General features: G+C 37.2%; 2 protein-coding genes and 1 long non-coding RNA gene across 3 annotated transcripts; 1 reads left to right on the top strand and 2 right to left on the bottom strand.

Annotated features, from left to right (window-relative positions):
- The first annotated feature begins 39,715 nt into the window (after positions 1-39,715).
- Positions 39,716-42,193, top strand: LOC113292794. Its single transcript, XR_003331873.1, has 3 exons — positions 39,716-39,887; positions 40,830-40,892; positions 41,486-42,193. It is a non-coding gene; the product is annotated as an uncharacterized LOC113292794 (long non-coding RNA).
- A 6,095-nt stretch (positions 42,194-48,288) lies between these two features.
- On the bottom strand, positions 48,289-48,978 carry LOC113294007. The gene has a single exon (XM_026542443.1). The coding sequence runs from the start codon at positions 48,976-48,978 to the stop codon at positions 48,289-48,291; it is 690 nt and encodes a 229-aa protein (XP_026398228.1).
- A 2,090-nt stretch (positions 48,979-51,068) lies between these two features.
- LOC113294006 (uncharacterized mitochondrial protein AtMg00810-like) lies at positions 51,069-52,850 on the bottom strand. The gene is made up of 2 exons (XM_026542442.1): positions 52,709-52,850; positions 51,069-52,006 (listed from the first exon to the last, which is right to left on the bottom strand). The coding sequence occupies exons 1-2, from the start codon at positions 52,848-52,850 to the stop codon at positions 51,069-51,071; spliced, it is 1,080 nt and encodes a 359-aa protein (XP_026398227.1).
- Positions 52,851-72,089: the final 19,239 nt, after the last annotated feature.

Genomic DNA, 72,089 nt, shown 5'->3' with positions numbered 1-72,089 from the left:
TCTACACATGGTCAACTGTAGTGGATGAATCTTTCAGAACAGAATCGACTATCAATTGGTCCACTAATTCAGGCTCTGACCCTTTCTCAACTAATTCAGGCTCTGACACAGGTAAAAGAGATACCATTTCTAAAGCATCCGTGTTCTCCAATCCTTTCTCAATTGTCTGATTTTCCTTTATAAACTCGATCCCAACTCCATTTGTCACATTTCCTTCTATAATGCTGCCATCTAACTGATCATTTGCATTCAATACCGAACAGTGGTGAAGACCATTCAGATCATTTATTGCATTTGTCTTACCCTCTTCTACAATCGAAGCAACCTTTTCACTAGCCACTGTCACCGACTTTGGATGCTGCTGCTGGTCTTTCTTATTAGTTCAAAGAGTCTTTTTCTTTCCCACTTGAGAAGAGCAAGAGTTAGGTTTATGTCCAAACGATGAACACTTCAAGCATTTTGCAGGTTTCCATTGATGTTCTACGAGTAAATTCATGATATGCACACCATCAATCCAACGAGGGATGGATCTAGGAAATGAACATTCTACATCAATTTCCACACACACTCTAGCATAAGTGAGTCTAGTTTTCTTCTTTGTGCATTCATCCATCATCAATGGATTTCCAAGATAATTTGTAATCATACTCAACCCTAGTTTAATGTAGAGGAACATTGTATATCATAACCCATACTGGAATAGTCTTCATCTCTGCAATTGATTTCTCAATTAACAAACTCCAGGGTCTTACAATAAACAATTGTTTCAAAATGAAAAAAGCCCCTTGTTCAACAGCTACTCTTCTATCATCTTCATTCACAAAGTTGAATACAAAAGCATTAGCATTGTCACCATGGGTAGAGATAGTTACCTTTGCCTTGAGTTTCCATTGCGTTGTTACAGCCTCTTTCACCATGGCAAAGGAAAGTTTCCGTCTGGCAAAAAACCGAATCGCTAGGTTTTTACAATCCTTAACAGCTTCTTCAAAATCCTCAGATTTTACAGCCGCTGCCTTCTTCCCTTCCATTAAATCGGAATATTTAAACACTAAAGAACAATTTTCAGCTTGCGATTTTGATGCCATTGGACCAATCCAATCCAGACCCTAAATTTTGAGAAGATTTGTTTCCAGAATTTGAGTTGGAAATCAAGTGAGGAAACTCAGAAATTGAACCAGACAGAACACTGTGATCATGAGGAGAAGTGATTGAATTAGATTGAGGCAAATCAACTCCAGCCATGGTTGGATTGGACGAGCAAGACGCGAAAAAATCTAGATCTGAAATCGCAATTCAAATCGCCGCCACGTCATCGCTCCCTCTCTCTCTTCACGCACTCACCTTTCTTCTACAAGAATCCATAACTAAAAAAGCAAACATCCATACGAATGTACAATACTAACATGGTTCATAGATTTTAACACCTACACCTAGTTAGCAACACTAAAAAAGCAAACATCCATCGGAATATCATTCGGTCAGTTCGGGTACGTTCTGGTACGTCCGTGAATCATTCGAGAATGATTCGGAGAATTACTAACCAGGCACCTACATGCTTTAATTACATGGTTTATAAAAGAACGGATGGAAACATTACGGGTGTGACTCAATTGGAAACAATTCATGTTCATAGGAATATTATCTCCATTTTTATCACGACTGATCCATTAATCAACAACAAGATTTTGATTCATGAGAATTTTTTCTCGTATTAGTCAAAAACTCATGAGATAATGTAAAATATCTGAAGCCATGGCCCATGAACATATTTGCTGGTTTGGTCGGAGTCAACAAGATCTAATAACAAAAATGCTTTGAAAATCTAAAGCCAACCGACATGAAGTATGTAGGAGCATAAACCTACGAAATTCAGCTTACTCAGTAAAAATTTTCTCATTGAAAAGAAAAAAGCCAACCAAACTAGTAGATGTCAGTACAAGGCTTATCGCATTGCCAAGATCTCAGTAGACATAAAAACTAACAAGAGTTGTTTTACATGAACTGCTTAATCTAACTTATCTTCATAATCATGATGATTAAAAATACGCCTCGCGACCAAAATATGTATACAAGATTTCATTCTAATATAGAATTTGTTGTGAAAAAGAAAATACTGTCGCTGTGACTTAATAATCGCCACTGTAGTCTAACATTTCCCAATGTGATTCATTATATGTCCTGTGATCCAATACTTATTTACTAATTTGCATTGATCCAAAATCCATTAGGTTTTTCCATATGTATAGCTCATCATGGTCTAATTCCATTTTAGTAACAAGGATCCCAGAATAGAAGATTTCAGAACAATTGGGCATTTAAATAGTATGTCTAAGATGATTATTTCTAAGGTTCCAGTGACGGAGCCAGGAAGATTAAGTAATCAAGGATCAGGATCTGCAGCAGCAACGTCCGTTTGGATAAAATTTAAACATTGAAACACCAAGTGCATACGGGTTTTTCTTTTTTTTCTTTCCTTCACCAAGTGCAACATTCATTTATCAATGATATCGAAAAAAAAAATCTTGTATTAAAAGAAAACAAAAACCAGATAAACCTTGGTGGTGGTGATAATATTATTGAAAATGAAGACACACTTAAGAGTACTAGAAATCTCCGTATCTCTCATATGCAATGCTTAAAAATCTCTCTACTTAGAGTATAAAAAGTTGAGTATCCATCAAAAGCAAAATAGCCTTTACATCTTCTTTTAGTTTACTCAAATGTCTCAAAAGTTGTTGGAATGAATTGCCGAATTATGCCTGCACAACAAATAAATCAAACACGAAATAAATAACGTTATGTCTGAGTCGCGGATTATGTCGCTTTCTTTAAGACGTTTCGCGGTTCTGCCCAAGATTGTGCAAGCAGTTCTTCAATTACGCGTCGTCCCCAGGATAAAACAGCCGAGATCAATCTCTTACACAATCGTTCTTGCACGTTGAAAGGATGTGAAACTTCTATACTTTATTCTTGCTCAGAAACTCATTTAGAAAAATAAGAGATGTTCACACACTTATTTTTCTTTCTCACAAAAATCCATTTTTCTGTAAAACTCAAGAAACATAAATGAAAACTCTCTATAATAAAAAGGATCCTAAAACTCTTATTCTTCTTCTAATTTTGTTTTTCCAACCAAAATTCTGATTTATAATCAAGAGTTTCAAAACATTTAAGTGCTATATGAAAATGTTATTATGGTGGAGTTAACACCATTAAAACCACAAATATATAACGGTTTAATGAAAAATTAATTTTTCTTTTATGGAAAACAATATTAATATGTTAAAATTCTTGACTCAAACAAGAATTTCAAAACAATATCAAAAGACTCCAAAAATTGTGAAAAACTAATGAACCAATGATTTAAACCCAAAATGTTTTTCACAATATAATGAATAGAAATTCAAACAATTTTTGTGAAAACAACATTTCCTAATTCACTACTCAAAAGATCATATTTGATATCAAGACAAGTTGCTCGAAGCATCTTTATAAAATTCTCAAATATTTTATTCATCCAATATCATGGAAAGTTGCGTAAGATTTCAAAGTGTATATGCTTTTATGAGTTAGGTAAGCTTACATACATGTTACTCAAAAAATTCACCAAGTTTATAAGAAAATATAACATGTTCACATTCGTTACTAACTCATTGATTTCTTAAAAGCATGACAAAATCTCATATTTCAAATATTCAAAATTCAATTAATGTTATGATAAAATTGTAATATAATATTCAAACATTTTACCCATAACATATTATTTGTAGTAGTGCAATGATTAAATTCGACAAATTTCTAATATCAATCTTGTTTATAACAAGATATGCGGAAAATAAATTCTCGCTCATTTCGGAAGTATGAAATATTTAACAAGATTGTTCTACTCAAAGTAAACTTTGAGATCGTACCAAGACCGAAAGTCCTAGTGATGTTAGTAGATCTCACCACCACTTTCTTTCAAACAATTTGGTTCAAACTTTGAACCATAATCTATCAAAACAAATATGGTGTAAACCAATATATACCAACCTCTCACCATATCCATAAGTCACATTAACTTAGCTGAAAAGCGTTGTTAATTACATTTGATATCCTTGCAATTCCGTGCAAGAATAGGAAATAACTTCATAAACAATAGTATGTTCATTTCTTGGTGAGAGTTCGTATTCACATTTGTTTTGAATAGGTTTCTAATTTTTTCGATTTTGGTTCCATATCAAATTTTATCTCATAAGTTCCAAACTTATATGAGTCACACTTTATTGTCATACACAATAATTCTCAATATCTTGTTTCCCAAAATTTTATTCTAAGATTGAACAATCAATTTATTCAATTTAGAATGTCATTATTTGATCACTACAATAACTACAAATAGTTCATCAACCATACCTCAATTGATTTTAAAGATCAATTGGTTATAAACCATTGTCCACTCTTTGCATACCAACAAAGAAATCAGCAACCCCATTGCTCCACAAATCGATTAATTTCCCGCAATTTTATTTCATTGGAAAATAAAAATTTGCTCAAGTAAGTGACTTTTCACCTGTCACAATCATTTAGATGTAAGCATTTGTGACTGAAAATAAGTAAGGTATGTATTTACATAATTACTTGAAAATCAAAGAAAATATAGTACTCCAAGTTTCTCTTGAGTGTCAAATAAAGATTCAAAATTATATAGTTATAACATCATATATTTATAACTCTCTATCAAGCATTTTAGATTGCTAACAATAATCTTCCTTTTCATTACCAATTCAAGAGTACGAAATACTAGAATCAAAACATGATTTTTAAAGTAATTTCTTACATCTGTAATCTCTAATCTCAAGCATCATATATGTCTTATATTTTTGAAAAAAATGCACAACGATTTTGAAATCACTACATCTCCCAAACTAAAAATCCAAGTAGAAAATTTCAAATTGGGTTTTGAAGATAAGTTCCTTATCTATAAGTTTCATATTATACACAAATCAAAAATATCAACACAAAGATTATAAAAACGAATTCAACAAGGACTAAATTTCTGCTCGTCAGAAATTTTCAGCAATGTTGTGCAGTTTTCTAAAATACTTTAAAAATATTTTTAGGACTCCAAAAATTCTGAAATTATACATGGATGACCCTCACGATGTCTAATATATCAGGTTAAAACTTCTAGACCCAATTCATTTCCATATAGGAGATAAAAATACATCTCTACGATATGTTAAAAACATTCGTTTCACATCAACAATATTCTATGTTAGATATTCATGATAAAAATATTATCCATGTTACAATCCTAATCCATCAAAATCAGACATAAAATTTAACTCTAGCTATCAAGTTACCTAAAATTTCAAGCATCATTTTCAATTTTCGAAGAAAAATTATACAAAACGAAATAAAACAAAACAACGATACTTATCGCGTTTTAGTAATTGTTTTTCTTTTGATTTCCATGGCAGACGAAACGTCTTAAAATTGTTGGAATCAATTGCCGAATTATGCCGGCACAACAAATAAATCAAACACGAAACAAATAACGTTATGACTGAGTCGCGGATTAGGTCGCTTTCTTTAAGACGTTTCGCGGCTCTGCCCAAGATTGTGCAAGCAGTTCTTCAATTGCGCGTCGTCCCCAGGATAAAAAAGCCGAGATCAATCTCTTACACAATCGCTCTTGCACGTTGAAAGGATGTGAAACTTCTATACTTTATTCTTGCTCAGAAACTCATTTAGAAAAATAAGAGATGTTCACACTGTTATTTTTCTTTCTCACAAAAATCCATTTTTCTGTAAAACTCAAGAAACATAAATGAAAACTCTCTATAATAAAAAGGACCCTAAAACTCTTATTCTTCTTCTAATTTTGTTTTTCCAACCAAAATTCTGATTTATAATCAAGAGTTTCAAAACATTTAAGTGCTATATGAAAATGTTATTATGGTGGAGTTAACACCATTAAAACCACAAATATATATCGGTCAAATTTAATGAAAAATTAATTTTTTTTATGGAAAACAATATTAAGATGTTAATTAACATCATTAACTCATTCAAGAAAAAACGGTTTTTGACATTAACTCAAAACAAATTTATTCTTTAAGAGAGAGAATAATTATCACATTTAAACCATTTAAATGAGACCCTAATTTTTGGAAATCAATAATGTTTTTAAAACATATATTCCCAACAAAAGTATTATCATAAGGCCGATTCCTATGGGCATGACAAACTCTCAAGTTTGCCATTTTTGCATCCACTAGCGAACGGTCGAGACACTGTTCGGTGTTGTTTAGACCGACATCGGTTTATATTCGGTCAGCCGTTCTAGTCTTCACTTCCACATAGAATCTGATTTAACAGCCATAAATCTTCCCCCTATAAATACCCAATTCCTCTTCCATTTTAAGTTGCACATTCTCTTATCTAGTCTTCACATTTTTTAATCTAAAACAAATTTCATCATCCAACTATTTGATTCACTCGTATTGTGTAGTTTTTTTAATATGTCTTAATCTAATTCTCAATTAACTAAAAGAATGAAGATTAGGGGTCCAAAATTTACCTTAGCTGAAGATGAATGCATTTGTAAAAACTATGTATTCTTTACACAAGATAGTCTCGGTGGTGCACAACAACAATCTACCAAGTTGTGGGATAACATATTTGCTAAATTTCGTGATGAAACTATGAACATCAACGATCGTGATGCAAATGGATTGTATGGTCGCTTCGTTGTAAACGCCCAAGTTTCCTTGTATGTTGCTGCTATAATGCAAGCTGCTCGTGCTCGAGCGAGCGGTCTTGTCAATATTGATGTCGAACGAAAGTGTCGAAATGATTGGCACCACAAACATGGAGAAAATTTTGGTTATGAAAGTTGTTATCATATTTTGAAAGTGTTGCCTAAATATAATCCAGAAGTGTTAGCAAACATGCAGAACGTACCTACAAGTTCACCATACACTTCCTCTCTTTCAACGCCAGTTTCACAACCATCTCAAACATCTCATCCCCCTCTGGAGAATCCATTTTCTTCACCAGAAACCACAATAAACTACAATTCAACTTGAATGTCAATGCCGCGCTTAAGAGAAAGTTATTAGGAAGAAACGCTGCAAGAGCATCAAGAAAAGCTTCCCAAGAAGGAGAAGCAAGTAAAGGTTTTTTGGATACTTTAATAGATCAACAGAAGACCATCGAAAAACAAAGAGCAATATACTATCCATTTTCTTCACCAGAAACCACAACAAACTACAATTCAACTTGAATGTCAATGCTGCGCTTAAGAGAAAGTTATTAGGAAGAAACGCTGCAAGAGCAGCGAGAAAAGCTGCCCAAAAAGGAGAAGCAAGTGAAGGTTTTTTGGATACTTTAATAGATCATCAGAAGACCATCAAAAAACAAAGAGCAATATACCGGCAGTTCTTGACTAGGGAGATGAAAAACATCGAAAAACTCAAGAGAAATTTGTTTCAGACTATAACAAGAATAAGATTCTAAATGCAAACACCTCAACAATGACCCCCAGACAATTAATGGTATGAGAGATATAGATGGACAGGTTAACAGAGGAGTTGGAAGAAAAAAAAAGCAATAAAAATTTGGAAAAACAATTTGGAGATCAATCTTAAGATGAGGATGATAAAGACCACGATAAAGTAGTGCCACTTAATTAATTAATGTAACAATTTAATTTTAATGTATCAGCTTTAATCTTAATGAAGATGTAGTAGTTCAGTTATGATGAACGAAATTGTTCTAGTTTTTTCATTACAAAACTTTGTAGTAGTTTTTTCATTATATTAACATTTAAACTTGACAACATCCATTAAAACTAAACTTAAGACTAAAACTAAACTTAATCCTAACATCCCATCCGAGTTGTTACAAACTCCTTAAAATTTGGTAATGTGCTTCGTATTCAAAATTTCTTCCTTTCCATCTTCGCCACTCGTCTCGAGTTCGTATTCCCAATTCAGCATTGAGGTTACCTCTAAGACGACATCGATTGACAATCCTTCTCATATCTATAAAATACACAAGATATTTTTTGATAGTCATGAATCGGCAAAACAAAGCAGATCGATCCCGGTTATAAGGATTACCTGTCTCTTTGAAGAAGGCATCAAGAATTTTACCCAAATAACTCATCTGGGTAAACCATTCATCCGTCGTTATCCACCTCTCTTCGGGTATTATATTACATAGTTTCTATGAAGAGATAAATCTCCATCTTCCATAAATCTAGGATCATCCATAAATTACCCAGAAAGTAGAGATGTTTTTAAGTAAACTTTTTAAGTGAATGTGTGATTTTCAAATGGATGAAATGGTGTGATTCTGAAACGGATGAAGTGGTATGTATTTATAAGGATTGTTGGCGATTGAGTCTAAACCGCTAGCGATTGAGTCTAGGATCATCCATAACCATGAGCGTAGTGATTCCCGCTGAAAGATGAGCGATCCTTTCTGTTCATGAGCAGTAAGAACAAAGGCGAGCATTGATGCAGCAAGAGAAGAACTAGCTTTGTAATTGTTTATATAGTATTTTTCTTTAAGTACTTTGACAATGAAATTTACCTGAGGACTAATTCCATACTTTAAATCCTTAAACAAAGGAGATTTGTGTAAAACATTGATATTGTTCTGAGATCCTGGAGACCAAAAAAAGCGTGCCATACCAAACAATCATAAGAAGCAGAAGCCTCAAGGATAACCGTTGGTTTTGCATAGTGACCCTTATACTGACCGACCCAATAAGTAGGGCATCCGGTCCATACCCAATGCATGCAGTCAAGACCACCCAACATTCCTGGAAATCCCCTTTCCTGATTTTGCTTTAATATTTCTCTAACATCCGTGTCAGTTGGTTTTCGTAATTAGGTTGGACCAAAATGATTAATCATTGCTACGCAAAACAACGAAAGATACTTGTATGCGGTTGTTTTGCCTATACGAAGGTACTCATCAATACCATATCCTAGAATCCTTAAGGCCGAAGTAACCTTTTGTCAGGGTTATGACCTCTAATATTTAGTGCATCATACTGTTAATTAAATTGAGGTTCTACTTGACAAATCTCACCAATAATATTTTGCACCAAATGTCGGGCATGCGGAAACAGCCTTGGAAATTTTCATCAGAGAACACAAAGTCGGGAAGAAAATAATCGTGCATCAGCTTCTCGTGCCATTCATCCCGACCCCGGTACGTATATCTTCTTGTGAATACTTCTCTTGGCTCTGGATCTCTAGGTATATGCCCAGATGAATATAGCTGCATCAAATTGTTGGTTGGTTATCTATCTTCATCCGACTCATCTTCAATTTGTTGCAACGCCTGAACGAATATTTGTTGTTGTTCTTCAAATCGATCCATATGAATACGCACCTCTTCGTCAGAAGAATCCATTGATTTGAAACTAAAAATTAAACAGATGATTAAAGGTACAAAAGAATAGGATGATAGAATTAATGAAACAATGAATGGGGTGAATTTATAGGGAAACGTGGGGGAAAATAGCCTTTATTTCATTATATAATAAGCGACAAATTCTACACCGACCGGTTTTACAAAGATCTCTAGCGGTGTAGTCTCAACCGCTCGGTTGAGACTCGACCGCGTAACTTATTTTCCATAGTGGCGCGGCCAGTTTGCAAGGCCACCTGGCATATTAAATGAATGGGTAAACCACCCCCTATAGGAACCGGCCTAAGAGATCCATACATGACACATCCTCAACTAACCAACTCTGTTATCCAGGATCTAAAATAATATAAAAAGTGACACATGGAAGGATATTATTGGAGGAGGTAGCAATCGGTACATCATGTACCGATTGCAACTGTAACACCCCGATTTTCGAGCCTGGATCCTGCTCTGATCCCATGCCCGGAAACCCGAAGTGCTACTTCGATACCATAGCCGAAGCCCGGCTACTAATCTCAAGCTCATTAGATAATTTTTCTGGGCTTAATTAATTTAAGTCCAAAGTAACATTTCTATGACATCGGAGACTTAGAAATTTATTTAGTAAAATCTAACCGTTGATTAATCCTAATTTTAAAGATAACCAAAACAAAACATGTTTTGGTTATCAAATAAAAATACTAACACCGTTCAAGTCTTAAAATTTAATTAATAAGCAACAATTTCAATACTAAATTGTAAAACTGAAAACAGATAAAGGTAGATTCATAGAATTTTACAGGCTTCATACGAGTTCCAAAATTCACGATATTTATAGGGATTGATCCAAACTGTAGATACTATTAGTTATAAATTTTCCAGGATTTTTAAATGAAGTTCAGTAACCTATGACCTCGGTCAAACACGAAGTTTTCCAGTACTGCAGAAAACCAAAACTGTGATAGTCTGTATTATAATAATTTAATAAAATAGAACACAACTCGAAATTTAATGAAGCTTTCCATTTTGGAAAGATAAAAGATAGATGTCGACTTTTTCAGTAGACACTAAGGTCTAAAAAATATCAGAGGATCATAATCTTAAAATAGGATATTTACGAGACTTTTACAACTGTCAATTATTTTCTGGATTTAACACGGTTACAAATAATTATTTTAAAAATATGTATACAACTCAAAAAATTCTACGATTTTTATAAAATATCCCTTAAGATATTTTGCATTAACTACAAAAACAATCATACCAAAGCCTGTTAGAAATTTAAAATTAAAATCAATCAACTCAACATCATACAATATTTTACTGCTTTAAATCTATGACTAATTACATCTTTGAACTAGAATTTGAAGCATAAAAAATAATCTTAAGGACTTCAAATTACTCTCTAGGCTCCACGTTGATCAACTCCTTGTCATGCATCAGATCTGGAATTTTTGTCATAATACGACGTGAGTTGTGACACCCAGTAGGCAAGGAAGCAACAAAACATTTTATGCAATATTTTTCAATTCCTTTTAAAAACATCTAACATGATTAACAAACCGCAAACACACGGAAACACCTCATCCATAAACATCAATAAATTCAATCAATCCGCTCGCCCTAGGGAGCCCCACGTGGGTTTAGGGAAACAAAACCGTTCCCAAAGATATCTCGTATGCCATCAAAAATGTTTTTAAGAATCACAATCTATGGACCGCAGCCCAACATTCATAATCATGCTCACAACATCGATTATCATCATTATCATCTATAATAATAAAAACTTGTAAATATGAATTTAATTAAAAAAAACATAAATAGAAAAAGATTTTTGATTGTGCTGAGCCTACCTCAAGTCGCACTCCAAAACAAACATGAATCCAAAATCTCCATACCAACGGGTGCTAAAAAAATCCCAGATCATCCTAAATAATTGATGTGATATGCCAAAAAGTATCTTAACAGCCTGTTGTATTTTTCTTTTTATTTTTCTTTCACCGTAACCTAAACATCATACAGAAGACTAAAAGAACTCCTCTTAATATATAGCCTAATTTCATTCAAACCCTAAACAATTATCAACTAATGATGTTATGACACTTGGCATTAAATATACATTTTTAGGCTAATTCCGATAGCAAACAACTCGGTCAAAGTTTCCTAAGTCAACCAAAGCCACAGTTTACACGAAATGCAACCAAAATTTGCAGCACGAGATATTATGCATGCCCTATCAAATAGTGACACCTAGCAAGTACTAACCTTTTTTTCTTTTGATATTTCTTCCAAATTTTTCTTTGTTCGTTCCACTGATCATGCGAGTCTAACCTTAAAAGTTTACATTCCATTAAAAGTCTAAAACAAGAAGGCCATTAATTTAAAAACTTTATAATAACCTTAAAAAACCAATGCTATGCGGACAAGTATCTATTTTAGATTTAATTTTCATTTTGTAACAACTAATCAAAATGTAAATATACCACTAACAAGTAAGATATAAATTTGTTGTGTCACCTAAATTAGGTGTGCGTGACCATAATATGAAAAATACCAAAATACTCTCATACGTGAATTACAAAAATATCAATTTGTTAAATGACGAAAATAGCTTTCAGATTGGGACAGATATTACAGCAACAATATGTGGAGGTAGCTATTCCCTCCACCAATCGGGCATCCACATGCTTTGACTTTTTTACCTTGTCACTTAAACAAATAAAAAAGGAATACATCCGACAATCATATTCCCTGTGAGATTTAATATTCCTCCCGTTGGTCTTATAATGCGTAATGAAAATGCGCCAAACCTGAAAATGATTGTGATGCAACATAGACGGGACTGTTGGATATTTTTAATGTTGTTTGTCGCTTTCTGGGAGCTTGGGGAGCGTAGTCCCTCACGTCTCTTCCACTGATTTTTTCTCCAAAAGAAACCATTCATGGATGCCCGTTGAAAACGTCTGTTGGAGATGAAAAGCCATCTCCAAAAGGCATGAATTCCTCTTTAAATAGCGAAGGTTTTCTCCCATCTCAATTATCAAAAAAAAAAAAACTTTTTTTCTCTAAGCATCTTCAGAAACAAATACAATGTGTTCTTGGTTGGGTCAAGGGAGTCAGCCTTTGAATCCAACAACGTTGTTAAGGCTTCATTGTATCCTGACAACAATATTTCGCTGACCGACTGTACTCACCAATTTATTAAGAAGGGTCAAAATAATTGCTGAAGAAAATCGCAACGCCTTGAAGCTCTAGTGATACAACATTCTTTTCATCTTTGTTTTCATCCTCTATTACCCCGATTTTCCAACAGCGACTAACATACTAATCTTAAAAACATAGAGTAATTTTTTTGATACACTCACTACCTATGTCTTTTCTTGGCTTTTAGGGAAGGAAATGAACAATCCGTGTTTGTTTCTAGGCACAAAAGAATTTATGAAATCATAGTTCACGTAAAGTTACCTAGAATAATATACAAAGCTGCATATCGTTCTTTAATCTAACCACCGTCTTTTACCACATCATTTATATATTTTGGATCATGTCTTGCTACAAAGACTCTGAGAATAAAAAACAAGAAGAAATTTCAAGGAATTATCGTAACTGAAAACAAACTTACGGAATGGTAGAAAACTCCACAGTTCCATTTTCCTAAGATTTCAAAAGCTGAGTAATCATGTAAACATCTGTTGCATTTTACTTCTTCCTTTTTTGGTTTACTCCCATCTATTAAAATTATCATCATGAAAATCCGCAACTAAAAGTGCATATACATCCACGCCGAGCCATCCTTTATGAAAGAATAGACGAAAGTGTCATGGGTGTGGGTGTGAGTGTGAGTGTGCCCATTTTTGGAAACTGTTTATGTTCATTCGAATATTGCCTCCACCTTTATCACGAGTAATCCATTTTTCAACAACAAGCACATGAGTATTATTTTCATTTGTTGATCGAATTCACGACATAATGTAATTTTTCCAAAGCCACGGCCCATTCGGTGTGGCGCGGTGTAAACAAGATAATATGAAAAATGCTTTGGTTTGTATCTCTAACTTGAGCCAACGAAGCAACAAACATACTAGAGTAAATGTCATTCAGTAAGGGGCCGATTGCATTATATGATCTCATCAGTAGACATAAAAACTAACACAGTACTAATTAAGTTGGCCTTTATCTTCTCCGGATTTCCATAAGAACTAATCCAAGAGTGAACCTTGCAACTGGAAGTGATAAAAAGAGTGTGGCGAGTGGCCAATCAAAGTTTATGTATGGACCAGATAAGTGGATCACAGAGAATAGATTCGTCTAGAAATAAACTTTCCTGTTGAAATTTAATATTCCTCCCATTGATCCTCTAATGCACGGTGTCGGTGAAATGCATCAATATCCTAAAAAGCACGTCCATGCAGAGTGAATATGATGCGACGTAGAGGTGACTAACATGCTAATCTGAAAAAGATAGATAAGGGTAACTACATCATTGTTACAAAAATAAATGTGTTTTTGATTATTCGACGGTTCTGAATGGATCATTTTTTGCTATTCACGGCTCCCATTTCTCTGAAAATGCTAGAAAGGGAAGAAGACAAATTGTGGCTCAAAATACATCCTTCTTTCACGCCCTAATCCAACATCGAAGATTCAACTTCTATCCTTAAATTCGATGCGTTATGCAAATGAAGGAGAAGTTTCCAAAGATAACGTGCCATTTACTCTCATTTATATCATTTGCCAAAAATTCCATGCGTTATATCAATTCCATGTATTTTCGTCTGATCTCTAAAAATTAGGGCTATTCTTCTGATCTGTATCTTCTTCAATCCCTTTGATTCGTAATCAATTTCATGCGTTACTAGACAATACCAACCCCATAGAATGTTCACTACATAAACTTCAAAAGAGGTTATCATCTTCCCATGTTTCTCCTTTTCTTTCTCCGCCGTACTAGGTAATACTACAGTAGAAACTCCTCTAATTAATACTCAATTATTTAATAAACTCTCTTAGATAATATTTTTAGCTGGTCCCGAGTCGGAGACAACGTGCCAAATTAATAATTCGCTAAAATTATAAGATAATACATTTTTTATTACCTATATAGACCCCATATGAAATATAAATTAATAATACATTATATATATATTCAATACATTAATGATCTACGAAGACTTTTTAAAAAATGATTTAATTCTTTCCCGTCTTTTGCTAAAATCAATATCACATTGAATATCTTTTGTAATTTTTCTTAACATCGTAAGAATTTTTGGTGTTGTTTTCTCATAGCTCAGCAAGAAATTATTCAATGTGATTGCCGCTTTAATAGCCTATTTTCGTGTGGGGGATGTAGCGTAGAACTTTCATCATCATCTTCCACATATTTATCAGTTCCCATGACGTGATGTGTTTTGTAGATAGTGGTAAAAAGTGATTCGATTCTCGAACTTGTGAAGGATAACTTTAGACTTAAATTCAAAACTAAATAGAAAACTCAATAATAATTATAACAAACACTGACAAAGTTGGTATCAATATTAAAAGAACACTGAGGCTAAGATTCCACTATTTTCCAAGTTTAAGGTGATTTAATCCAATCTTTGTATTCATGCAATTTTCTTGTTCAATTTGATTCTTACTATTGCAACAAGTAGATTTTCAAAAGCAATAATTGTAAATACCAAGCATGAAGTATCAAGAGTCTATAAACTAAGCATACTCCATCAAAATAGATCACAATCACTCAAATAAAAATCATATTCAATAATAGTTCAAGGCAAATAATCATAATAATAATTGCAATAAATTAAATAAAATAGATTGTACTACTTTTTGTTGGAAAAATAGCTTCCTCTATCGCCTCAGCAATGGGGTTTAGCTCCTCATATCAAAAACATGTTCAAAATAATAAATCATGGCTCAAAAGGTGTTTTTATTGAAGAGAATATATGAAACAGCAAACCTGCAACGGTGTATAGATGTTACAGAAGTCACCGTTACAGTTGGTGTTGCAATACTGAAGATATACGTTACTAATGAACTGTTACATGATCAGAAATTTAAGACCCTAGAATACGACTATCCTGCACAGCTTAATGTTCTTCAGCTTAGGGTTCTTGAGAACGACACTTTCTATATGTCGTCTGCAACTCTTCTTCTTCCTATTCTCTGCTGTTGCTGCAACTCCACCTGTAGCGTGATTCTCTCCCTCTAAACCTACCCCCAAACTCTCTATCCCCCTTTGATACTCTCCTGTCGTATTTATATACACAAAGGGTTATTAAATCCCGAGAAATCTTCTCTTTTTCTTTCACCACAAGACACGGTCTTTCCTTCCTTTGCTGCTTCACCTTACACGTTTCTGGATTGTTTTAAACCTCCCAAATTGTCTCTGTGACGTAATAAAATCTTATGGGACAAATATCCTCCCTTTTAATCCCACGTAACTTCCATGTAGAATCAAACAGGATCGGGTTTACTCTCCTGTTTCCGTAGATATTTTTCTTCCATATTGTTTTTGATAACTTCCAAAATTACGGAGATTTGATATCTTTTTTTTCGTCTTCCAATCACCTTCCCTGTTTCATCCAACTAGGACCATATGTACCCAAATCCACAAAGAAATCCGAGATACCATTGCCAGAACCCAATACAGTGAAGTACGATGTTACTGGAATTTCAAACCATATTTCCCCGTGAAGAAGAGATGCCCCCTAACCTATGATGAGGTGTCTTTATCAGCTGGTTCCCTGGGTTGCAAATAGCAAGTGGGTGCCCCTTAGTAAGTGAGTGCCCCTTATCCAAATGAGGGGTTCCTTTAGTGATTTTCTCCCACGAGCGCAAATACCACTTTTCGAGCCAATTTCACCGCAAATGCTTATTCCTTCAAAAACACCTACAAAGACATAAAAAACCATAATAAATACAAAATTGAGCATTAAAAATACATAGAATTGAGATCATATCAGACACGAAAATGTGTCTATCATGACGCTCTCAATTATTTCTTCTTCAGTCAACAACTGCGTAACTTCATTTTCTTCCCGGATAATCTAGGACATCTTCGACATTCACATTTTCCAAACTTGTGTTATATGTTGATCGACGTTTAAACTTATCTATGAGTTAATAAGATATTAATCAATATATAAATTAATACTTATTAATTTATCGGTTAATTAATATCTCGCTTAATTTATAATTTTTGGTAGTCCCGATAGCATTATTTTATAGAGTTTCTATTGTATCTTGGTTTCTATTAATTTTGGATCTGGATTTCTTAATATTTGGATGTGTTACTGCAGATTTTGGTTGTCTATTGATAAAAGAGCTACCATCTATCTCAGGTAAACAATTTTGAACAATAATCTTGCTCATGTTCATTTATAGTTACCCTTTGTTGATGATATATATACTCATATAATGTAAAAAACCTCTTGATTTGCTTAGGCTCATATATGCCTGTGATTCTGGGAATCGCAATATTTTTTGGGTTTTTACTATTGTGATTGATTCCTGGATTCATATCATTTATAATTTTTTCCGATACTATTTAAGTTACTTCTCTGAGTAATTGATTCCAACATGGTGTAGTCGATACAGTTTCACGAATTTCAAATGGGTTCTCAGATTTGGAACAACCCTTCCAAATGGTCAGCGGAACAAAACAGATGTAATCTGAACACCCACCAACAACCCCACCACTGACCACACCATTTTTTTTTTAATCTTTAGACCAACCTAATTTCATTTGTTTGGGAAAAAAACTCATGTGTCCTGTTTGAGATGTCAGGAGAGTTATTCATAATGTGTGTCCGAGATATGCAGTTCATACGGCAGCAAAGAATGCTCAGAGTCAGAGTCAATGCTATAATCCTGCTTTTAGATTCTATTTGAATATGGACATCAGTGGTATTATATTATATGATTTTTCATGTTTTTAACCTGGCTAGACTGTTGGGTTTATGTTTTGTAACATAACAATAACTTATTATTTCGCAATTGCAGCATAGTCACACAAAAAATAAATTATCCTGGCGAACCAGCTGCACTAAGTATAATTTCTTCCGATATCCTTTGACCTATGTGTGTTGGAATCTTGAGGTATTTTCTTGTAAATGGTTAACTTCTGCTTATTCTTCAGGGACTGTTCAAAGGTTTCTTGAGAAGCAGAAAGATAGAATCACAGCTCTAGTTTTTTGTATTATTACCTCATCTGAGATCAAGATATGCAAAAGTTTCTTTTTCTTGGTTCCTTTCCTTTGTGTTGCAAAATGCACTCTTTCAAGAATCATGTTGAATTGTGTTATGCAGAATGCTTCCACTTCACTTTCTCGGGGATAAACATGAGGAGCTGGATTTGTCAAATATTCCTGCCGATAATGGAGATGAGACTGGTGAGACAACAATAGACGAACTCAAACTCAGAATAAAAACTTTCTCCAGTATTAACATCAGACTTTTTCCTAAATCCCCAACTCATTATAGGCATCATATTATAGCAAAAATCTCACTCTTTCTGAAATTGTAGACATAAAAATCACTTTCATCTTTCATTGGTTGCTCATTTGACCGTATTATTTGTATAAGAAGCACGTATTCCCACATCAAAATATGATGAGATTCCAACTGATTTTCTTAGCTTTTGATTCTGAGCATTAGCAAAGGACTATGTTGTTGCTCATGTATTAAGCCTGTCGTTTTACAAATATATTAGGAAATAATACAGGAAAGACTATATTTAGGAGAGTTGTGTGAGTTATATTAGGAATAGAATATCTTGAGAACCAAGTCTTGTGCCTTGAGAGCCAAGTCTTGTGATTGTATAAATAGCTAGAGAATTAATGAGAAAGACACACCAAAATTATTATCAATGTAGACGTTCAATGCTTCCGCGTTTATGCTCTCCTCTCTCTTGCTCGATCCTTAACATGGTATCAGAGCGAGGTGAGAGGGAGAGAGGAGAGGAAGAGAGTTAGAAAAGTTTTTCATCGTTTTCGTTTTAAGGTTTATGAGAGTCGTTAAAAAAAAAAAAAAAAAAAAAAAAAAAAAAAAAAAAGATGAAGAGTTGCTGTTTAAAGAAGAAAGAGGACAGTGATGCTATTGTTAGCCGCAAAGAAAGGCAGAACAATGATGATAAAGAAGAAGATTGTGTTGTTGTTTGTCGTTCTTAAAGGACAAGGAGGTGTTCGTGATGAGTTCAGAGAAGTACTCGATGTGCTTTGATGTTTGAAGATGAAGCTGCGACGGGTTAGGGTTTGTAGATGGTGGTTGCAAACGAATGCTGTGTTGGTGTTTTATTCTGGCAAGAGTCTGAGAAAGAACAAAAAAAAAAAAAAAAAAAGCAGATCCTGATGCGGTTCGTGACATGTTGGTTCGCTGTTAGACGGTGATGATGTTATCTGTCAAAAGTGGTGATGCAGGTAAAGAACAACACACGAGTGTTGTTAGGGTTTGAGTTAAGAGGTATTTCTAGTCGTTGAGAAGGCTGAGAAAATTGGATGTTGCCATGAACAAGAGAACAACATGAGTACTCGTGTTTGGTGAAGATACAGAGTTTGAAAATCAGCGACTTGTTGTTCCGTTACATGATGCATGTCATCGTGTTCGTGTGGGTTTGTTTCTATAGATGAATTGATGAGATTACAAACGATATGTAGACCTGGGTTTGTGTCGAAGGACTTGTGGTTGTCGTAAACCGATGTGTCATGTTTGGAAGACTGATCCTGGTATTATAAGATGCTGGTGATTACGAGATATGTTGAATCCGCAAAACTAAAAAGAAAAATTAGGGTTTCGAACGATTTGTGAAGACACCCGAGATATGGAAATCTCGGGAGGCTGTACGTTGGGTTGTTCTCATATTTCAAATCCGAGAAGGGAGAAGGCCGAGAGAGAAAAGTTGGCTGCTGATGGAAGGTACTCGAGCTTGGCAGTGGAGATGATGATCTGCTGCTATTGTTGATAGATGAAGATGGAAGAAGAAGCATGGTCGGAGACAGAGATGGTTGGAAGTAGAACAAGGAGAAAGAGTTGCTTCCAATGGTATCTCCATTAATGGAAGTTCATGGTAACGATCTCTGTGATGAGATGATGGCCTGGAAGAATGGTGCAGGTGATGTTATACCGGTGATGGTTATAGACTGATGAAGAGAATGACGTTGCTTCCAAGGAGCTGTTGATGCAGTTTCTTATGTGATGAAGATCAAAGGAGTTCGAATCTGTTACATACGGATGTTAAACAAACCTCAAGAAATCGAGTTACTACAAGATTAGTGGTTTAAAAAAAAAAAGGAAAAAAAAAAAGGGCGATATGTGTTACAGAAGAACAAAGGCCAACAGTTGCAGGAGAACTGTTACAGATGAAGAATTGTTAGAGAAGAATTGTTACATAAGAACAGTAGTGTGACAAAAGGATGTCACAGTTAAGTGTTACTGAAGAATAGTTACAGAAGAAAGTGTTACAGTGAGCGTGACAAAAGAGTTATAACAGTTGGAAGATTGAAGTGTGGTTGAAGAGTTTGTGACAGAAACTTGGAAGTCTTACAAAGTGTGGCAGACTTTGTGTTAGTTATTGCTTGTGGCAGAAGCGTAACAAGAGAAAGATTGTGAGAGAGTCTTGAAGAACAAAGAAGTGTGAAGGTTTCGCAAGAAGTGCGTGACTGGAACAAGAGAGAAGAAGAAACAACATTCATGTTGTGAAGAAAAAAAAAAAAGAGAAGAAAACAATCACCAAGAGGTGATGAGAAAAAGAACAACAATAGTAGGTTAAAATCCTATGAGTTGTCGAAAGAGTACAAAAAGTATTCTATCGAAGAAACCAAGAAACCAAGAGTACAAGAAGTATTCTTCAGAAGATGGGACCGAAACGTCCTTAAACTACGAAGGGGACCGAGATGTCCTAAAACTATGATGGAACCTGTATGTTCTTAAACTACGAAGATGGGACCGAAATGTCCTTAAACTACGAAGAGGACCGAAACGTCCTTAAACTACGAAGAGGACCGAAATGTCCTAAAACTACGAAGATGGGACCGTAATGTCCTTAAACTACGAAGGGGACCGTAATGTCCTTAAACTACGAAGGGGACCGAAATGTCCTTAAACTATGAAGGGGACCGAAACGTCCTTAAACTACGGTCTGAAGATTTTTTTTTTCGCAAAAGCGTTGAAAAAAAAGAAGAAGAAAGAAGAAAACCGAAGTTAAATTTCTTTGGTCCAAGATGGGCATTCGTGATCTACATGCTCCATCTTGAGGGAGGGTATTAGGAAATAATATAGGAAAGACTATATTTAGGAGAGTTGTGTGAGTTATATTAGGAATAGAATATCTTGAGAACCAAGTCTTGTGCCTTGAGAGCCAAGTCTTGTGATTGTATAAATAGCTAGAGAATTAATGAGAAAGACACACCAAGATTATTATCAATGTAGACGTTCAATGCTTCCGCGTTTATGCTCTCCTCTCTCTTGCTCGATCCTTAACAAAATATTTTAAGTTATCATTGTTTAAATGGGTACATGGTCCTTATTCAAGCAGTCGTAATACTCGCATGGAAATGCAAGTAGCAGCTATGTAAGTGGTCAGTGAACTGCTGGGAATGCACCGATGTATTACGTTGTGTCTCAAAAAGGATGTGTCATTCCAAATCCTAGGTGAGTCAAATGTACAAAAGTGAAATGTTAAATTTTGATCTGTACAAGTGTTTGGTGTCTGTTATTATTGTTAGAATGGCAGAAATGTTATCCTTTTATGGTCGTTTTTGTTGAAGTTCTTCATTTGAATAACTCAGAGCTTATAAGAAGTTCTTTTAAGATATTTTTAAGAGCTTATTTCTTGAAAGTTCTTCTAAGAGATTTTTTATTTGTAGTGATTCCGAAGATCATATTACCTTGGCTTTTTCAACATGGGAATCAGGAGGAAGTATTGGATGCAGTTGAGGCAGGTCAAGAACCGACATAATCTCTCGATTAGGTACTTTGAATTCCTTGGATAATTCGTTTCGAGGCTGTGGTAATCTTATGCACTACTGCTTTTGAATGGATTTGATACAATAATTATTGCTACTGGATATCTGTAGTCGTAGTTTTTATAGTTTTGTGTTCACTTAGCAGTTAGTGACTTAGTGTTTTCATTGGCTTGCTTTATGAATCACACTATTGTCCATTTGGTATTTGAAAGAACATATGCTTACACCTCCACTTTGTACCCCAAGTTGTTGTGTGAAACTTCTCCATCATGGAAGAGTTGCAGAAAACTCTCATTTGCAACTTTAATCTGTTTAATATTAGTAATAACTGGGTTGTTTCTGACATATGGGTTTTATGCTTTGCTCATCTTTGCCACATTCCTGTGATGGGTTTCATCATGCTTTAAGAAAAGTTGGGACAACCAGAATGCTGGTAGCAGGGTTCCTAACAAACATACTCTTTCCCTTACCCACATACCTCCTCCCATGGCATGATTGATCCATTACCTTGCCAAATTGACAATTTATTTTGGCCTTTGTTCTTTATCTCAGCACTTGAAAACTTCTGTCTATTGAAAACCAACCTATCCAGGACCTGCACACAACAAGATTTTTTTTTTTTTTTTGTAAAAGTGTTTTAGATATGGAATTTTAGCTAGGTCCTAAACAACCTTTGTTTTTTGGTTCATTTGGATTTAAAACGGCCCATATTTCTATTCCATTTTGTCAGCATGCCATGTCTATTAAACTCAGATTCTGATTGTATATCTGCAATATGTATTTTGGTTCTAGGGTATGACTATTTTTGACTATGTCTGACTCAAATATGATTCCTTTTTTGTAATTGTTATATCATCTTACATGTTCACTGTATAAAAATTAACAATGGAAGAGGGCAACCTATTCATCTGATATAATCACCCCACTTCAGCAACATGTACTTCTATTAGATCAGTGAAGAGGGCAATATTTAAATTTTATTTGAGTATAGATGCACCATAACGAAAGTAAGTCCTTTCATTTGTGAATACAAGAATTTTGTGGTTAGTTACTATCTTAGTCTCATCTTTGCGTGCAACTAAACTTTGCATTCTAATCCCAGTTGTTGGAAATTAATAATGCGTGTCTTCATTTTTGTAATGAAAACAGGAAAATGATTACGGTTAGCCCAGAAATTTTGGTTATTTAACGCTGGGTTTTTCTTGACTAATGTGCATTGATTAAAATTGCATAACGTTGTTGAACCATCACTAATTTTCCATTGAGATTCAAGAACTATTGCTCTTTAACAGTAGTTCAATTTTCATTAACAAACCCATCAGGTAAAATTAGGCGTCATTAATAAGCAAATGTTTGGCTATATTAAGCTGAACTAAGTTTCTTTTGGGCTTAACATGTAACTGCTTATCTTTGAGCAGATGGAGCATGGTCTGTGTATATACTTATAGTTCCCCAGTCTCCTGTTCTGTATATGAATTTTTCTTAGTTCAACACACCCTTTCGGATCCTATTATCTGGCCGAACTATTGACCTGTTAACAATGATTCTTTCTATCAGTTACCATATGTTATGCTACGAAATTGGTCATATCATGATGTTTCATGTGAAGGATAATAGTCCCACATTGTTAATGTCTCCTTAGTAAATTTAAAATATAATATGGAAGGGCCACTCCACTCATTGCCAATTGATTTTGAGTTGGATGCCCGCGGACTTTAATTTGGTATTAGAGCTAGGCCTGTGTGTAAGTAGGCCCAACGGTAACCACACAACGTAGGTCCACGTGTTAGACCCAATGAAGCTATACGTGAGTGGGTGTGAAGGATAATAGTCCCACATTTTTAATGTCTCCTTAATAAACTTAAAATATAATATTGAAGGACCACTCCACTCATTACCAATTGGTTTTGAGTTGGATGTCGGGGATTTTAATTTTTCAGGCACATTCTAAACTAAGGTGGAATAATCTATACATTTCATGTCCTTACTGGGTGGGCTAGCACCCTTTAATTTGTTTTCTTTGCCAGAGTTTCACGGTCCAGTCCAGTGCCCAGACACACAATTAAACATTCACGGGTCACCACCAAATGCCCCAGTTACTTTAAAAAAGAAAAAACACCAAACGGCTACTCTGGTGCTAAATATATCGTAGGAAAGGAAAAACAATATATCGATCGCAGGAAAGGAAAAACAAAAAGATGACCTTAGTGGTATTTTTTTTTGTGGCAACGATGTCAATGTAAAGATTACTCTGTGGGGTGACTGATGTACCTACAACTTCCAAGGATCAATCACTTACGATGGTGAATAATCCCACCAAATAGACCCAGTTAGTTCTTAAAATGTTCACCTCCACTGTGGTTTCCCGTGATGAAAACTAATTTCTTCCGGTTCCATTCCCAATAATCCTTGGCAGACAAAGGGTGAATGCTAAACAATAACTGGTACTATGTTTGGTTATTAAAGGCAAGGAGTGATGACTTGATTTGAAGGGTAATCTGTATGCATACCATCTCTTTTATAGTAATTTTGGCCAGCAGTTTTGCGAGTTGGGTTATATATAATTATGCGGCTGAGAATGAAGACATATATGAATCAATGTCTATGTTTGTGTTTTTTCAGAAGAGAACTGGAACTATGAAGACAAGTTTTATGTACTCAACCAATTCCTTGTGTAGTCTCCCAATGTACGGAGAGTTATGTCCACGTCCGTCAACATTTTGAACCATTTGGAGTATAGATAATCTTATTGTTCAATTCCGAGAAACTCCTCTACTGAGTTGGTATTTCATAACGGGCAATGAATTCGTAAAAGGCACTGTAATCATTGGTGTAGGTAATAACTGTAAAAGGAGTGATGACTCATGTGTATGATGTTTTCATGCAAAAGGAGTTATGGAATGGAAAGAGTGCAATGTCTGTTCTTCTCATCTTTTGAGTGACTTTCTAAATATCAATCACCACCACCACTTGGATTAATAACATTTGAGTGAATTTTTAAAGATCAGATGACCACCACTTGGATTAACTATGCTACTAATGTTCAAGAGACAATAGAAACATCTTTCTGATGGCACCAAGAGCGGATTTGGTTTCCCATCCAATGAACAGATCATAACTGTTTCCACCATAATATATGGTCTATATTTCTCAATCACACCCAAACTTAAGACCTTGCGCAACTATCTTTTATGTTTTTTTTTTTTTTTTTCTTGAAGCATGAAATTTATTAAATTACTAAGGGGCTATTACACGAGGGTATATACTATTCCAAGATTCATCAATTACAATAAAATTGTTAAGCCGTGAATCTTCGGTAACATGATATTGAAGCAGAATAGCAATCTTCGAATCGGAATTACACAAACAACATAAACTATCTTTTATGTTGTTTGTGTAATTTCTCCAAACTAAAGTTAAAATACTATATTTGGTTTCTTTACAAGTTTAAAAAGTAACTCGTTATAGGGACGGCATGGTTTATTAGAGGGGCGGCATTTTAATAGGACAAAAAGGGTCTTTACATGATCATTCAAGGAGTCCCTTATATAAAAATACTGGAAATGACAAATTAACACTCATACTTGATAACCTAGTTCAGTGGTGATAATCAAGTTTAGCGTTAATGATTAATTTCACTTATATTAACTCAAAATCAAAACCAAAATCAGATTTTTACAGTTAAAAAAAAAAGTTTAGAGGCGTAGGTCAATCTCAATCAATTGAAAAAATTAACCAACAAAATGAAGAACCAGGACCTGAAAATGACCGGGTATACTTCTAAATTTGTCTCAACTAGCTTTTTGTTGTTCAAAGTTATCTAAAGTACGTAAAAAATTCAAATTTTTTTACATTTTCAGACCTAATTACGGTTGGAATTTTGCTCATAACCAACCGTAAATCGAAGTTACGGTTCGTAAAAGATGAACTACTAACCGTAACTGGTTAAATTTGAAGAAAACTCAATCGTAAAACCAGTTACGGTTGGTAACTAAATGCTCGATACCAACCGTAACTCAGTTACGGTTGGTAACCAAATGCTCGATACCAACCTCAACTGAGTTACGGTTCGTAAACTAAAATGGTTACCAACCGTAACTAAAGAAAATTCTCAAATATAAGAACATACCGTTGGTAATTGAACTATTACCAACCATAACCACATCAAAATATCCAGTTACGGTTCGTAATTGAGTTAAAATCAACCGTAAATCACATAAACCCAGAAATTTCAATTTCAATTTTCATCTAAAACCCTAATTTTTGATAGAAATTAAACTTAAATCGAACAAAATAAACCAAATCGTAACTGGATTTTCAAAACATACCTCATATAAGTCATTACACTACACTTGATTAATTTTCGAATCGTCGATTAATCGAAGACGATGAAGTTTTGAGTTTTAATGGAGGTTACGGTTGATGGGAGGAGGAGAAGAGAAGAAGAAAGAAAACAAATTTTCAATTTAGCTTTGAATTAGATTAAAAAATGGAGAGGGTAATCTAGTTAATTCACACCCCCTATAGGACATCCCTTAACCAATTAGAAGGACATTATTATCACACTGCCGCCTCTCTAATAAACCATGACTCCCCTGTAACAGGTTACTTTAAAAGACTTCAAGCCTGGATTGGGAGTGTGAATAAGCAAAAGCCAACTGTTTCTCTTCTACTAATTTGTTAGCCAGGTTTCCGAAAAGAATTATAGATGCAGTAATAGATTTTAATTGCTTTTAAAATTCAAAACTAATGAAACAAAGAAAAAAGAGTCAAAATCAATGTCACCAACCCCAAACAAAGAAACAACTCAAAATTAAGGATTTTATGACGCAACTTAAACATTTTGCAGGTCCAATACCTACCGAATGAACTATGAGGTGGGATGCTAACTAAGCAAAATAAGTTTGAAACAACTATTGATCGGTTAATTAAGAAACGAAAAGTTAAAGGAGCTGATGATAATGAGATTATTGATCCAAAAAACCATCCAAAGGTGGTGCAGATATTTGCGTACGTGCAATCTTCATTCCTGTCTGCATTATCAACAACTATGCAACAGTTAACAAATCCGGACCCGGCACAGGTCATATCCTAGTTTCTAGCACAATAAAAGACAGACTGAATAAATGGTGAATATCTTCCACAGAACTTGTGGAGATTAAACTCTTCTATTTATATTGAAGATAAGTACAATATGAAAACTGAATATTGTTATGATCCTAGTAAATAGCAAAGACCTGACTAGATTACTTGGACTCAGTAACAGGAGATGTAGCTGACAAGGAAGCTTGCGGAAGACTTGGTCTAACACCCTCCCTCAAGTTGAACCGGAGTTGACGAACGTTTAACTTGTCTCTGAGTAGTTGAAACCGTGGTGAAGACAGTCCTTTGGTGAAGATATCAGCTAGCTGATCCTTGCTGCTGATAAAACGCACATGGAGTTGTTTACGAGACACTCGTTCCCTTACAAAATGATAGTCTATTTCGATGTGCTTTGTGCGTGCATGGAAAATAGGATTGGCTGTGAGATAAGTTGCGCCTAGATTGTCACACCACAAATAAGGAGGAGGACACCTAACCCCCAACTCATGCAGCAATGACTGAATCCAGATAAGCTCTGAAGTAGCAATGGCTACACCTCGATACTCTGCTTCAGTACTTGATTTCGAAACCGTTTTCTGCTTCCTGGCACTCCAGGAAATGAGATTGCCTCCAAGGAAGATACAATAACCACTTGTGGATCGACGATCATCAAGACTGCCTGTCCAGTCTGCATCAGAATATGCATGCAGTGTAAAATCCTGACTAGGTTTAATGAAGACTCCAAAATCAATAGTATGCTTCAAATACCGAAGGATTCTTTTAACTAACTCCCAGTGTTCCACATACGGCTCATGCATATACTGACAGGCTTTGTTGACAGCCACAGAGATGTCAGGCCGAGTGATATGCAAATACTGCAGCGCGCCAACAACACTCCTATACAGAGTCGAATCCTCAAACCTTGTAGAACCTACTTTGTGCAGTTTTGCATTAGCAGCCATAGGAGTACAAACTGGCTTGAGGCCATCCATTTTTATGCGCCTTAATAAGTCTGAGATATACTTTCTTTGGGAAAGCACCAGAGACTGTCCTTGCCGCAACACTTCAACACCCAAGAAATAAGACAACACCCCCATATCTTTGATAGCAAACTCATGACCCAGATCAGAAATTAAGGTTGCAATCAGGTGTGAGTCCGAACCAGTGACGATGATGTCATCCACATAAACTAACACATACACAACCGAGTTGCATCTGATTTGAACAAACAACGAAGAGTCTGCAACGGAGGCTGTGAAACCAAGCTTCAACAGATGATTACTCAGTCGTGAGAACCAAGCACGTGGAGCCTGTTTGAGGCCATAAAGTGATTTGTGTAATTTGCAGACATGCCTAGGATAGTTAGGGTCTATATAACCAGCTGGCTGCTTCATGTAGACTTCTTCTTCCAAGATACCATGAAGAAAAGCATTTTCTACATCGAGCTGTCGTAGAGACCAGCCTCTCATTATTGCCAGGGAAAGGACTAGCCTGATTGTACATGGCTTAATGACAGGGGAAAAGGTTTCCTCGTAATCTATACCATGTTGCTGGCTGAAACCCTTTGCTACCAACCGTGCTTTGTAACGCTGTATTGAGCCATCTGGATTTCTTTTAATCCGAAAAACCCACTTCGATCCAACGATATTCATCCCTTCTTTATATTCAACCAAGGTATAGGTGCCATTTTGAATTAGAGCATTTATCTGCACGTCCATAGCTTCACGCCATTCTGGAATTTGACAAGCTTTAGAGTAACATGTAGGCTCCATGAAGTCTTGATCAAGAAGTGGATGCTTAGTGGCAGTCAGACAGAGTTTTTGGATTGGTTTTGAAATCCCAGCCCTTGCTCTTGTGACCATAGTATGTACTGGAGCAGCTAAAACATTAGCCTGCCCGTTTTCACTTTGATCTTGCGATGTTTCATGGGATGGTAACATTGTTGATGAAGCCGGAGACTGCTGAGTGGTAATACCAGGTAGAGTCGTCTGTAATTGTTGTTGTGCAGCAGTAGGTAGTACACTGTGGTGAGGCTGTACTAACAAAGGTGGATTTTGAGTGAAAATGGAAGACCCAAAAATATCCGTACTTGTGTCTTGTATTGCAGAACTTACCTCAGGAGCACGCTGTAGGGAAGGAGAAAATGGAAATATGTGCTCTTCAAAACGAACATGTCTTGATATATATTGCCGATTAGTTGGAAGATGAAGGCAAATATAACCCTTATGAGCTGAGCTATATCCTAGAAAAATGCAGGGTAGAGACCTAGGTTCTAGTTTGTGAGCATTATAAGGCCTAAGACATGGATATGCCAAGCAACCAAAAACACGCAGAAACAAATAGTCTGGCTGTTTGCCAAAGAGTAACTCAAGTGGTGTTTTATGACTAGAAGAAAGATTTGGTGTCCTGTTAATGAGATAACAAGCCGTGGTAAAAGCCTCTGACCAAAAATCCTCTGGAAGATGTGCCTGAAATAGTAAAGCTAGACCACTTTCTGTGATGTGCCTAATCCTTCTTTCTGCTAAACCATTTTGAGCTGAAGTATGTGGACAGGAGAACCGATGCACTATGCCTGAGTTGTTAAGATAGGAAGATAATTTCTTATATTCCAATGCATTGTCAGATTGGAACACTTTGATTTTATGACCCGTGAGATTTTCAACTTGTTTATGAAACTGACAGAAGATATTAAAAACAGATGATCTTTGCACTAAAGGATATATCCATGTATAATGAGAGTAAGCATCCATGAAGATCAGGAAATAACGAAATCCATTACGAGAAGTTTTTGGAGATACCCAAATATCAGAAACAATAAGACTTAAAGGAGAATCATAAAGAGTAGTACTAGGATTAAATGGAAGACGTCTACTCTTGCTTACATGACAAGAGTGACAGAATCCAAAACTTTTATTTTGAACTGGAAGGGAAAACTGCCTGACAATTCTAGAAACAGTGCTCAGCATGGGATGTCCTAGCCTCTGGTGCCATACAGGAATACTCGCAGAGAGAAAAGTTGAAGGAGATTGAGATGGTTGCATTCCACTGTTTGTATCCAGCACATATAGTCCATTTTCATTCCTTCCCGTTAGCAGCGGTGTTCCCGTGATTTTGTCCTTCACAACAAACAGATTAGTGTGAAACTCAAAGTAAACATTGTTATCCCTGCAAAACTGATGAACAGAAAGCAGATTCTTTTGATTTGAGGCACATGAAAGACATTATGCAAGGCAAACTTTCGGGTACTAGAATGAAACTCAGTGTTACCAATGTGTGCAATTTGTAGAGTATTACCATTACCAACTCTCACTTGGTCAGGTCCATCATATTCATGAGGAATACACAAATTCTGAGCATCAGCAGTCATATGGTTTGTCGCACCCGTATCTGTGACCCACTGAGCATTATTGGCATCAGGAAAAGCAACATAAGCTGCAGCAGGCCTGTCCCGACCGTCAGTGCTTCTATCATAGCGGAACCAGCAACGATCCGCAGTGTGATTCCTCTTCTTGCAAATTTGACAGTACACATCTCCCGGAGAAGGAACACGTTGCTGGTAAATAGGACGACGACTGTTGTTGTTTGGTGGTGGTTGTCGTCTAGGTTGATTGTTGTGCATCCTAGGTGGACCTCTGCTGGATGACGCTGAATTAGCAGTTACAAGATTTGCAATGGGTTGTGATTCATGTGATAGTTGATTCTCTTGACGCATCTCGTACGTAAGAAGATGTGACTTAAACGTCTGTATATCCATGTTATCAGCAGTACCCAACACAGTGACTATTGGATCATAAGACTGGTTTAACCCATTACAAATGGATTGTTTCATCTCATTAGTAGGAACTGTGTAACCAGTTGCTGCAAGTTCATCAAACAATCGTTTAGCTTCATTTAAATAAGCTTTCAAAGACTTATTACCTTTGGATAAGTTATGCAGTTTCTTTTTGAGATTCATCTGGTGAGCAAATGTTTTAGGTGCAAACTCAGCTTCCAGTGCATCCCATATTGCTTTTGAAGTATCCAGCTTTGCTACAACGCTTAGAACTTCTGGTGTAAGGGTTGAGTTAAGCCAACCAATGATCAATGCATCTTGTGCTTCATAGGCAGTGAAGGCAGGATTTACCTCATCACTGTCAGGTAGAGTACGATCTGGTACTTCTTTGGATCCATCAATGAATCCAGTTAGCCCATGCCCCTTTAAGATAGGCTTGAATTGAGCTTTCCATAATAGGTGGTTGGTTTTGTGTGTTTCAGAGTAACAAGATGATGTATTTGGACTTGTCGAAGATTGTTTGTTGCATCTGCCATTTCAGACGTTATGAGCAGTAAAAACTGTGTTTGTTTTTTTTTTTTTTTTTTGTTATTTGATCTGTGCGGAAGGTGAACTTGGATCAAAAGCCTGATACCAAGACAGACTGAATAAATGGTGAATATCTTCCACAGAACTTGTGGAGATTAAACTCTTCTATTTATATTGAAGATAAGTACAATATGAAAACTGAATATTGTTATGATCCTAGTAAATAGCAAAGACCTGACTAGATTACTTGGACTCAGTAACAGGAGATGTAGCTGACAAGGAAGCTTGCGGAAGACTTGGTCTAACAATAAATAAACTTTTTTTAATATAATAAATAAACTTTTTTGATGTAAGAAAATAAATAATAATTGTGATTATAATCCAAGAAGATAGATATTCTATGCCGTCATCCATCCTCAAATACATTATCCTTATCACGTAACAACTAACCGTTATCACTATGTCACCCATCTAGATGGATTTCCACTGCTGGCGAATTTATTTTACATACTTTGGAAAACTCCGCAAAATAATAAGGGATATTTTGACTTTGAGTCAAAGTCAAAGTCAAAAAAATAAGGGATGTTGCCGTCTAAATAGGTCATTCATGCATTTCAACAAACATCTTGAGTGAGATCCATTGGTGATGAAAATATGTGTCAGATTCAAGCCCACCGTTTCTCCTTCTCTGAAAGACTGAAAATTTAGTTTCTAAGACAGGCATACACATTTAGTCTAACCCATTTATTCACAAGCATCCAACCTGGACACCCACTTAGTATCAAGAACAACCACTAGCCGTTGCCAAATACCACCTGCGTATATGCCACTTTGATGGTTGTTTTCAAATTCAAAAGCAAATCAAACTCAAATTCGCAACTAACCCATTCTTCTTGATTAATCCAAGATCAGAAAGCACTCATGAATCTTTTCCATTAATCAGCCACAATCAACAGTATAGCACATTTCCTTCGCTAATCTTCTTGCCATCAGAACTTACCAAACTCGATCTAAGCAACAAGTTCCTTTTCCATTTCTCGATTCAAAACCCTTCAATCTCGTTTGCTTCTTCTCGATTTAGCAACATCATATCTAGTTGTTCTTGGCAGAAACATATCCCATAGCGGCTTCCTCAATTTCTCGATTTTAAAATCTCTCAATTCATGGTAAAATTAATAACTCATTCCCTATTAAATTCACCTTCATTTATATATATTTTCTTGTCTTCTTCATTCTGCTGTATCCGATTCATCAGCAGCTTCTGAAGAAACTAGAAGAGAAAATGTCTTCTCTTAAAGAGAGAATTGAATTCATGGTTTAAATGGCGAAGTTCGTGAATAATCTCAAATCCACGTTTTAGTTGGTCAGTTACACGTTTAACAGATTTCCTGACTGTTAAAGATTGTCAAAGACAGCCCGGACTCCGGTGACCCAAACTCTAATCAAAATATTGTTGTGATCCAAACGCAATTTTGGTCATTTTTTGTGACCCAAAATCAAAATATCCTTAACAATAATTTGGTTTTAGTATCTGTTGAGACTGAGTCTGAACTTATGCATACGAATGTCTAGGTCTTTTAATTAAATTTTGATGACTATTTAATAAAGAGAGGTATTAGTTTAATAGGAAAGTATTAAAACTCACACTAGTTAAATTGAGAAATGCTTTGTTTTATTTGGATTTTTTTTGATGTTTTTCTAGTAATCGGGTACCCCATTAGCAACCATGCAATAATTTTGGCTTATTATTTTTACTGTACATTTAGGTTAACTTCATCATTTCACAAACGTGGAACATATGTGTTAATTGATTGATTTGATTGCTTATTCAATTCTTTTCGTTATGTAATGTAGAATATCTTTAAAGGTAAAACGTGTCGGCCCAGCATACCATAGCTCATGAAGACGCTTGCTTAACACGCTTCATGCAGTGTTTTGCTACGCTAGAGATCAAGGCATGCTATGTTGTACCGTGCTAGATGCCATGTTGTGGTATGTCTAGAAAAATAAATATGCGGTGCTATGTTTTGCCGTGCCAAAGCACATTTATCTTATGCATTCCAAAGAAAATATTTTTCAGATATTTAGAAATTATCTGTGTTGTTATAGAAATAAGTCAACATATGACAGAAAAAAACTGGCTAGAACAAAGACTAGTTTGTGAAATATACGCAAAATATGACGTACAGTATCATGTTGTCTAATATTTTATATGTGTTATGACGTGTTTTTTTAGCGTATTGTGCTACGCCACATGCTCATCCGTGACACCAGGGATTGTGCTAGAAATCTTTTTACAAGGGGGCTAATTTATAAAACACATTTTAGGGGGGTTTATTAAGTGATTTTTCTTCCAAATAATAAGAATATCAAGAGATCTTTAATGAATTAACAAAAAACTGGGGGGTTCTATTATGGGTGATCAACCTTAATGATTCTACCGACCGACTATCCAGCTCCGATCTTCACTCCGGTGATGCGAGGCTGTTGTAGACCCAGCTGCTTAATAATGGCGCAGTCTTCCCACGACGAGGCCATAGTCCGAAGACCGAAATCCAAACACTAACAGTCAAAGTCCGAAGACGGTGAACCGAAGCCAAATTCTGGTGATTATTATGATTGCTCCCGACATACAAGCTACTTGAAATGAAGATTCTCCAAAGCTCCTGCGAAGACCATGAGAGTTTACAAACCCAAAGTCCAAGTTAATACAATATCTTTCGAAGCAGTATTGCAACCAGGGTGCTCTTTCTTACAATTACCAACGATGATACAAACCGACGTGCAAACCCGATGATAGCTCCAGTCCTCATTTCGATGATCATATGCACGCGATGATGCAAGGTACCGTGATGATAATTCCAAGCCCCGTAATGAAGGTGATATGTCCAATGACGTTGATGAAAGCACCCCGGAGTATGGTCCACCTGCTCCCCAGCTCAGTTGCGAAGATACAGCTCCAGCCCTAGCTCGTGGTAAAGATATCGATGGAATAACAAAGTTTAGCTTGTGGTAGCGGTTCAAGCTCAAGCAAAAATAACAAAGTACGAGTAGATCATCTATTACTGTTAGAACAACTCTTTGTTTTACTTTTATGAAGGATGTGCCAAGGACTTACCGAAATGCCTCTCCAAAGAGCCCGAGCCTTTCAACAAGGGGCGGTACTTCTTTTTAACGGTGAAGAGTGGTCATGCTTCCTACTTCTTATACTAAGAGTACTTTTCCAAGCATCGATACTTCTAGTACTTCATATTCTTCTTATACGAAAAGATTTGCTCGGAACTAATGTTACACCATAATAACTAAGGAGCTACGAAGATTAAGCTTCTGTCCAAAATCCGATGGTCAAGCAGGACGATCAATCAATGTTTACGAAGCAATCTCACTGGAACAACAACAAGGACGATCAACCAATGTTTACGAAGTACAGAGGGCCAACATGATACAATCCTGATGCCGACGATACAATGCTCCACGTAGACCCGGTCATAGCTCCGTTCCGATGATGCAAAGTTCTGCCACGATGGACCAAACTCCAACAACAACGATGATTAAAGTAGCCCGATGATACTCAAGTGACATAACGTGCTAACCCGATAACGAAGGTTCAATCAAGCCGAAGTACAGATTCATCCCGTGCATGACTCAGACCCGAAGGTAACAGACCAGCTCAATCCGGTAATGCAAAGCCTGGTGACGCTGTTACTCTACGTGTAAGTAACCCAACGATGATGATAATAGCTCCAATCCTCATGCCAATGATGAGAAGTACTGCAACGATGATATAATATCCAATGCCGAAGATCAAAGTAAAAGCTCAATGACGATGGTCCGTTCTTGATAACGACGAAGACGATGAGCCTAAGTCTTCCCACGAAGATCATGATCTGAAGTTCCCAACGACGATACTTCAAAGTTTCCCGATGCCTCCCAGATCCTCAACCCGATGATATAGCTCTGCTGCGATGCTGCAGCTCAGGTTCAAGATGGATTAGCAAGCTAAAATAATAGTGGAGTACGATTTAAGACGGATTGCTGCATGATGAGAACAATCCATTCAAGTGAAGGGGCAGTAAATAAGGATGTTCAACATAAGTTTTTCCTTGTTTTTGATTTTGTGCAGATCCGTGGACCATGGAAGCAGCCTCACCACAGTCAAACAGTGGGAAATTCACGCTTCAAAGAGTGAAAGATAACGCTCCATCCTATCACCAAGAAGATGCACTTCCATCAGAGTTGAAAGAAGTGATTTTGTGTACCTGCAGTTAAAGCTAAGGAGGAAGTCAGTCCATGATGATCCGGAAAACTCCACGACGATGTAAACAACCCGAAGCACAGTTCAGATGATTCATGTAGGCCGAAGACATCCAAAGTGTGACGACGATAATCTCCGAACACAAAGAGCCAAAGTCTGGCTACGATGATGCAAAACTTTTGTGTAGCTGTGACTTGATAAATCTACTAACAAGAGACATTGACACTGCTAAGTAGTTGTTGCAACCTAAGTTCATACGAAGCCAAGGAAGAAAAAGGTCAGTTAAGTACACAAGGGGCATATAGTGGCACGAAGATGGAATACAACAAAAATGGAGCCTGCAAACCTTTCTTGTTTTTATTTTAGGCAGACAGTCCAAAAAGTGAATACTTGCTGAGAGCGAACTTCAGCAGTAACCAAAGCTCATCCAGTGCACCAGTGAAGGCTCCACATGGGCAATTACTTTTGCTTCCACAAACTTTGACAACCAGCTTCCGAAACCAAAAGAGGGGCATACATAAATAACATATAAATAAAGAGTTTGTAAATACTTACTCTTTAAATTTTAACAATACTTGCATACATTTCTAAAAAATAAAAATAAAAATATATTATATATATATACTTACACGTACATTTTCATAATACTTCCTAGTTTTATATATTCTAATTACAGAAAACTACATATATTTTTATAAATAATGCATACATTTCTACGAGAACATTTCATACATTTTTATAAATTGCATACATTTTGCAATGCATAAAGTGGAGAACCGGGACAAACACCACCGATCTCATATCATCATACCGGGGAAAGTACTTGCATGCAATCTCTCCGGACTCCTCCGTAAGCGTCTATGAGTGTTTGATCAGGGGAAAGACATCCAACAGAAAAATATACCCAGTATGTTTAAATTTTAGACCCCCACCGTTCAGTAATTCCCTGGCTCGGAATTAGCCAACGAGGTGATAGGTCCCAAACATAGCTCAAGGTAATCCCTTCGTGACACTATGGTCTCAAACACTCACCGTGCTCAGCGATAATGAACTCATATATCTGCAAAATGCAGGGGCAAGAGCAACCATGCCACCACTCAATAAATCTATTAGTACACTCAAAAACTTAAATATTTCACATTTTTCATCTCAATAATGCCTCTTGGATATGTGATTCATTCTTCCACTTTATACAGAGAATTGTTATTTCAAAATGCCATATACTTATGATTTTGTATTCAAGCATGGCTCATAACAACAAGCCACCCCTCTGCATCATTTTATATTCAAGTATAAATGTCTAAAAACTTAAATTCAAGACAGTCAGTCCCACGTATTTCCTAATGGATTTTGGACTCGATTTGATTGGATTTTTTTTTATATTGTTGATGCTATGCATACCCAGTTTCAAGTGCTCCGTGGTCATTAATTTTGCAGTAGCGCATATCGGTCAGTATCAACATATGGACAAATTAAACATCAATGGAAACAGAATCAATCAAAACTAACATGGAATGAAGAGCTTCCAGTTCACTTCAACCACTGTAGAAGAAGGACAAAGCAAACTTACACGCGTTCCCACCTAGAGGCTAGGAAGTATACAAGATTCAACTGTCTTGCAGAGAACCATGCTCCTCAATCAAGGCTCAAACTCAACAAAAAGGCTGGCACCATCATCACCACAAGAGACGGACATATTCACTAGAGAGAGAATACGCATTCAAATCCCAGTTATGGCACAGTTGGGCAACCTGCAAAAGCGGCATAGGGATCGTCACTCCCCGATGAAGGAGAAAATAGCAAAAGGAAAAGCAGCGATGAGGACACATGCTCCTTATCCCAAGTAAAGATCCACGAGAACATGAAGACAAATATAAGCAAACCATAGGAGAGCATGGATGAAAGCAAGCAAACCGACGGAGCTGGATGTAGAAAGAACCGAGAAGCTCAACAAGGAATTTGAAGACACCAGCATCACACCCGCGTGAGGCCACAAGAAATCATAGCAAATAATTGATACTATGGAATAAAAGCTGACGATGCCGTAAAATACCAGAGGTCGCTATAAGAGACGCACCCAATGCTGAGATATATGGAGTAAAGAGGGTATAAAAAGCATGCAGCTATGGAATTGCAGTGTCAGAGAGACGACGCCAACCGCGACTGATGTCAAGGAATGGTGCTACGGTCACACGGTAATGCTTGTTGTTACGATAGGTCGCTGCCCATTGTTGATTTCGCATCAGCAATTGCTTTCACCCAAAGCTTCTGTGAGCATGGAGAAAACACACAACCAAATACAAGAAGGCATATGCTGATGAGAAAGGTGCTGTGAAGATTGAAGATATCCCTTACCAACGAGATATGAAGTTTGGTAAGATAAGAGTTGCTGAGCACAAGTTGAGGCTGTGGGGGAAAAGATGTTGATGCTGTAATACATAAAATGTTGCTGCTACTTCGCAAGACCGTAGATACTACCTGATGCTCAATCAATATGACGAGTGGAACGATAACCAGTGCCATGGAGATGCTGCTCAACCTGCTGCCACTAAAGTGATGAACGAATATACTAATACTCTTTGGATTCGACGTACATACCAAAGTGATGGACCTTAATCCTCTGCCCGCTGGAAATTTCAACCTTCGTTACTGCTCACCTGGTGATGATCCGACGAGAAACTCACCTTCAACATGGAGCACATACAGAGCAACCTCGAAACACCCAATAGAAGCAGACCTGCTGACGATGATGCAGACAAAGTCTCAACTACCATGGTCGCGGACAAGTCATGTTACGATGTACATAAAGATGTTGTTGATTGATGCTTAGAAGTACTTCCAACTTGAAGCAAGCAAGCCACGAAGAATATTTGAACCAATAAGAAAAGGTAAGGTACATTTTACTTTGCAGGGATGTTTCTGAATTTCGGTAAAGAATAGGGGCAAGTATTAATACTTTGTCGAAGTGTATTCTTTACCGAATTTCTTCCACGAAGAGCGCAAAAGCCTCTCGACATGGAACAATTGAAAGAAACAACAAGGAAGATCGTTCATCGTCAATCCCAAAGAAAATGGGCAAATTGTAGACACTAGCATCCGCACCGAACACGTGGCGAGTTGAGAGAAGCCTAAGAAAGATGTTATGATGAAGAGGCGCGTACAATAACAACTCTTAAGGAAACAGAACTCTGAAGATAAGGATAGTATAGTAATCGTTTTGGACCCATTTTCCCCATAAAATGGTAAAGATTAGGTCAAAGAGAAGAGGCCGGTCTATAGCCACACAAAAAACTCTCGTTCCTCCACAGCTCACTGAACTTCTTATCTTCATGAATGAAGATATCTTTTACAAAAGAGATGTGAAGATATCTCTTTCAGATCTTCATGAATGAAGATATCCCCTTCCACGGAGATATGAAGATATCTCTTTCACATCTTCATGAATGAAGTTCTAATCTTTACCCTCCCGTGGATGTAGGCTTTGCCAAACCACGTTAAATATGTGTTGATGTCTCGTTATTTTCCTGCATTTTATTAATTGCTCTTGAATTTAACCTATATTATGCTTTATATACTGTTTTTATCACTTGATTTCAATTGGTTGTGCTATCAAAATAATGATAGTCACAGTAGAAGTCTACGATGTCGGGCACACTCAACACCAACGAGATTCGTTATCTAAAGTTTTTGTATCTTAGTTTTTACTATTTGCTCCATTGTTCCTTTAGTCTCTCACTCCAGAACTACAGCTGCATGTCTTGTGCTTACGTCGTCCATAAAGCTTCTGACGCTCCTCTCGATCGTAATTGTTCTCGAGTACAGGCCATCTTTTTTGTGCCCAAGAGTACCAACCCGCACATTTATTTCCCGTAGAGCAGAATAAATCCCACAGAAAATCACACAGTTCCTACAGAAATTCCAAAAAATTTCATACCAGCAACAAGGATCGAAAAAGCGCTACCAGGAGAAAACTCTTTCCTCCTCATGTCTTCGCGTCTCCTCTCAAGCTTTTCGATTTCTCTTTCAAGTTTCCATCTCTGTTGATGGAGACTGGAACCTGATTCTACCTCCTTCCATCTCGAAGCAACATCCCTAGTATAATTCCTGGTAGAAAATAGCCTAGGTCCAGCAGTGGAAAACATCCTAGAGAAAAGTATAGATCTAGATGCTGCCATACCTGAGGTTCAGGTTAGTGAACGGATATTCCTACAACATGCAATTTTTTCTTCTTCTCCGCGCTGCGGCAAAACTTAGGGATTATAATCCAATTTTGGTTCCCGCCCATATAAATCACGGTAAGAAACTAATTTTGGTTCCCGCCCATATAAATCACGGTAAGAAACTCTTGTGTATTCACAATTTCTGCAAGTCCTCGTGATTCCATAGGGTCGCGTGAGTTATAATGCCGGAAATCCGAGCTGAGTCATCCCGAAAGTGTTGGATTATGTGGCACATGACTTACAACTTGTTTGTTTGCAGCTGACTCGGCGTCTGGGTCTTAGTCAACCCCTGAATCGCGTCGAGCTAGCAGTCAGACTTTGGTTTGTAAATTTGATAACCTCTGACTCGGCGTCGGGCCTAACCCATGACTCGTACCTTATAGAGTCAGGCGTAATACTACCCCTGAGTCGCTGGCTATCGCCTCTGAGTCGCTGAAATTGACAAAAATGTCCTCAAAAAATCGCATTTCCTTTCTCATTTCTATGTTTGTTCCGTCGAGAGCAGAGATGGGAGATAAGGAGCCAAACCCTAGATCTATTCTCAACTGATATCTCCACCATCTTTCTCAACAAATCCACGAATTTTCACCTCCATCATCACTCTCATCTCTTTCAAATCAACTAAAAGCTTCTTTTAGAATCATCATCATCTTCAGGTTTCTTCATCCATATCTTTCTTTCATTTTCATATGGGTTTTATGTGTTTTTGAACATGGGTTTTTATTCATATTTTCTGGTTTAACATGGGTTCCTTCATTTTCATATTGGTTTTATGTGATTTGGAACATGGGTTTTTATTTATATTTTCTGGTTGAATATTTGATGGTGTTTGTGAAAATGCCAAGGAGAGAATTATCACTATACTTGCTAATTATGATAGAACATGGGTTTTTCGAACATGGGTTTTTAGAAATAGTTGTATCTGGAGGCATACTACGAGCTAGAACCAGGATTTAGAATAATTATTTTGTTGGCAATGGGAATTATGACATCTTGAATTTGCACTTATTGTGGTTATTCACACACGGTACGCCTACTTCCACAACTGTATCAATTTTCCATACAGAGATAAGACATAGGCTATTGTGTTGTTTAGTTTCTTTTCACTTTTAGTTGATTTTCTGTTCCTTGTATTCTTTCCATTGTACTGCAATGTACTTGCATCTTTTTGGCTTCTACTTGGTATGTTGGAGAAGTAATACCCCCAGACTCCAGTCCCGTTTGTCTTATTAGGCAGTTACATGGTATGCTTTTTCCCAATATTAGTTACATTATTAGACCCAAGAATTACTTATCCTTGTGCAATATGTTATTCTTTGTGAAAAAAAATACCGCAAGCCCTCGGTACATAGGCTATTGTGTTATTTAGTTTCCTTGGTTTTAGTTGATTTTGCTCTCCCTGTCTTCTCTCCGTTCTACTTCGATGTACTTGCATACTTTTGGTTTCTAGAAAAATGTCCCCCCATGACTCCGTTGGTCTTTATAGGCAGTTACATGGTGTGCTTTTTTCCTGTATTAGTTACGTTATTAGACCAATGAATTACTTGTCCTTGTGCAGATCCAATAATTGATGTTTTTGGTTTTTTGTTCTGTTGCAGGTGTGCTGGAGGGAGAAATATTTCTTCAGAACTTACCTAGCATTGTCAATGCACATGCCCTAGGTATTACCTGCAGCAGCTTATTTGCTACTTTTCCTTCTTATATTCATCTATTGTTGCCTGCATATTTCCACTCAATTACATACGTTGTCTTTACTTTAAGAAAAGAGTAGTGTCTCTGATAAGAGCTAGAGATCTTCTTATGCTGTGATGCATTATGGCTAGTGGACTTAAACAAGGAGAATCCTTTAGCCACCAAAAATGGCTAGTGGACATGGATTTCTCATAGTGTATATACAAGGTTAATCAAATTAGAAGACCGATTTTTTTTCAAATTGGTCTAACATGATTATAATGTTGTAATACCTTTGTCAAGTTTAATTACCTTTTCTTCTATTTTTCCTAGTATATTTGCATCCTTCTAGTAGGATGTCTTGTTTTTTGTTTTCTGGTAGTTTTCTTGGATACCCACCAGTATGAACAAAAATTACCTAGAAAGTTGGTTGTTGGATTTTTTTCTAGTTCTAGCAGTGCGAAACATTGTCATTGTTCTTGATTTGTTTGAACGTCCAACTATAAGCTTCTTGTATTACTCTATTGATTCTTGAATTCACACACGAATAAGGTTTGAGTAGTTTAATTTGGTATTTTTTTAGATTCCCAACCAGGTGATCGTGTAATGGATATGTGTGCTGCTCCAGGAGGGAAATCAACTGCACTAGCCATTCTTATGAGGGATGAAGGAGAAATTGTTGTTGCTGATAGATCTCACAACAAGATATACATACCCCTACTAGAATAATATGAGAATGATACATTTGATATGAATGAGACACAGGTGGAAGTGGAAGTGGAAGTGGAAGTGGAAGTGGAAGTGGAAATGGAAGCGGAAGCGGAAACGGAAGAAAATGCACCTTGTCTGTTTGGACTACAAGAGCAGATATATATGAACAACTTACGTGATGACATAGCTAGTCTCCTTTAGATTTTGTTGCTTCTTTTATGTTTATAGGAATGAAATCTTTAGATTTTATTGTTTTGTAATGTTTAACTCCATCAAAAAGGGGAGTTGTTTAGACTGAAATGGAACAATCTATGACTCAGATCCAGACGATTCAAATGAGTCAGCTGCAAACAAACAAGGTGTTAGTCTGGGTTGGATTATATGGCACATGACTTAGGCAGGTTCATGTGCGACTAAATTTGATTTAGTCGAAGTAGTTTGTTTTTTTTTTCCTTTTTTCAGTACAAGAGTCCAAGAAGTTATGTGTCCAGCATTATGCATTTGAACACTGCAGACGTCAATTATTAAGTTTTGTAATAGTATAGCTTAGTCACACGTGGTGGATTAGCTTTGATGGAAAGCTATTAATCAATCTTTTATAATCGACAGATACCTCTTATTTTCTTTCACTAAAATCGAAGTTCGCTGAATTCCATCTCTTATGAGCAGCAACTAGTATAGTTTCGGTAAACAAATATATGGTCTTCTCATTACATTCAAGTAGTATTTTCTAGTTCAATCTAATCAAGCATACAAACTGAAGTTAGGCAAGCACATCCAAATATCAGGGAGTAAAGGAAAAAATAGCTATGACTCTAGGTATGTATAATTTCGTCTTATAATTTTGGTTGTGCTAGACATAATAATCCTAGATTCTATAATCATCTCCTAAATTATGTTTGCTATCATCATTAATTAAATCCAACAGAAAGATCCGAAGAAACAGAGAAAAAGATAGTGAAAGGGTTGTTTTTCACCCATAGGAGAGGCTCCTCTTTTATACAATTGAGTATCCTTATAACTTACACTTTTAAGGTTAGGAGGAAAATATCTCTAACACTAACACTAACTCTACAGTAATTTAACACTATAGTACTAACTGTACAGTGACATTCATGACGTATTCCAACTCTCCCCCTCAAGCAGGTGCGTAGATATCATGCATTCCTAGATTTTCGAGAAAAGAGTTGAGTGGTCGACTAGGAACTCCTTTAGGTAGCATGTATGCAAACTGGTCTCCTGTTCTTACGAACGGAGTGCTGATAATCCCTGCATTCAACTTCTCTTTCATGAAATGTTTGTCCACCTGTACATGCTTTGTTCTGTCATGTTGCACTGGATTGTGAGCAATGCTGATGGCATCCTTGTTGTCGCAGTAAAACTTCATAGGACCTCTAGGCTTGAAACCAATCTCTCTCAACAATATTCTTAACCACAATAACTCACGGATTCCATGAGCCATAGCCCTAAACTTTGCTTCCGCACTGGATCTAGCTACAACTGATTGCTTCTTACTTCGCCAAGTTACTAGATTTCCTCCCACAAATGAGCAATATACAGAGGTAGACCTACGATCAATTACGAAGCCTTCCAAATATGCATCTGTGTATGCTTCGACCTCTTTATGGTTATTCTAAGAAAATAAAAGTCCTTTTGCTGGTGCCGATTTTAAGTAGGTAAGTATTCAGTATACAACATCCATATGTGTCTCTCTTGGAGCATGCATAAATTGACTTACAACGCTCACAGAGTATGCAATATCAAGACGAGTGTGAGAGATATAGATCAATCCTCCCACTAACCTTTGATATCTTTCTTTGTCCACCGGAATACCATTGGTGTCTTCTACCAGCTTCTGATTCGGTTCCACTGGTGTGTCAATAAATTTGCGGCCCAAAATTCTTGTCTCAACTAGTAGGTCTAGGACATATTTTCTTTGAGAGATGCAGATGCCCCTTTTTGATCTTGCCACTTTAATTCCTAGGAAGTAGCACAATTATCCGATGTCCTTTATCTTAAATTCCTTGGCCAAGTAAGATTTTACCTTCATCATTTCTTCCACATCATCACCTGTCATTATAATGTCATCCACATAGATAATAAGCATGGTCAACTTTCCGTTCCTTGAACGTTTGAGTAATAAGGTATGATCTGCTTGACTTTTCCGAAATCCATATATCCGCATACTTTGGGTAAACCTTACAAAACATGCCCTTGGAGACTTCTTCAAACCATATAAGGATTTCTTTAACTTGCATACTTTCCCTTCATTAGTGGCATTTTGAAATCTAGGAGGAATGGCCATGTATACTTCCTCTTCCAAATCACCATTAAGAAAAGCATTCTTCATATCAAAATAATGAAGTGGACAGTCCTTGTTTCCTGCCAAGGATAACAAGACACGAATATTGTTCATCTTAGCAACAGGAGCAAAGGTTTCTTGATAATCAATTCCATAAGTATGAGTGTAGCCTTTAGCTACTAATCCTTCCTTATGTATTTCAACTGTTCCATCAGAGTTGTACTACACATTAAATACCCATTTACAACCAACTGTCTTCTTCCCTTTAGGCAGTTTGACCACCTCCCAGATGCCATTCTTGTCTAGAGCTTAGATTTCTTCAATCATAGCTACCTTCCATTTCGGACCAACAAGAGCATCTTCAATCCTTTCAGGTATATTCACAGATGATAAGTGGTTTGCAAAATCAACGTAAGTAGGTGACAATCGATGAGAGGACACAAAATTAGAAATAAGGTGGTGAGTAGAAAAACCATATCGAGTTGGAGGGTTACAAGTATGAGTAGGATATCTAGAAGAGATAGGGTCTTCTTCTTCCACAACATTGGTAGACTCATCCGCTGAAATTTCATTCTCGTCAGTACTCAAAGTAGTTTCAATATGAGGTTTTATTTCAGAGTTACCTGTCACCGGAGTAGACAATTGATGAGGCTGAGAAAGAGGGCCTTTGTCTCTTCATTTGTACACTTGAAGTTGAGGTTGAGGAAGTGGATAAACCGTTAGTGGAGTAGTCTCACTTTCCTTATTTATGCTAGGTGCATATCATAGGCCATACCATAAATCATACCCAGACTGATCTTCACCAGTTCTACTCTCCCCATGAAGAGAAGTCTCATCTCTCGAAAAATAAGGGGTATCTTCATTAAATGTTACATCCATAGACACAAAAACCTTACCAGTGGGAGGGTAACAACACTTGTAACGCTTTTGGGTAGATGAGGACCATAAGTAAATGCACTTAAGAGCTCTGGGATCTAGTTTTCCCGTTTCATGTTTGTGAACATGAACATAACACGCACATCCAAATACTTTTGGTGGAGCACGTACATGTGGCTGAAATGAAGTACCATTGAATAGAACCTCAAGTGGTGTTTGAAAATAAAGAGGATGAGAAGGCATCTTGTTAATCAAATGTGACACTGTGAGAATAACATCGCCCCAATACATTTTTGGCATACTCATACAAAACAGTAAGCATCTAGTTACTTCTAGTAAATGACGATTCTGACGTTCAGCAACTCCATTTTGCTTAGGGGTATCAGTACAAGTGGTTTGGTGAACTATTCCTTGATTTAAGAAATAAGATGATAATACTTGGTTTAGGTACTCACCACCACGATCAGATATTAACACTTGAATCCTCGTATTAAATTGGGTAAGGATAAACTTATGAAATATTTTGAAGACAGAATGAACTTTATTTTTGTCCCGCAATAAGTAAACCCATGAAACTCTGGAGTAGTCATCAATGAAACTAACAAACCAACGTGCACCAGATGAACTAATGACACGTGAAGGACCCCAAACGTCACTATGTATAATTGCAAAAGGAGATAAGATTTTATTTATACTTAAAGGATATGGGACACGCTGATGTTTAGCTAACTCGCACACTTCACAGTGGAGTTTAGATACATCTAGTGCAGAAAATAATTTAGGAAATAACTTTTTTAAGTACCCAAAAGAAGGATGTCCCAATCGTTTATGCCATAGCCAGATTTGCTCTTCTACCTTAGATATACTTGTCGAGTTGTAAGCCTTTGTACTGTCATCTTGTGTTGTTCCTTGAAAGTCCAAGTAGTAATGCCCCCTCACTCTTTACCAAGTCCAATCGTCGCTCCTGTATCTGGTCCTGAAATACATAACGTGAGTCAAAAAAAAGGTGACGCTGCACTTTAACGCTTTGACTGATAGATAGAAGGCTAGAGGACAAATTCGTAACATGTAACACCGTAGATAAAGACATTGATTTGGTTATCGGTATTTGTCCTTCACCCGAGACAATTGTTGGACATCCATCTGCTGTCAAGATACAAGGTTTACTAGGACTTGCACATAAGTGGAGAAAAGATTTGACTTATGGCATGTGGTCAGTTGCTCCACTATCTATAAATCAAAGAATCTTTAGAATTATGGAATGTAGTGTTTAGTGCCCTACCACAATTCTTTGTGTTACCTGGTTGAGTCAAAGAAGTAGACCCTGCAACATTTTCCTTGGATGATAGCAGCCGTGCACAATCTTTGATCATTCGTTCCAGCTGGTCTTGAGATGAATGAGAATAACCACTTTGTGTTGATGTAGATTGAAATTACATCTCATCAGTAGTGTTATATGCTCTTGAACTAGTGATGCGACCTCCTCTTCTTCCTCCACTACTTCCACTAGAGTTTCCCTCTCTTTTATGGTTGTCTGCCATTGCGGACGACCATTGATCTTGTAACAAGTCTCCCTTGTGTGTCTACGCTTGTGAGAAATCACAGTACAATGAGTCTTTCTCATCAGATTATCGGTTGTTTTCGCGCGCGGATGTTGGTGGAGTGATCACATTCAAGGCGGAACTTTCCTGTGGCACTGGAGGTATCATAGCAGCTCGATGAAGTTCTTCCGATCTAACAGTTCCATATACCCATCGTAGGGTTGGCAATGGATCTTCTCCTAACACTTGGATTCTAATTGTACCAAAATCTGAGTCAATCCTAGAAAGGAACTCAATAATTCTCCCTTTTTCAATTCTTTTCTGAAATTTAGCGGTATGATCTGCACACACCATGTCTAATGGCTGTAGGAAATCAAGTTATTGCCATATAGTTTGAAGTGCATTGAAGTATTCGGATAGAAGACTACTATTCTGGCGAGTCTCGATAATCCTACGATTCAATTGATAGATTTGTGTCGCATCACCGCTCACAACATAGATCTGAGTGACTGCCTCCCGCACTTCTTTTGGTGTGGTTAAGCGCATATAGCTTCGGGAGTCATTGAGTCTATCAACAAACTCATTATCATGTCGTTCTCTTGAATCCAGGTATCATATATATGAAGGGTCTTCTTTTCCTGGACAAGCTTTACTTTCGGTCAGGTATCCAAGCTTTCCTTTACCCGTAATGTAAAGTTCCACGCAGTGAGACCAAACAAGGTAATTTGTGTCATCAAGTTTACAAGATATCATATTTCTGCTTACAATATCATTGTCAGAAACATCGAGAGATGTAGAGCCCATAGACTGAGAAGTAACACTGTTTTCAGAGGTTTCAGGCATCGAATATACCTTTAACTTAACAGATAATCAAGAGAGAGAAAAGAACAACTTTCGAAGAAGGAAGCAAAACTTTCAACTTTCAACTGGAGAAACCTACTTACAGATAGGCCATTGGTTCTTCACGGACAGCTTATGAATCTAACTTTCACGTCTGATTCCAGATTGAAGCTATAGTTGATCAATGCTTTTAAAAGGGATCTAGGTTAAGTTTTCTCTTCTCTGTCTCCTTAGCTCTGATACCATGAAGAAACAGAGAAAGAGATAGTGAAAGGGTTGCTTTTCACCCATAGGAAAGGCTCCTGTTTTATACAATTAGGTATCCTTACAACTTATACTTTTAAGATTAGGAGAAAAATATCTCTAACACTAACTCTACAGTAATTTAACACTATAATACTAACTGTACAGTAACATTCATGACTCATTCCAACAAGATCATATTATGCAATGGACAGAGTCTACTTACGGATCTCATCCTAGAGGCATTAAAAAAAAATGATCTCTGTCAGGCAGGCCTATATGGCCTTTATTCTGTTCTCTTTGTGCTGTCATTTTGTTTTAATTTTCTGGCCTGCATAGCCTTTGTTTGTTCTTTATGCACTCTTTAGTGCTCCTTTTTTTCTTCAATAAACCTTTTCGTTTTTTTTTAAAAAAATTTGTTGTTTGGGCCTTTCTTCTTTTTGTTGGGTGTTCCAGTTCCTTTAATTTTTTTTTATTTGCCGACTAAAAGAAGAAACCTGTTTTGAGGCATACTCAAATGTTTCGAGGCATACATTTACCTAAGTTCGGCTGAAAAGTTATCAGCCAAATCTAAACAAAAACATAGGTTCGGATGATAATTTGAATTTGCCTCAAAAAATTTGAGTATGCCTCAAAATAGGTCTCAAAAAAAAGAAGCTTGGCTTGTTCTTCTACGAGGCGAGATCAAATGGGCTAAACATTCTTTTTTTTTCTAAGTGGAAAAATTTTATATTAAAGAGGAAAAAAACACCCAAAGCCAATACACATGAACAATGCCTTAAATGGAAATCTTTTTTCTGATCAAAAAAAAACAAAAAAAAAACAATGCCTTAAAAGGCAATCAAAGCCATTACAGTAGATTACATAATAAGATTAAGAATTCAAAGCTAATTCCCAATTATGAATAATTTGATTGCTATCTGTAAACTTGGACGTGCTCATGTCACAACTCCAAAAGACTAACGATTGCTTGATTAGAACAATGACTTCTTCCACATCCTTAGATCTCCCACCAAAAACCCTTCGGTTCCTTTCATTCCCCACATTCCAAATAATAGCATAGTGCAAAATATTCCATATGTTCTTGCATTTTCCTTTCAAAACGTTACAGTCCCATGCTTCAAAAAGCTGTAACACTTTAGCAGGCATCGTCCAAGAGATCTGCATTGACTTAATGAAATAATCCCACAGCTGGAACAAATAGTGGCAGTGCAATAATAGGTGATCCGACGTCTCCAGTACTTCTTTGCAAAGAGGGAAAGCAATGTTGTCCAGTTCTACTCTTCGATGCCTAAGCATTTCTCTCTTAGGGAGAGACTTGTGGTAAACAGCCCATAGTAGAAAGCTTACTTTTGATGGAACGTAATTTTTCCACAAAAATTTAGAGAAGGAGCAATCTGGGACATCACCAGCAAGAGTTTGATAACAAAACTTGTTGTAATTGGTTGGAAAATTAACCTCGTCATTGCCTTCCACAAGCGTAGGAACAACACCAATGTCTCGCAAAAAGTCCCATTCTAATTGATCGTTTGCATTTAGGTGGTTCTTGAAATTCCCATGCATTCTGTACCGAAGCAATGGGCTAAACATTCTGTTTACGTGTCGAAGCATTTAAGCGTCACACTTTCTTTATGGTTTACCTTCGCATACTTTTGAATGTGTTATTGGGCAAAGCAATTTTCAAGTGGCGATCCATCATTAAATGAGAGTGAATTGTAATGTGTGTATATATATGAACGTTGGGTGCTAGAGTCTAGCGATGATATTTCTTGATATTGAGGAACCTAATGAACTCTCACCAAAAAATTATATATATGCAAGTGTGGGATGTCGGAGTGAACTGTAAATAATAAATCACTAATGGAAAAATGATCTGCAATTTGAAGTGAAAGGGAATTTATCCTGTATACAAGGGAAGACCCGAACAACGACCGTTAGGAATTTTCAAATTTGTTGTACAACTGTTAAGCTAATCAAGATTAGGATAACTACAAATATTTGTAGCGTTTTTTTTTTTCAAATGGACTCGAATTGGATTTTAACAGAGGAATCGAATTGGATTTTAACGGGGGAATTAAATTGGATTCCAACAGATTAGAGGGTTTGAATTAGAGGAGCTACTACTATTAATTCAGACGTGTAGAGAATTGATGAAAAAAAACACAAAAAAAAACCCACACTGTTCTGCAAATATTACCAACACAGTTGAAGAATTGAGCATGTTTATCTTGGGAGGCAAATTTGCTGAACTCTTTGCACTCATAATCTCTTTCCTTTTAGATTAATTTCTCTTTATCTACATGCATGTTATATTTAACAACAACAAACAATCAAAACAGGTTGCTGCTAGTGAATCAGTAGTGATCAAGCATATTGAAAAATATTTCCGTTGTTTATATTACTCGATTTTGCTTTTATTTTCTTCACAATTGGTTATAGAACTTTCAGACTTGAGACTTGATATTTTGTCTGAATTTTCATTGCGATTCTTCTTCTTTATTATCGAAACCCAACTGCAGAACTTTGCCTATAAATGTATTAAAATTTCTTTTCTAACCACTTGTAGATGGGCAGATGATATTGTAACTGCAACACGCAGTTTCAATTTCAATGTGTATCTGTTTTTAGGGGATGATGACATTTTGATTATCTAGTTGATAATCCTTATAGGGTCACGAGAATAATGTTGGGAAATATCCTAGGATCACTTGTAAGAGCCATTCTATGATCAGTATCATGACAAATAGTTCTCCCAAATATGTAATTCAGCCTTAAATTAAAGAGTAGAATACGAATAGATAGGAAATAGTTAGAAGAATTACATTGTCATAATAACACAAGGAAGTCTATGGTTTCAGGCACACTCAACAACCAACAAGATCCCCTATACGGAGTTCATGTATCCTAGTATTTACTAAATGCCCCATCTTTCCTTCCGTCTCTCACTCCAAAACAACAGCTGCAAGTCTTGCGCTCATGTCGTCCATAAAGCTTCTCACGCTCCTCTCGGTCGTAATTGTTCTCGAGTACAGGCCATTTTTTTACTACCCTAGGGTACCAACCAGCACAGAATTTTATGTAAAGCAAAGGAATTCCCAAAGAGAATCCCACAATTCTAGCAATCCCCGCAATTCCTACAACACCTGAACCGAGGATCGAGAAGGCACTACCAGGAGAATACTCTTTCCTCCCGAAGTCTTCACGTCTCCTCTTCAGGTCTTCGATTTCTCTTTCAAGCTTCCATCTGTTTCGATGGAGACTTGAACCTGATTCTACCTCCTTCACAGTAGAAGCAACATCCCTAGTATAACTCCTTGAAAATACCCTAGGTCTAGCAGCGGAAACATTCTCAAAGATTCTAGGATATGGGTTTTTACTGTCTCAGAACTGTGTAGACTGATTGTCTTTCATTAAGTATTTAAACAGTTTACATGAGAAGAAATCAATTGAATCTAAACAACTACGTACGAGTTTACAGGGAAGTTTACAACAGAAGACTAGAAAGATATGACTTAGTTACAGCAAAGGACTAGGACCCTTTAACAAAATACAACATGTATGTAGCAACGGACTCGGACTTGGCTTTTTGTTCTGGTGTCGTGTGCTGTGGCCGCACACTCCAAGTGTGTAAGATATGTACGTCTAATACCCCCTCAAGTTGGAGCCTGAGGATTATCTGATCGAAGATCCAACTTGCTTGCAAGTCGGCGAAAATGATCCACTCCCAGTGGTTTTGTGAATAGATCAGCTAATTGTAATGCTGATGACAGATAAGTAGGCTTGATGAGACCCGAAAGTAGCTTTTCACGGACGAAATAACAATCTATTTCTATATGTTTAGTCCTTTCGTGAAAAAATGGATTCTCAGAAATATGAATAGCAGCTTGATTATCGCAGTAAATTGGAATAGGTTTTGGAATAGTGATACGAAGATCACGGAAAAGATAATGCAACCATTGCAGTTCAGAAGTAAGCCGTGCAAGAGCTCGATATTCTGCTTCAATAGAAGAAAGAGATATTGTAGGCTGTTTCTTGGACTTCCAAGAAATTGGACTATCTCCTAGCATAGTAAAATAACCTTTTGTTGATCGACGAGTTGTTGGGAAGCCTGCCCAATCAGAATTGGTATAACCCGAAAGAGACAAAGAGATGGAGGCGGATAAAAAGATGCCATGACTAACAGTACCTTTAAGGTAACGGACTACACGATGTGCAGCATCCAAGTGACTAGAGCATGGCTGCTGCATGAACTGACTTAAATAGTTAACAGAATAAGTGATGTCATGACGTGTCACTTGAAGATAAAGAAGACGATCTATGAGACGTCGATAAATACTAGGATCAGGTAGAGGATCACCAGAAGATGGGAGAAGTTTTAGATGTTGTTCCACCTGAGATAGAGAAATCTTAGCACCTAAAAGGCCGGAATCATTAACAATGTCAAGAATATATTTGCGTTGACAAAGAAAAATACCTTTATGAGAACGAGATACCTCAATGCCCAAGAAATATTGTAAACGACCAAGATTCTTGAGAGAGAACTGAGACTCAAGTTTATTCTTTAGGTTCTGAATAGCATAATCATTATTACCTGTGATAATAATATCATCAACATAAACCAAAACATAAATAGAAACCACACCAGAATGAAAGGTAAAAATAGAATAGTCAGCACGAGATTGTGTAAAACCTTCATTGAGTAGAGCTGTAGAAAACTTAGCAATCTATTGGCGAGAGGCTTGCTTAAGGCCATATAAAGATTTATTTAGTTTGTAAACACTAGTTTCTCCCTTTTTCTGAAATCCTGGAGGGATTTTCATATAAATATCTTCAAGAAGATCACCCTGTAAAAAAGAATTGTTAACATCAAGTTGATGAAGATGCCAATTATTAATATCCGCAATAGATAAAAAGCCACGAACAATGACTAATTTGGCCACTGGAGCAAAAGTGTCATGGTAATCAATGCCTTCTTGTTGCGTATAACCCTTAGCAACAAGACGCGTCTTATGACGTTCAATCGTATCATCTAGTCGATATTTAATTTTAAAAACCTATTTGCAGCCAATAGCAGTTTTGCCAGGCGGAAGAGTAGTTTTAGTAAAAGTGTCATTATCATCTAGAGCCGTATGTTCCTTGATTATGGCATCACGCCAAACTGGAGTTTTAATGGATTCTGTAAAAGTGTGTGGTTCATCATTGGTGATAATGGATGAAATGAAAGCACGATGTTTTGGAGTGAATTGAGTAAAAGAAATATAATTGGTAAGAGGATAAGGAGTTGTCGACTTACACTGTTTAACAGAACAGATATAATCCTTCAAGTGAGAAGGTGGATGATGGACTCTGGTGGAGCGACGTAAAATAACATCTGGCGCAGCAACAGTAGGTGAAGAAACTGCTATTGGAACAATGATGAGTGCTAAAAAGTGCATATTTTTATATATTTTTCTTGGCATTTAACTCATCTTTTGTGCATTAATTCTACATTTTATCCCATATTCTGTATTTTCATTGTTTTCAAGAATAAATATTTTTATTAATTAATTTTGTATTTTTAGGTACCAAATAAAGACTAGATGAGTTGCGGAGCCAAAAGAGCAAAGACACGGGAGAAAGCCGGTGGAATCTCTAGCGGAAAAGAAGTGAAGAATGTGTTATGGAAGACTCAAGGATAAAAATGGGCTTAAAAAGGAAGAAATTGTTCTTAAAGAAGAAGTGGGCTCAAAAATCCAATTCCTAAGCCCAAATCCATATCCTAAACCCAAAATTCAATACCCAAACCCGTTTTCCTTCTTAACCGTAAGATTGGATCCATTCCATCATCCAACGGTCGCTGCGTCATCATGCATCAGATTTCGATGCACCTTACCAACACTACAGCACCTAACTCCATCTTGAGCCGTTAGTTTCGTTGTATTTTTTTGCATCCCACGGTCGCTCATAATCTGTCTCCATCTCGCCGTTAGATCCGTTTCAGAAGTTATCATCCCACGGATTCCCTTCACAAAACATCAAATTTGATGATCCCGTTTAACACCTAAGCAACCTAACCCTATTACCCGCACCAAACGCGCTCTTCTTCCCAAAACCATCGACTCCATCTTCTCCATTCCTCTACAGCGACCATCACCTCCACCATGTCCGCTCAACCACCTCCATCACTGTACCCCATCAATCAGCCACCCCCTCCATCACTAAAGGACACCACCATGATACTCTCTAGCTCCTTCTCTCTCAACCCTTTTATCTGTTCAAAAACAGTGAACCTAGAAACTAGGTTTGAGAGAAACAGAGTTAGTGAAATCAAACCACCAATTACGGAAGAGGAGAAGCAATAGAAGAATGGGTCGAGACCATTGATTGATTTCAGAGATTAGGTAAAGGTCAATTTTAGATTTTTTAGTAAATCCTAATTTTACTGGTTTGGGGATTTTAGTTTTTTTTGGGCTGTAACTATAAAAGGGTGTTAGGGGTTGTAAAATTCGGCATCTCTGGACTAGCCAGTAGAGAATTGAAACAAATTTATTTTGATGCAATTCCAATTTCAGTTCTTCTTATGTAGTTAACAGTGAATGTGTGCATGTTGTTTTCAATTATCTCGAATGTTGAATGTTGCTTGAATTATCATACTCAATGAATGTTATTGCTAGTTACATGTTTAGCATGAGCTAAACTGCATTAGGATGAGGCTCAGATGAAGCCTAGTGCATTGTCAAATGGTGAATTGTTAGGATAGTTATCCTGATGTCTGTTTTGATTGAGCAATAGGAAGAGATTGATGCTCATAGTGCCTGTGATTGATTGTTCTGTCAAAAGACAGTCAATGCTAGGGGCAAACTAGTGAGCAAATTAGTTTTCCTCCCATTCTAGATGTATGCATAGGATTTTCAACTCAACCTAGAATCACATTGCTTGGCTAGGACACAAAGGTGGATTCTAAGCCCTTAGCTTAGCCACAATCCCTTTTACAGTCACTTAAATTCAGTTCTGTTTTGCTTCCTGTTCAGTTTATCTCCTTACCTGTTTTGCTTGTTTAATTTCTTGCAATTTGTAGCTGTTGTGCACTGAAATCAGTGCACAAACTCCCTCTGCCCTTGGCTTACAGCCTTGGTTCCCTGCTATTTTTATTTTATATCCTCTGCCATTTAATCTTTGCTGTTTTGCCATCTTGTGTTAACTGCTTTGGTTTGTTAACTGTTTTGGTTCTTTGCATCTGCCATATTACCTTGCCTTGCTCACTGCCATAGTGCTTTGCACCCATTGATAGCATAGGATAATTTCTTGTATGCTCCCACTCCCTGTGGACTGATCCCATTCTTACTTTCTATACTAAAACTTGACCTTGTATACTTGCAAGTCTTTTGTGTGTCTTTTCTTACCACACCAAGTTTTTGGCGCCGCTGCCGGGGAGTGGTGCTTGCTGCTGCTGATTTCCTTTGCTGTCCTGACCTGCAATCATTGCACTGAGTTGCAGCAGAGCTGTGTTGCTGGCCACCTGAGCTGCTGCTGCTGCTGGAACTTTGGATGCTGCTGTTGCTGTTGCTGGAGCTTGTGAACCAAGCCTGCTGCTGCCAAGCCAAGCCTGCTGCTTCATCTGCGAACTGGGCTTCTGGGCTGCTGCATCTCAACAAGTTGCTGGGCTCGTCCAACAGAGGTGGGCTTGTGCCACCATTACTGCTGGGCATCACCACTTCAACTGAGCTGGGTTTCGTTGCTGTTGCTGCTGCTGGGCTCTGTTCCACCTGTTGTTGCTGGGCTTGAGCGTGAGCTGCTTAGGACGATCCTAAAGCCCAACTGGGCTGTGCAACTAAAAGGGGACCAAAAGCCTATTTTTGGGCTTCCCTCCAAAAATCAAGTAAGCCTAACCCATGAGTTAACCCACTTGGGCCTCATTTAAACTCAAATTCGGGCTTGTAATAATTAATTTAATTATTTATTTGGGATTGTAATAATTTTTATTTTCCTTTATTTTCTTTTTCTTTTTTTTTATTTGGGACTGTAATTATTTTTTGTCTTTATTTTTCTTTTATTTTTCTTTTTCTTTTTCTTTTATGGGCTTGTCTTAATAATTATTATTGTTTTTATTTTCTTTTATGGGTTGTGCTAATTTATGCTAGGTTTAGTTCAAAATTTTTTCCAAAGCCCAATTTTAAACCAAAAACAAAATCCCTTATTAAAACCAAAACCCACTCAAAACCAAATCATCAAAACCCATTTTAAACCAAAATATTGGGCCTTTTTGTGGTCCAAAATTGTTTCCGATTGCTCTGTTAGTTGAGGTACCTACAAGGACATGATTGTAACCTATAGAGACCAAACAAACAGACTTGTTAGAATTAATCAAGAAGAACCTATCGAAATTCTGAGTTCTGAGGTAGACAGCCCAGATCAAACCGAAACAATGGGAGAACCCCGTACCCTCAAGGATTATATGTACCCAACTAGAGCCAGTCAACCTTCTTGTATTGTGTTACCCGAGGATAATGGCCATTATGAGCTGAAATCGAGCACAATACAAATGCTTCCTATTTTTAGAGGTGTTGAGAATGAAAACCCGTACCACCACGTGAGAGAATTCGAGGAAATTTGTGGAACTCTGCGTTTCACTCAAATGTCCGACGAAACCCTAAAGTTAAGGCTCTTTCCTTTCTCCATGAAAGATAAGGCAAAGGCCTGGCTTTATGCTTTACAGCCTCAATCCATCATGACATGGGATGACCTCATAAAGGAGTTTTTCAAAAAGTTTTTCCCGAATCACAAGACTGCGACAATTCGTCAAAGTCTGAATAGCTTTGTGCAATTAGAGGGTGAGACCTTAGCTAGATACTTGGAGAGATTCAATGAATTATTGCTCCAATGTCCCCATCATGGTTTTGAAAAATGGAGACTTGTGCAAATTTTGTATGAAGGTCTAGATGTGTCCACCCGAACAACGGTTGAGTCGATGTGTAATGGTCTATTCGTAGACAAAACTGCTGATGCGTCTTGGGACTTCTTGATTGAAGTAGCTGAAAAGACGCAACAGTGGGAATCCATCCGTGAACCCAGAAAGACTACACCCGAAGCTAAGGCTTTTAGGATTGAAGCAGATTTCGAGGGAAGAGCAAACATGGCATCAATAGTTAGGAGATTAGAAGAGTTAGAACTACATAAAAATTCAAAACCTTCCACCACTACTCTCCGAGAACATGTCGCTTCGTCTGTATGTGCCGCTTGTAACGATCCCAACCATCAATTCCAAAATTGTCCCGATTTGCTTGCAGTCCAGGAATCTAGGCTTGAACAGGCACATGCCATGTTTCAAAAACAAGAACATAACCCCTATTCACAGACCTACAATCCAGGATGGAGAAACCACCCTAACTTTTCATGGTCAAAAGGACCCACTCAGGGAGGACCATCTCAACCCAATCAGAGCTATCAAAACAATCAGGGATATCAGAACAATCAAGGTTATCAACACCCGAGAAACCCTCAACAAAAATCAAACTCTCAACAACAATCATATCCTCAACACAATACCGACAAGAGATTATCCGCCCTAGAGGAAATGTTCCAGAGTCTGGTGCAAAGTCAGAAAAGTCTTGATCAAAAGATGGGTCAAATCTGTGATTCCATAGGTGAGAGAGAAAAGGGTAAACTTCCGAGCCAACCCCAACAAAATCCAAGGAGTGTATTTCAAACAGGCTCTTCATCCTGCAAGGAAACCTCTCCAGATCAAGTCCATGCCATTACCACCCTCCGAAGTGGTAAAGTCATCGAGAACAAAGTGGGCGAACCTAATGAATCTGATACAAATTCCACGCTGTCTCCACAACCCCAGAAAACCAAAGAATCTGAGCAAGTTGGAAAGCCTGACAATTCTACTGCTGTGAATGTCCCTTTGCCAACTCATTCTCCTGTTGCCCCATTTCCTCAAAGATTGATCTATCAACAGAAAAGTACCCATTACAATGAGATGTTAGATCTGTTCAAGAGAGTCAACATCAACATTCCTTTTCTTGAAGCAATCAAGCAAATCCCTGCTTATGCCAAATTCCTCAAAGACTTGTGTACTCAAAAGCGCAAGCTCAATGTGCACAAACGTGCTTTCTTAGCTGAGCAGGTGAGTTCCATCATTCTGAACAAAACTCCACCCAAGTTTAGGGATCCAGGATGTCCAACAATTTCTTGCACTATAGGAGAACACACGGTCAATAAAGCGTTATTAGACCTAGGTGCAAGTGTTAACCTACTGCCATATTCTGTTTATGAGCAGTTAGGTCTTGGGGAGTTGAAGCCAACATCTATCACTCTACAACTGGCAGACCGATCTGTCAAGATTCCTCGTGGATGGTCGAAGACGTTTTGATCAAGGTTGACAAATTCTATTTTCCCGTAGACTTCATTGTCTTAGACACTCAACCTGTACAAAACCCAGACTGTCACATTCCTGTCATCTTAGGACGTCCTTTCTTGGCTACGTCCAACGCAATCATTAATTCGTAATGGAGTGTTGAAACTGTCTTTTGGCAACATGACGGTAGAATTGAATGTGTTCGATATTAGTCAACAACCTGTGAATCTTGATGATGATGATGTGCATGAAGTTAATATGATTGAAGGATTAATACAAGATTCGTTGACTAACATTCTATCCGTCGACCCCTTTCAAGCATGTATGGAGAACTTTAACTCAGATTCCTATGATGATGCATACTGTAGTGACGTCCTATCTCTGCTCGAATCTGTACCTCAAATGGACGTCACTGAAAGAAATATGAAGTGGAACCACCCTTACTCTCTGATTCCAAGCTCATTCCATCCATTGTTGAGCCACCCAAGCTTGAATTGAAAACATTGCCTAGTACGTTGAAGTACGCATTCCTAGGTTCTTCTGATACTTTACCTGTCATTATTTCATCATGTTTAGACACGGAACAGGAAAGTAAGCTTTTAGAAGTACTTAAGGAACACAAAGAGGCCTTAGGATGGACCATCTCAGATCTCAAAGGAATTAGTCCCACCATTTGCATGCACCACATTAACCTTGAAGAGAATGCCAAACCATCGAGGGAAATGCAAAGGAGACTTAATCCTAACATGAGAGATGTAGTCAAAGGAGAGATCCTGAAACTACTTGATGCGGGTATCATATACCCAATACCTGATAGCAAATGGGTTAGTCCCATTCAAGTTGTGCCTAAGAAGTCAGGCATTACTGTAGTTCAGAACGACAAGAATGAATTAGTCCCTACTCGTACAACCACAGGATGGCGAGTATGCATCGACTACAGGAAGTTGAACACAGTAACAAGGAAGGATCACTTCCCCTCCCTTTTTCATTGACCAAATGCTAGAACGTGTGTCTGGACACAGTCACTACTGTTTTCTAGATGGCTTTTCCGGTTATAACCAAATTCACATTGCTCCGGAAGATCAGGAAAAAACTACATTCACGTGTCCATTTGGGACGTTTGCTTATAGACGTATGCCCTTCGGGTTGTGTAATGCACCTGCTACTTTTCAGCGTTGCATGATGAGCATTTTTTCTGACATGATAGATAGTTTTCTCGAGATCTTTATGGATGATTTCTCTGTTTTTGGTTCCGTTTGACGAATGTTTGAAGCATCTTGCCCTCGTGATATCCAGATGTAAAGAAAAGAACCTTGTTCTAAATTGGGAAAAATGCCATTTTATGGTGAATTCAGGAATAGTTCTAGGACACATCATCTCAGAAAAAGGAATTGAAGTGGATAAAGCTAAAGTTGACCTCATTCAACATCTACCACAACCTCGCTCTGTGAAGGAGATCAGATCATTTCTAGGTCATGCTGGTTTTTACCGGCGATTCATCAAAGATTTCAGCAAAATCTCCAGACCTCTGTGCAGTCTTCTCTCCAAAGATGTTGCCTTCAATTTCGATGCTGCTTGTGTGAAGGCATGGGAGGAATTAAAAACCCTTCTCACCACCGCTCCTATAGTCCGACCACCCGATTGGAAGCTTCCGTTCGAACTTATGTGTGATGCCTCTGATTATGCTGTTGGTGCTGTTTTAGGACAGCGAGTTGATAGACTACCATATGTGATATACTATGCTAGCAAAACCCTTAATGATGCCCAACTCAATTATTCAACTACCGAGAAGGAATTGCTTGCCGTCGTTTTCGCATTAGACAAGTTTAGATCTTATCTGATAGGGTCTAAGATCATCATATACACAGACCATGCGGCTTTGAAGTATCTTCTTTCCAAGAAGGATGCTAAAGCTCGCCTTATTCGATGGATACTATTATTACAGGAATTCGATCTCGAAATCCGTGATAAGAAAGGTTGTGAGAATGTGGTTGCTGATCATTTGTCTAGATTAACTTTAGAGTCTATTGATGAATTTGAGCTGATTAGAGAATCATTCCCAGATGAACAGCTGATGTCTATCTCAGACCTTCCTTGGTTTGCTGATATTGTTAACTACCTCGCTACAGGTAGGATGCCCTCACGTTGGTCGAGACAAGACCGCTCTAAATTCCTGGCTGAAGTTAAACATTTCCTTTGGGATGACCCATATTTGTTTAAGTACTGCCCAGACCAAATCATTAGGAAATGTGTCCCCAACACCGAACAGAAAGATGTGATATCTTTCTGTCATGACCAAGCCTGTGGAGGCCATTTCAGTGCCAAGAAAACCGCTGCAAAGATCTTGCAGTGTGGGTTCTATTGGCCATCGTTGTTCAAGGACTGCCATGATTACTGTGTTGCCTGTGAACGTTGTCAGAAGCTGGGAAGCATTTCAAGGAGAAACATGATGCCATTGAATCCTATTCTGATTGTTGAGATTTTTGATGTTTGGGGGATCGACTTCATGGGTCCATTTCCCATGTCTGACAGCAAGTTGTACATCTTAGTCGCCGTTGACTACGTCTCCAAGTGGGTAGAAGCCATCGCAACCAGAACAAATGACCACAAGGTGGTACTTTCCTTTTTAAAGGAAAACATATTTTCACGTTTTGGTACCCCTAGAGCTATCATCAGTGACGGTGGTTCACATTTCTGCAATAGTACTTCGAGTTTAGTACGCAAGTATGGAATAACTCACAAGGTTGCTACTCCGTACCACCCTCAGACCAGTGGACAAGTGGAAGTGTCTAATAGGGAAATCAAGCACATTCTAGAAAAGACGGTTAACCCGTCTAGGAAAGATTGGTCAATAAGATTGAATGATGCTTTGTGGGCCTATAGAACAGCGTATAAGACACCAATTGGCATGTCCCCCTATCGTCTAGTGTATGGAAAGCCGTGCCATCTTCCTGTGGAGTTAGAACATCGAGCTTATTGGGCAATCAAGCAACTGAACTTTTCTCTGACGAAGCTGGAATTCAAACGGAAACTTCAACTCAACGAGTTGGAAGAATTGAGAAATGAGGCTTATGACAGTGCCAGGTTATATAGCAGAAGATGAAGATATTTCATGACAAGCGTATTCTAAAATCCTTCACTCCTGGTCAGAAAGTCTTGCTGTATGACTCCCGGTTACATCTTTTTCCAGGAAAACTGCGTTCCAGATGGAAGGGACCGTACCTAGTACGCACAGTTTTCCTCATGGAGCTGTAGAGCTTGAAGATGTCTCCAACAAAACATTTTCAAAGTCAACGGGCAGAGATTAAAACCATTCCTTGAACCATTCCACCCGACATGAAACAACCAACCTGGAGGACCCAGTCTATGTGGACTAAGCTGGTCCACCCTTGTACATAAGTAGCTGCGTTTTCTTCCCCATTGAAAACCAAAAAGCCTTTTTCCCTAAAAACCAAAAAGTTTTCACTCCCGACAAAACCAAATTTTTCCCAAAAAGTCCAATCCCATTAAAAACCAAATTTTCTTGTAGATAATGTGTTAGTTAAATTTCCTTTTGTTATATTTTGTGCTCATCCATTGTGACTCCGAATATGTTGGAGTTTTGCCTTGGATAACGGAGTTTTAATTCTGCTTTCGCCGAAATCGGGTATTCTCTCTCCTTTTACTCTACTCAGCATGTCCCTTTCCATATGTTGCATTTTAATTCTTTCCATATTTTTAAACATTGAGGACAATGTTTAGTTTAGGTTTGGGGGTATAGAGTAGATACCACGATAATATGCCATAATTGAAAACAAAACTCCATCTTTTTGAAAAAATTGAAAAATTCCAAAAAAATTAAAAAAAAAAAACATAAAAATGGAGCTCATTTACCTTGAAATGTTGACTCTTGTGCAAATATGTAATTATTAGGAGTCTTAGTCTAGATATTTAGGCACCCTGATTCTAGCACAATTCACATAGTGATAAGAAACTTGCACGCGCACGATCTACCAATACATGTATAGCCTCGATCTTCAAGGTGTTTGATAGGAAGTTAGATTGCCAATCACTTTAGAATACTGAACGAACTTGACTAGCTTGTTCTTTGGTTGGTTGGGATAGAAGGTGGAGGTTACATTAAGAAAGCAACCATCGAATTTAACTGGGCATCAAAAAGGGCCCTCTTGCAAGTGTCATGTAATTTTTTTTCTTTTGTTATGTATCAAAAGTGTCATTGTTGTAAAATCAAAAAAAAAAAAAAAAAAAAAAAAAAATCAGAAAAAAAAAAAAAAAATAAAAAAAAATCAAGTATTTATTCGTTTTCATGTTAACAATTCTCTCTCTGTTCCAAAAATAAAAGAGAGTAGTCAATGTAAATAAGAGTCATGTAAAGAGTCATCTTTTGTTGTTTATTGTAATAAGCAAGGAGGGTGTATGCCATTGATGTACAACGCGAGTAATTGAAATACCTCCAACTCATTCACAATTCTCGTAAAGTCCGGACAGCTAGCTAGATTATTGGTTCTTAGCCTGAGAAACTATCTCTTGGTGATTAGTAGTCATAACTTCATCTTCTTTACACATGTGTAGATACACTTTACACTCTTATCACATGTCTTTTTTGTTATCAGTGCTAGGATTGTGCCTTTGATAGCTAGATTGACATCTCCATTTTGCTGTGAGCTTAAACTGACTCACATGTCACATTTGATGGAATCTGAGCTTATATTTTGACCTAGAACTTTGTAGGTACGTTCTAAGCAAACCTTCACGAGACTTCACTCGTCCACTAGGGACACTTAGTGGTTTAAAAGGCTTAGTGCATATGCTAAATGCATTCGAGAGACCAGCGACAGTGGTATAGGTAGGATTTCCTTAGTTTTGTTTTACTTGAGGACAAGTAAAATTCAGGTTTGGGGGTATTTGATGAGTGCTAAAAAGTGCATATTTCTATATATTTTTCTTGGCATTTAACTCATCTTTTGTGCATTAATTCTACATTTTATCCCATATTCTGTATTTTCATTGTTTTCAAGAATAAATATTTTATTAATTAATTTTGTATTTTTAGGTACCAAATAAAGACTAGATGAGTTGCGGAGCCAAAAGAGCAAAGACACGGGAGAAAGCCGGTGGAATCTCTAGCGGAAAAGAAGTGAAGAATGTGTTATGGAAGACTCAAGGATAAAAATGGGCTTAAAAAGGAAGAAATTGTTCTTAAAGAAGAAGTGGGCTCAAAAATCCAATTCCTAAGCCCAAATCCATATCCTAAACCCAAAATTCAATACCCAAACCCGTTTTCCTTCTTAACCGTAAGATTGGATCCATTCCATCATCCAACGGTCGCTGCGTCATCATGCATCAGATTTCGATGCACCTTACCAACACTACAGCACCTAACTCCATCTTGAGCCGTTAGTTTCGTTGTATTTTTGCATCCAACGGTCGCTCATAATCTGTCTCCATCTCGCCGTTAGATCCGTTTCAGAAGTTATCATCCCACGGATTCCCTTCGCGAAACATCAATTTGATGAGCCCGTCAACACCAACCAACCTACCTATACCCGCAAAACCAAACACCTCTTCTTCCCAAAACCATCGACTCCATCTTCTCCATTCCTCTACAGCGACCATCACCTCCACCATGTCCGCTCAACCACCTCCATCACTGTACCCCATCAATCAGCCACCCCCTCCATCACTAAAGGACACCACCATGATACTCCTAGCTCCTTCTCTCTCAACCCTTTTATCTGTTCAAAAACAGTGAACCTAGAAACTAGGTTTGAGAGAAACAGAGTTAGTGAAATCAAACCACCAATTACGGAAGAGGAGAAGCAATAGAAGAATGGGTCGAGACCATTGATTGATTTCAGAGATTAGGTAAAGGTCAATTTTAGATTTTTTAGTAAACCCTAATTTTACTGATTTGGGGATTTTAGTTTTTTTTGGGCTGTAACTATAAAAGGGTGTTAGGGGTTGTAAAATTCGGCATCTCTGGACTAGCCAGTAGAGAATTGAAACAAATTTATTTTGATGCAATTCCAATTTCAGTTCTTCTTATGCAGTTAACAGTGAATGTGTGCATGTTGTTTTCAATTATCTCGGATGTTGAATGTTGCTTGAATTATCATACTCAATGAATGTTATTGCTAGTTACATGTTTAGCATGAGCTAAACTGCATTAGGCTGAGGCTCAGATGAAGCCTAGTGCATTGTCAAATGGTGAATTGCTAGGATAGTTATCCTGATGTCTGTTTTGATTGAGCAATAGGAAGAGATTGATGCTCATAGTGCCTGTGATTGATTGTTCTGTCAAAAGACAGTCAATGCTAGGGGCAAACTAGTGAGCAAATTAGTTTTCCTCCCATTCTAGATGTATGCATAGGATTTTCAACTCAACCTAGAATCACATTGCTTGGCTAGGACACAAAGGTGGATTCTAAGCCCTTAGCTTAGCCACAATCCCTTTTACAGTCACTTAAATTCAGTTCTGTTTTGCTTCCTGTTCAGTTTATCTCCTTACCTGTTTTGCTTGTTTAATTTCTTGGAATTTGTAGATGTTGTGCACTGAAATCAGTGCACAAACTCCCCCTGCCCTTGGCTTACAGCCTTGGTTCCCTGCTATTTTTATTTTATATCCTCTGCCATTTAATCTTTGCTGTTTTGCCATCTTGTGTTAACTGCTTTGGTTTGTTAACTGTTTTGGTTCTTTGCATCTGCCATATTACCTTGCCTTGCTCACTGCCATAGTGCTTTGCACCCATTGATAGCTTAGGATAATTTCTTGTATGCTCCCACTCCCTGTGGACTGATCCCATTCTTACTTTCTATACTAAAACTTGACCTTGTATACTTGTAAGTCTTTTGTGTGTCTTTTCTAACCACACCAAACAACATCAGTGGAGGCACTTGGCAAGGAAATTATCGGAGAATTAGTGCTAGACGAAGAATCACCTGTAGGTGGCAGTGACAAATCACGTGAATTCTGAGAAGAATTCTGATTATAATACTCCAAAAGGTGAGTATTAGGAGTATTAGATGATTGCAGTTTTGAACAAGAAGGTGGATCGTCATAGAAAAATTCATCTTGGACCACAGGTGTAAAAAAATCACTATTAGAAACTTCTGCATCCTTAAATGGAAAGAGATGTTCATGAAATACAACATCATGAGATACATATGTACATTTCGTAGAAAGATCTAGGATAATATAACCTTTATGATTATATTGATAACCAAGAAATACTCCTGGCTGAGAACGCGGATCAAATTTATTTGCTATCCTAGTATTACGAGCATAACATAGACAAACAAAAATACGAAGATGACGATAGTTTGGTTTTGTACCTAACAAGACCTCATGAGGAGACCTTTTAGAGAGCACTGAAGTTGGCATTTTATTGATGAGATAGGTTTTCGTTAAAATGCACTCAGCCCAGTAGGTAATAGGAAAGTTTTCCTGGAAACGAAGAGCCCTAGCAACAGTCAATAGGTGACGATGTTTCCTTTCAACCACTCCATTTTGTTGTGGAGTATAAATAAAACTGCGCTGATGATGAATACCATTTTCATGGATCCATGCCTGAAATTCGAGAGATAAAAATTCGGTGCCATTATCTGATTGAATGTGTTGTAATATTGGCAAAAAAGGTAAAGAAGTACCTGTAGAAATGGTATGAAGTTGCTTGGAATATTGAGTCACAACATGACGAGCAAAAAACTTGAGAAATTTACAAGTTTTACTCTTGGAATGCATAAGATATACCCAAGTACATCTAGAAAAATCATCCAAAATGGTGAGAAAATACTTTGCACCAGTCATAGAAGGGGTAGAAAATGGTCCCCATATGTCACAATGAATAAGTTCAAAACAACGATGGGAAGAAATACAATATTTATTAAACGACAAACGAGTATGTTTTGCCATCGGTCATACATCGCAAGTAGTAGAAAAACTTGACTAAATATAGTCATACGAATTACATAAATAACGGAGACTATCTAAACTAGGGTGTCCAAGTCGACAGTGCCAAATATCGAAGGACGTCTTATTATTAAACAAAACTTTAGGCGATGCTGTAGAAACCTGTAGCTGATAGAGACCCGCAGTAGGTTTAACCCGACCAATCACTTTGGTCGTGTGCAGGTCCTGAAAAGTACAAGAATCGTGGGTAAGAACAACAACACAATTCAAAGAGCGAGTTAATTGGCTCACAGACAAGAGATTAAATTTAAAGTTCGGAATATGATGAAAATTAGACAATTTTAAAGTTGGTGAGAAAACTACTTCACCAATATGTTTGACAATAGATAGAGTACCACCAGGAAGTTGCATTTGAATCAAAGATGTGACAGGAGAGTATGAAGTAAAATAAGATAATGAATTACAGATATGGTGAGTAGCATCACTGTCAACAAACCAGGGTTAAAATAAAAAAGTATTAAGCAACTTACCAGCAAAGTTCACCCTTGGTTCCATTGGAGTATCCTCAGATGGAGGATTGATCAGTGCCAACAAGCGAGAGTACTGTTCAGCTGAAAAAGCAGGCATTGCAGGTTCTGGAGTAACAACAGTTGTATGTGGAAGCAACTGGTTGTGATGCAGAAGCAGCAGGAAAACCGTGAGGACGATAACAACGGTCTCTAACATGTCCATGGAGATTACAATAGTCGCAATGGGGTCGTGGCCTTTTGTTGTGACTTGCAGAGGGAGCAGATCGATTAGCCGAAGGTTGTGAAGAATAATGATTCGTATTGAGAGCAGCAGACTCGATGTTGGGAAGAGGGGTTGAAGTTATATGTTGTTGTTCTTCTTCCTGCTGCACCATGTTGAAGATGCGCATAACAGTGGGAAAAGGATCCATAAGTAGGATCTGACTTCAAATATTGGAGAAATGATCATGTAAGCCCTGAAGGAACTCCATAGCTCTGTCACGCTCGATTTGTTCAAGAAGAGATTTTCTAGCACCATAAATACAGACTTCTGTGGAAGCCACAAGAGAATCGTATTGATCCCACAAAGTTTTTATTTTCGTGTAATACAGAGAAACAGACATTGATTCTTGCCTAATGGCAGCTATAACAGATTTGATTCGAAACAAAATAGGTGCATTAGATATGCAAAATCTCACCTGGAGATCCTTCCATATCGCATGAGAAAAAGGAGCATATAGACAGCTAGCCCTGATGTCTGGTTGGAAGGAATTGAGGAGTCAGCTGCCAACGAGATCGTCGCATCGCTTCCAATACTGATACTGCAATTCATCTTTTGGAGGAGGGAGAGAACCGTCCACAAACCCGAGCTTTCCTTTGGCATTTAGGGATTTAGTAATCCCTCGAACCTAGGAGCCATAATTATCTCTCTATAATAGAGGAGAAAAGAGAATTGTGGCCGGATTATCACTGGGGTGAATAACGTAGGGATCTAGGGTACGAAGATTTCTTGAAGAAGAATTGGGTTGAGTTTCCGTATTGATGTGATTTGGGATGAAAGGAGGAGTTTGATCAACAAAGTCCACCATTGTGAGTTTGAGAAATCAGAGTTTTGAATAAGAAGAAAAGATTGAAATAAGTCCTAGGATGGATCAAGATGATACCATCAAATATTGTAGGATATGGGTTTTTACTGTCTCACAACTGTGTAGACTGATTATCTTTCATTAAGTATTTATACAGTTTACATGAGAAGAAATCAATTTAATCTAGACAACTACGTACGAGTTTACAGGGCAGTTTACAACAGAAGACTAGAAAGAAATGACTAGTTACAGCAAAGGACTAGGACTCTTTAACAGAATACAACATGTATGTAGCAACGGACTCAGACTTGGATTTTAGTTCTGGTGTCGTGTGTTGTGGCCGCACACTCCAAGTGTGTAAAGATATGTACGTCTAATACCCCCCTCAAGTTGGAGCCTGAGGATTATCTGACCGAAGACCCAACTTGCTTGCCAGTCGGCGAAAATGATCCACTCCCAGTGGTTTTAACTCCAATGAAGTACGGACAGATAAAACTTCTCCGTCCCAAAATTAATTTGGAATAACATTACTCCAACAAAGGTTTGATTCTTTATTTGGGCCACCTTATGGGATGCTTCTCCTACTATGGATGTTCTTGTACGAAGGGTAATTCTCTCCGCATCAACCGACACTATGTGTGAGATGTACGATCTGGAGGAAGAGACAAACAGTCGTATTTTTGGCTAATTTGTCTTCTTACTGGTATGTATAAGATTATTTCCAAAGGTACTAGCCCCAGGAATGAAACTAGTTATGCCAAAACTCATTTCCGCTGTTCAATGTGCATACATTGAAGGAAGACAAATAATAGATGGCACTTTTATTGAAAATAAGTTGGTTGATTTAAGACTTTAATCTTGACAACCTTTTTTGGTTTGTAAAATTGACCGGGAAAAGGCATTTGACAGAGTAAATTGGAAGTATTTGGAAGATATTTTACAACACCTGGGTTTTAGTAGCAAATGGTGTAGTTGGATGAAATTCTGTTACTCAACTGCTTCCTTCTTTGTGTTGATAAATGCGTCCTCCTTTGGGTATTTTGGCAGTATTATAGGTGTTTGGCAGGGTTGCCCTCTTTCACTTTTGCTTTACAATATAGCAATGGAAGGCTTCTCAAGGTATTTAGATAGAGCAACAAGTCTGAATTTGTTTAGTTGCTTCGGTGTAGTTCAAAATGGCTTAGTAGTAAGTCATTTACATTATGCTGATTTTATACTCTCTTTTTTGTTGATAACTGAAAAGAAAATCTTATCAATCTCTTCTTCATACTTCAGTGTTTTGAATATATTGCAAGCTTAAATGTCAACACATCAAAAACCGAACTTATTGCAATTGGTGAGGTACCTCTTATTAAGGAATGGACAACTGATCTAGGATGTGCAACTGACTCAATTCCTTTCATGTACTTGAACATGCCTATAGGTGCAAAAGCTAATGCAAAATCTATATAGCATCCAATTATTGAAAAGTTTAAGGCAAAACTCTCTTTATGGAGACAAGGTAAGTTATCTAAAGGTGGCAAGTTATCTTTGTTCAAGGCTCCAATATCTGTAATCCAAATTCTTGAAAAGAAGATGAGATGTTTTAGGTGGGAGCATAAGTCTGGTTCTACAACTTCACATCTTTTAATTTTGATTTAGTTTGTTCTGTAAAAGAGAAAGGGGGTTTGGGTGTCTGAAATCTAAGGCTAATAAATCACGCGTTACTGGCCAAATATATGATCATGAGATATTTCTGCTCAAAAACATAAACCTATCCTAGCTATATGAGGTTATATTTACTGTACCACTAGTCCGGGTGAATCTAACACATTTAAAGTTGGATTTTCTGTTTGCCTGTAGGGGGTCCTACGGGCATAAATTCAGCCAAGGACGGAGCCAAGGGTTGACTAATCCTGGCACTAGCCACCTAAAATCACAAAAACCATAGAAAATTACTTGAATTTATCATATATTTTGCATCTAGTCCACATAATGATTACATTTAGTCCATTAATGTCTGATAAAAAAAATTTTAGTCCTCCTCTTTTTCCATTTCTGGCTCCGCCACTGAATTCAGCTACCCTGGTCGCTTGTTCAACTGTTTTGAGCCAACATTCAACTCATTTTTTTTATGTCTGGCATATTGTATCCTTCAAAACAGGCCCATAAAGCGTCTCTAACGGCTATACCGTGGAAATTTTGTGAACACTTGTTGCACCCTAGGGATATAAAAGTTATAGCTATCATGTGCTCTTTTAATATATTTGTTTTCAAAAGAAAAAAAGAAAAAAAAATTGATGAAAGCTAGTTATGGGTTCTCTAAATATCTAACAAAAAGGTTGGGTTCTAAGTATATTTGGTTGTTGGAGTGAACTACGTAGCATCGGTTGATAATATTGGAAGATCTGCAGAAGTCGACAGTTATTCTCTTAAGCAGTGCGTAATCTAGGGAGAAGATGGATTGAATCAACTTTCTTGCGCCCGTGTTTTATCCTTAATTATAACAACCAGAATGTTATATGGACTTATATTGATCCGGTCTCTGTGTATGCTGAACGAGGGGACTTTCATAAGTAAAGTGACTGTTACTTGTCTTAAAATTTTAATGTATTTCTTAACGTCTCATCTTTTCCATGAGGGTTAATTTTAATTAAATTTATTTATGCTTTTCCCGTCAAAAAAAATAAAAATAAAAATAAAATATTTAATGTATTTTATGTCGCCTTAAGAGTGTCCAGGAATGATGATCATCTACACTGGTCATTACGTGCCAGTTCCAGCTAACTTGAGCCAACGTTATGTCTATTTCATTTTCTGCGTCCTGCATACTGCACCCTTGTAAACTGGCCCGAAAGAATTCTGTTGAAAATGATGCAAGAGCCGCATGGTATAAAAATACCGTAAATATAGATATAGGGACCTAATCCTTTTATCGGATGGTTTGGAACAGGGGTCGTGGACTACGTCCTTGACTCCTTATAGAGTAATTTCTGAAAATTACAGGCCCTTTGGAGTGGGAGGGAGTATGCCAACCATCAAACCACTTAATGGTTGGCACGGAGACTTATTCTATAACGAAAGTAAAATATACGCTGTTATAAGACTTACATTACCTTATCATTTTTATCTTATAACTAATTTAAATTTATAGTATCAAAAATCAAAAACTTAGCTAATCTAATTCGCTGGCTTCTTCTTCTCTATCTCCCTCTTCCTTTTTTTTTTCCTCTGTTTTTTATTTTCTTTCGAAAAAGAAGTTAGTATTCTAGAAATTATTATGATAAGGTAACAGTTGAGAAGCCCACTATTGATTTCTTCTTTTGATCGGTTAAATGGGTTAGATGGGATTAAGTTAAAGTTCAGAAAACAGTTTCTACACTTGCTCACGGGTAGGAATTCTAAATTTCCATACCATAATTATGGGTTACAGCCGGGATAATAAGAATTTCCATTGAAAAGTTACACGGTTAAGAAATTAGGAATTCCCAACCGTAATGCTTGTCTATAGTTAGGATTTTCTATGTAATTTTGATAACCCACAAAAATCATAGGGTGTGTTATTTGCGTCTAGGCTTACCATTCCGGATGCAAATTTGAGCTATATATTGTTGTTACAGGTAGAATTTCATGATTTCTCAATTGTAGAAGTTGACGAAAAATCTAGTTGTTTTACCTCCTTTTAAGTGATTTGAAGCAACAAAATCCCAACGAGAGCTATGTTAGAGTTGTTCCTGGTTATTTTGGGCATATCTTTATTCATTAGCTCTAAGGTTATAAACGAAAAGAAAGTGAAAAAGAATAAAATCCTCCTCCTTATTTTACCTGTCCTCTAAACAAAAAAATTTAAAATAAAAATTAGCCTTGATTTTTGCAAAGTATAAATCAAGCGATTAAACTAATCTAGCTAATAATCCTTAATTAGTCTAGTTAATATATATCATATATTACCACAAATGTAATTCATGACATTTTACACATTATCAAAAAGTAGTATGGTAAGGGGTTTTGAAGATCGGAAAATGGGTCATTTGTCCAGATATTTTTAAAACACGGTTCTAATGGACGAGTAAAAATTTGTATGGGTGAAATGGACACAAGAAAAAATAGCAAAGATGAAACTGGATTCATCCTGGCTTAAACTTAAAAAATAGCGAGGATGAAATTGGATGCATCCTGTATAAATGAAAAATAAGAAAAAGTATTTGGAAATTGGCAGGATGAAACTGTTTACATCCTGGCTACTTTTACATTTTTGTCCATTTAAACAGTATCAAAATCTAGATGTCTTTTTCACTCAGGAATTGTTGATTTTGGTCTTTTTAACCAATTTTGTGTTTGAAGATTACTATTTCATGATTTTATTTTCAATCTTTGTTCTGCTCCTAGATATCCCATGCCGCAGCGCAATAATACGATTAATAGATAAACTTCCAACAAATTAGACCTTGAAAACGAGAAATGAACTCATTCTTCCACAGAGTGTCATGTAGCAAGGGGGAGTGAGGGTAATATAGAAGCACAAATTTGGGAAAATCCGTTTCTCTTCGTATAGATTTTCCCCATGTACCTGACGGGTGTGCCTGGGTTACATCGTCATGTATTTTAAATGTCTCTCACACATTATAGAGGCAAAATACATTTTATACCTGCTAATCATAATTGATATATACCGTGAAGATTGCGCGACCGATCAGGGATATAAAAGCTTATAGCTCTTGTGTGATCTCACAGTCTAATTTGTTTCCAAATTAAAATATAAATGAAGGATAGCAGCTTGTTTAGCTATGTTTTTCCGATATTCAAAGACCTGCGTAACAAAAAGGTTGAGTTGAAATTACTTGTGGGGTGTT

Source organism: Papaver somniferum, chromosome 7 (genome assembly GCF_003573695.1).
Source record: "Papaver somniferum cultivar HN1 chromosome 7, ASM357369v1, whole genome shotgun sequence".
Taxonomy (NCBI): Eukaryota; Viridiplantae; Streptophyta; class Magnoliopsida; order Ranunculales; family Papaveraceae; genus Papaver; species Papaver somniferum.
This window is presented reverse-complemented; position numbering and strand designations above follow the sequence as displayed.

Bases quoted from the DNA above. Each gene is read 5' to 3' on its own strand.
- LOC113294007 (XM_026542443.1), bottom strand. From the start codon at position 48,978: ATGCATGGGAATTTCAAGAACCACCTAAATGCAAACGATCAATTAGAA.
- LOC113294006 (XM_026542442.1), bottom strand. From the start codon at position 52,850: ATGCACTTTTTAGCACTCATCATTGTTCCAATAGCAGTTTCTTCACCT. The intron at 52,007-52,708 runs GTAAGTCGACAA...TTATTATCACAG, and splicing joins TATCTGTTCTGTTAAACAGT to GTAATAATGATTATGCTATT.